Source organism: Mustela nigripes, chromosome 4 (genome assembly GCF_022355385.1).
Source record: "Mustela nigripes isolate SB6536 chromosome 4, MUSNIG.SB6536, whole genome shotgun sequence".
NCBI lineage: Eukaryota > Metazoa > Chordata > Mammalia > Carnivora > Mustelidae > Mustela > Mustela nigripes.
In genome coordinates this window covers 12,964,771-13,036,859 of record NC_081560.1, presented here as the reverse complement: position 1 = coordinate 13,036,859, position 72,089 = coordinate 12,964,771, and the positions used below count along the sequence as shown (strand labels likewise).

General features: G+C 40.5%; 1 protein-coding gene across 1 annotated transcript; it reads right to left on the bottom strand.

Moving 5' to 3' along the window:
• Positions 1-38,813: 38,813 nt before the first annotated feature.
• Positions 38,814-46,048, bottom strand: MRPS33 (mitochondrial ribosomal protein S33). Its single transcript, XM_059396262.1, has 3 exons — positions 45,960-46,048; positions 43,198-43,439; positions 38,814-39,568 (listed from the first exon to the last, which is right to left on the bottom strand). Exons 2-3 carry the CDS (start codon positions 43,410-43,412, stop codon positions 39,463-39,465), a joined length of 321 nt encoding a protein of 106 aa, XP_059252245.1. The 5' UTR covers positions 43,413-43,439; positions 45,960-46,048; the 3' UTR covers positions 38,814-39,462.
• Between the last annotated feature and the right edge of the window lie 26,041 nt (positions 46,049-72,089).

Genomic DNA, 72,089 nt, shown 5'->3' with positions numbered 1-72,089 from the left:
TGGACTTCAAGTAACACTTTAAAATTAAATGTCTGTGCCTTTAACAAATAGTTGAGTACATTTAAGCAGAGGCACCTTGCAAAGACTACTCTTTACTTTGGGGGAAAAGTGCAGCCAAACTTCTGCTGGGAAAGAAAAGGTTTTCTCAGTTATCAAGGTGTCTTTTCTCAGTGTATAGTGGGAAGTAGTGCTTAGTTCTTCTTCTTTTGTTGTCAAAGACAGTTTTTAAATGAAAATACTTGTCATCAGCAGGTAAAGTAGTAATTTAAATGAAGGCAGTCCTTGTTTGAAGGAAAAACCTTGGGGTTTTTTTAGTTTTATATTTTGTTTTTGTTTTTGTCTCTGTTGGTTTAAGAGTACTGAAAAATATTATATATGACAGTTCACAAAATAATTGTTTGGGAAACGATAATTTTAAGTATAACTAATCAAAATAAATCCACTTCTGAGTGCCTGGCTGGCTTAGTTGGTGGAGCAGGAGACCCTTGTTCTTGGGGTTGTCAGTTTGAGCCCTGCATTGGGTGTAGAGATTACTTGGGGCCTGGGTGGCTCAGTGGGTTAAGCCTCTGCCTTTGGCTTAGGTCATAATCTCAGGGTCCTGGGATTGAGCCCTGCAATGGGCTCTCTGCTCAGAAGGGAGCCTGCTTCCCCCCCTCTCTCTGCCTGCCTCTCTGCCTACTTGTGATCTCTCTCTCTCTGTGTCAAATAAATACATAAAATCTTTTTTTAGGGGCACCTGTATGGCTCAGTGGGTTAAAGCCTCTGCCTTCAGCTCAGGTCATGATCTCAGGGTCGCAGGATCGAGCCGCGCATTGGGCTCTCTGCTCAGCGGGAAGCCTGCTTCCCTCTCTCCCTCTGCCTACTTGTGATCTCTGTCTGTCAAATAAATAAATAAAATCTTTAATAAAATTTTTTTAAAATCTTAAATTAGTCCCATTTTGTTTAAGTATTTACAGTTTTCTTATAAATAACACTACAAAATTCAAATATTTAAAGATTCTGGCATTTTTCTTTTCCTTTTTTAAAAAAAATTATTTATTTATTTGAGAGAGTGCATGCAAGCATGAGCAGGGTGAGGGGCACAGGAAGAAGCAGATTCACTGCTGAGCAAGGAACCCCACAAAGGGCTCAATCCCACGACCCTGGGATTATGACCTGAGTTGAAGGCAGGTGCTTAACTGACTGAGCCACCCAGATGCCCTGGAATCTGGCATTTTTCATTGTTGCAATGCAAGAAATAAAGCATATATACATAGAGTAAACTAATATTATTAGTTTAGTTTTATTATAGCTATTATATTTGTTTGTGTAGCTAAGTACCAGTTTCGTAGAGAAGGTACTGAGAACAAAACTCAGAATAATTAAATGCACCTCCTAACATATTGCTGTCATCATCATCAATTTATGCTAATTCTGATCTTTTATTTTTGACATTTAATAATTACCATTCATTAATATATTAATTATATGCCAAACAGTAAAATAAATGATAATACTCTTATTTAATCTTCCCACCAACACTGTCAATATGTATCCTAACTATTTTGCCTAATACCTATTTATATCATTGATCAGAATACCTATAATGTTTCTCAGGACTCAGTGGAGTAATGGAACAAATTTAGTGTCCCTTTACATTCAATATATCATTTGCTCCTGAAGAGTAGCTTGATTATGCAATGCGCCAGTGAGTTGTCACAGCATTCCTAATGCAGAATTGAAAAGTACACAATTCTTTCTACATATACACACATACCATATCACCACTTCTCCTTTTTTTTTTTTAAAAAGATTTTATTTGTTTATTTGACAGAGATCATAAGTGGGCAGAGAGAGAGAGAGGGGGAAAAGCAGGCTCCCCACTGAGCAGAGAGCCTGATGTGGGGCTCGATCCCAGGACCTTGAGATCATGATCTGAGCTGAAGACAGAGGCTTGACCCACTGAGCCACCCAGGCACCCCCCATATCATCTATTCTACCTTTGACACATCCTTCTTATCCCTCAGCTCCTGCCCCTCCCCACCTTGTCCTCCTCCTCTTCTTCTCCCAACCCTGGAAGCCTTTCTCCCGTCCTTGAAGTCATCTTTTGTTTACCTTCTCAGTGTGAGAGTCATGTGTCTTGTTTATCAACATACAAGACACATCTGAGCGCATTCAACTTAATTACAACTATGATGACTTCTGTGCAGTTCAGGGTCTAGGCCTGTTCTCTACATGAATTTCCAGTAAGCTCACCCAACCCCCCAAACTGGTTCCTCTCCTCTCCTAGTTTTAAACATCTCAGCAAATGAAAGGATGTAATTGAGCAGTCATCCACCCAGTTATTCAAACCACAGACTTAGAAATCAGCCTTGATTCCTCTTTTTATCTCTCCTCAGCATCCTAACCATTACCTCTACCTCCAAATCTTTACCCCCCAAACATATTCTGAATCTACTTCTCCCATTTGTCACTTCTCCCACATGTGTCTAAGTGATCACCATCTCTTACTTAGATACTAATACCATTCTAAAGATCTCCCTGCTTCTACTCTTGCCACTTTCTGTTTCAAGTTTACCTGACATCTGGATGATCTTCTAAAAATGTAAATTATTTGATCTCACCTTCCTGCTCAAAACTGTCCAGTGGCTTCTTAAGGCATTTAGAATAAAACCCAAATGATATACCCTGGCCTAAAAGGCTCTACATAAACCAAACCTGCATTTATCTCCCATCTCATCTGCTCATCTTCCATCCCTTTCTCTAGTGTGTTTCCTTAATAGTTTTTTTTTCACTTGCTTACTTGTGCTACTATGTGTGTGAGCATTATGGTTTACATAGCATTTAATAATCTAGACCACTACATATCTATTCCAGAGGGGAAACCTTTTTGGACAGTTGGCCATTAAAAATTGAGAGGAAACCCATACATCTGTGGCCAGTTGATTTTAGACAGAAGTGTCAAGACCAGGCAGCTGGGAAAGAATAGTTTTTCAACAGATGGTACTGAGACAATTAGATATCTATCTACATACAAAAGAATGAATTTCAGCCCCTACCTCACATCATATACAAAAACTAACTCATAATGTATCAGAGGCCTAAATGTAAGAGATAAACTATAAACTTTAGAGAAGGAAACATAGGAGTAAATATTCATGACTTTGGATTACACAGCAGATTTTAAATATGATATCAAAAGCACAAGAAACCAAAGGAAAAAAACGATAATTCATCAATTGCATCAATATTAATAACTTTCATGTGCAAAGGACACTACCAAGAAAGTGAAAAGACAGTTGTCCAAATGGGAACTGAATGGGAAAAATATTAGCAAATCATATATATGATAAGAGTCTAGGGTACAGAATATCTAAACAACTCTTACAATTAATAAAAAAATAACCCAATTAAAAAGGGAGCAAAGAATTTAAATAGGTATTTCTCCAGAGTAGATCACCAAGTGACCCACGAATTTCCAGCAAGCTGGAACATATGCAAAGATGCTCAACATTATTAGCCATTAGGAAAAATGTGAATTAAAACAGCAATGACAGGGCGCCTGGGTGGCTCAGTGTGTTTAGCTGCTGCCTTCGGCTCAGGTCGTGATCTCAGGGTCCTGGGATCGAGTCCCGCATCGGGCTCTCTGCTCAGCAGGGAGCCTGCTTCCCTCTCTCTCTCTCTGCCTGCCTCTCCATCTACTTGTGATTTCTCTCTGTCAAATAAATAAATAAAATCTTAAAAAAAAAAACAACAACAATGACATACTAACAACTCACACCCACCAGGGTGGCTACAATGAAAAAAATAACAGAAATTAACAAATTTTGACAAGAATGTGAAGACAACTGCTGATGGGAATATAAAATTGTGCAGCTATGGTGGAGAAATATTTGGCCATTCTGAAATGGTCCAGAAATGCTCCAAATGTTAACTATGGAGCTACCAGCAATTCCACTCCTAGGTATATACCCAGGAGGATTGATAAACATATGTTCAGGGGTACCTGGGTGGCTCAGTTGGTTAAGCATCTAACTCTTGGTTTTAGTTCAGGTCGTGATCTCAGGGTTTTGAAATCAAGCCCCACGTCATGTCCATGTCAGGCTCTGCACTCAACAAGGAGTCTGCTTGACATTCTCTCCCTCCTCTTTCCCTTTGCCCCTCCCCCTCAAAATAAAGAAATAAATCTTCTTAAATAATCATGTTCATACAAAAGCTTGTACATGAACGTTTATAGCAGTATAACTTATAATAGTGAAATACAACCCAAATGTCCACCAACTGATGAATGGATAAATAAAATTCCATTATATATTCATATAGTGCAGTATTATTCAGTCATTAAAAGGAATGAAGTACTAGTGTGCCTGGGTGGCTCAATGGGTTAAGCATTTGCCTTCAGCTCAGGTCATGGTCCCAGTGTCCTGGGATCGAGTCCCACATTAGGCTCCTCACTCAGTGGGGAGCCTGCTTCTCCCGCTGCCTGCTGCTCCCATTGCTTATGCGTGCTCCCTCTCTCTCTAACAAATAAAAAAAATAAAATCTTTAAAAAAAAAAAAAGGAATGAAGTACTGATACATGCTACAACATAGAAAAATATAGAAAACACTATACTAAATGTGTGAGGTGAGGCACAAAATGCTGTATATGATTCCATTTATATAAGATGTCCAAATTAGGCAAAAACATAGAGACAGGAAGTAGATTAGTGGTTGCCAGGGGTTGAGGAAAGGAAGAAATAGGGAATGATTATTAATGGGCAAAGGGTACCTTTTGGGGTAACAAAAGTGTTCAGGAGTTACATGGGGAAAAACAGAGCCTTTCCCCTAAGGTCAGGAACAAGACAACGATGTCTACTCTTACCGCTTTTATTCGATGTACTGCTAGAAGTCCGAGCTGCAGCAATCAGGCAACAGAAAGAAACAAAGGACATCCAGATTGGTAAGGAAAAAGTAAAACTTACACTATTTGCAGGTGACACGATACTGTATATAGAAAGCCTGAAAGACTCCACCAGAAAACTACTAGGACTGATAAACAAATTCACAGGATACAAAATCAGTCAACAGAAATCTGTTGTATTTCCATACACCAATAATGAAGTAGCAGAAAGTGAAATTAAGAAAACAATCCCATTTGCACAAAAAATAGTGAGATACCTAAGAATAAATTTAACTAAAGAAATGAAAGAACTGTACTCTAAAAACTACAAAACACAGAAGGAAGAAATCCAAGGCAATACAAAGAAATGAAAAAACGTTCCGTGCTCATGGATTAGAAGAAGTATATATATATTGTTAAAATGTCTGTACTAGGGGCACCTGGGTGGCTCAGTGGGTTAAAGCCTCTGCCTTTGGCTCAGGTCATGATCTCAGAGTCCTGAGATCAAGGCCCGCATGGGGCTCTCTGCTCGGCGAGAGCCTGCTTCCCCCTCTCTCTCTGCCTGCCTCTCTGCCTACTTGTGATCTCTCTGTCAAATAAATAAATAAAATCTTAAAAAAAAAATGTCTGTACTACACAAAGCAATCTACATATTTAATGTAATCCCTATCCTAAAAATCCAATGGCATTTTCCCCAGAACCAGGATAAATAATCCTGGGGCGCCTGGGTGGCTCAGTGTGTTAAGCCGCTGCCTTTGGCTCAGGTCATGATCTCGGGGTCCTGGGATTGAGTCCCGCATCAGGCTCTCTGCTCAGCAGGGAGCCTGCTTCCCTCTCTCTCTCTCTCTCTGCCTGCCTCTCCATCTACTTGTGATTTCTCTCTGTCAAATAAATAAATAAAATTTTGAAAAAAAAAGAATAAATAATCCTAAAATTTGTATGGAACCATGAAAGACCCCAAACAGCTAAAACAATCTTGAAAAAGAAAAGCAAAGGTGGAAACATCACAATTCTAGACTTCAAGTTATATTCCAAAGCTATAGTAATCAAAATGGTATGGTACTGGCACAATAATAGACACACAGATCAATGGAATAGAATAGAAAATCTGGATATAATCCCTTAACTATATGGTCAATTAATCTTTGACAAAGTAGGAAAGAATATCCAATGAGAATTCTTCAACAAATGTTGTTGGGAAAACTGGACAGTAACATGCAAAAGAATGAAACTGGACCTCTTTCTTACAGCATTCACAAAAATAGACTCTAAATGATTAAAGACCTGTGAGGCCTGAAACCATAAAAATCCTATAAGAGGACACAGACAGTAATTTCTCTGACATTTGCTATAGCAACCTATTTTTCTAGATAGATTCCCTAATGCAAGGGAAACAAAAGCAAAAATAAAGTATTAATGGGGCGCCTGGGTGGCTCAGTGGGTTAGGCCGCTGCCTTCGGCTCGGGTCATGATCTCAGGGTCCTGGGATCGAGCCCCACATGGGGCTCTCCGCTTAGCGGGAGCCTGCTTCCTCCTCTCTCTCTCTGCCTGCCTCTCTGCCTACTTGTGATCTCTCTGTCAAATAAATAAATAAAATCTTTAAAAAATAAATAAATAAAAATAAAGTATTAGGACCACATCAAAATAAAAAGCTTCTGCTCTGTGAAGGAAACAGTCAATAAAATTAAAAGGCAACCTACTGAATGGAAGAAGATATTTGCAGATGACATATCCAATAATGGGTTAGTATCCAAAATATATAAAGAACTCAACTCTCGGGGCACCCGGGTGGCTCAGTGGGTTAAGCCTCTGCCTTCAGCTCAGGTCATGGTCTCAGGATCCTGGGATCAAGCCCTGCATCGGGATCTCTGCTCAGCAGGGAGGCTGCTTTCCCCTCTCTTTCTCTCCCTGCTTCTCTGCCTACTTGTGATCTCTTTCTGTCAAATAAATAAATAAAATCTTTTAAAATTAAAAAAAAAGAAGAACACCAAAAAGAACAAAAAATCCAATTTTAAAAATCAGCAGAAGGCATGAACAGACATTTCTCTAAAGAAGATGTATAGATGGCCAACACATAAAAAGATGCTCAACATCGTTTATCATCAGGGAAATGCCAGTCAAAACCACGATGAGCTACCACCTCCCACCTGTCAGAATGGCTAAAATCAAAACCACGGGAAACAACAGGTGCTGGCAAGGATGTGGAGAAAATGGAACCGTTGTGCACTGTTGGTGGGAATGCAAACTGGTGCAGCCACTCTGGAAAACAGTATGGAGTTTCCTCAAAAACTTAAAAATAGAGCTACTCTATGACCCAGCAGAATCACTTCTGAATATTTACTCAAAGAATACAAAAACACTAATTCAAAGGATACATACATCCCTACGTTTATGGCAATATTATTTACAACAGCCAAAATACGGAAGCAGTGGTCATTAATTGGTGAATAGATAAAGAAGAAGAAAAATAATGGAATATTGCTCAGCCATAAAAAAGAATGAGATCTTGCCATTTTCACCAACATGCTTGGAGCTAGAGAGTACAATGCTAAGTGAAATAAGTCAGTCAGAGAAAGACAAATACCATCTGATTTCACTCATAATGTGGAATTTAAGAAAAAAGAAGTGAGCAAAGAGGGGAAAAAAGAGAGAAAGACAAACCAAGGAACATACTCTTACCTATAGAGAACTGATGGTTACCAAAGAGGAGGTGGGTAAGGGGATGGATGAAATAGGTGATGAGGATTAAGGAATGCACTTGTCGTGATGAGCACTGGGTGATTCAAATTAAAAAAACATTCTGGACTTAGATAATAGTAATGATTGCATAACTTCATGAATATGCTAAAACCATTGAATTGTACGCTTCAAAATGGTGAATATTATAGTAAGTTGACTAAAACATTACAAAATAAAAAATGTCTACATAAAATGTCAAAAATTCATTATGTATATGAATCTTGAGCCCATGAAAAAGGTCATACTAGAGATACAAATTTAGGAGAGATTGAAATATTGATGGTATATAAAGTATTGTATGTGTTTCTGTTTGCAGATATGACTGAATGTGAGGAAAATCCTATGGACTCCACAGAACAACCACTAAAACTTAGAATTGAATTTAATAATGTCCCAGGATATAGATCATATACAAAAATCCATTCTATATTTATATACTACAGCAAGCAATGGAAAATGAAATTAAAACACTATTTTATAATTTTTGAAAACACAAAATACTTAGAAATAAATTTAACAAAAGGTGTATAAAACCTCTACACTGAAAATTATAAAACAATGTTGAGAGAAATTAAACAAAATCTAAATCAGTGAAGAAATACACCATGTTCGTGGTGCGGAAAATAAGAAATTTATGTATTGGTATCTGCCCCCAGTTCCTGACACAGGTTCCTGAAACCCTTGTTAATAGGGATGGTAGGAGAATCTTTTTCTAACTTTTAGTCTTTGGCCCCAATTTTGGGCACAAAGCTCCTAAAACCTTTGTAACTTCCCAAGCGATAAGAGTACTAGAAATAGCTTTTGTTCTAATATTTAGTCTCTGACCCCAGTTCCTGACATAGGGATCAACAAATAGATGATTAGAACTGAAGAGAAACCCTAGAAACAGACTCCTATACAGTCATTTGATTTTCAACAAAGATGCCAAAGCAATCTAATACAGAAAGGAAAATCTTTTCAACAAATTATGCTAGAACAAATAAATATCAGTATGGGGGGAAAAAATGAACACTAATACCTATCTCACATCATATACAAAAATTAATTCTGGACCTGTCGTGGACCCAACATAAAACTAAATCCATGAAGCATCTGAAAAAATGGGAAAATATCTTTGTGATTTGTAGGTAAGCAAGGTTTCTTAGAATACAGGCTCATCCAGCCATAGAAAAATAGGTTAGAAAGGGAGAGAGATGGCACAAGGGGTACAAACTATTAGTTATAAGATGAGTTAGTTCTGGAGATGTAATGTACAACATGGTCACCAAGGTTAATTATCCTGTATTAAGTAGAAATTCTGGAGATGAAACATATACTAACTGGAATGAGAATTTCACTCGACAAGCTCAACCATCAGATTGGAGCATGCAGAAGAATCATGAACTTTAAAGTTAGCTAAATTGAGATTATTCAGTGTGAGGAATAGTAAGGGAAAAAAGAAAAAAAAGAATGAAGAAAGGCGAAAAGAGCACCAGAGAGGACTCCACTGAACAAGCAGGAGTGCGTGAAACCGAACTGGATGTGCCAGTGAAGTTGTTCTGTGGTTGCTGGTTTGCAGAGTCTGGTACCCTCAGTATGGAGCCATGCAGGCACATTGAAGGTCTGAAGCCATGCAGGCACAATGAAGCACATTGCTTCCTCTAGAAGCACACTGCTTGGGTCTGCACCAGAGCCCCACCCCAGATGTGACTCGCCTTGGTTTCCTCATTTGTAATACAGTGAATAATAACAATCCTACCTCTTGCGAAGGAATGCTGAGAAGGTGCAATGAGAGAATCCACACGAAGTTCCGAGAGTAGCGCAAGATAGATGTTAGTTATTATCAAGTTTGTTGACTAAAGACTTGCACCTGAAAATCTCCCCCGGGGTATATTCATGCCCAGGTACTCTGGGGCTAAGTAAGTTTAGCCTCGAAAGGCCTTTCTTCTCTCTGATCCAGCAAATCACAGAAATAGATGGGGATAGTTAGGTGGATGGCAGACGGTGGTTTGCAGGACTTATGTAGAACCTGAACTAAGAGCATTTGAAGTCCTGTTGTCCTTTTCCCAACCAGTGTGTTTCTCTCCGTCTGCCTCCCTGTGTCTTTTTCTTTTTGAGGGTACCTTTTTCTTGTTCTAGTATTTGCCTCGAATCTCCTTCTTTACTTTTCTACACCCCTGCCCACACCTTTTAAAATTGTGAAATGCTACCAACACAGAGAAAATTAGAATAATAAATCACCAGGGTACTGATGGCCAGGTTTTATCAAATATTGCCATTTTACCTATTTGCATACACTTATGTACATACACATACACACTCACACATCCACGAAAGAGACAGAATTATTTGGCAATTTAAAAAAATTTATATAAGTGATATCATATGGTATTATTTACTTTGCAACTTGCCTTTTTAGGTCAACATTGTGTTTTTGAGATTTATATGTGTTGATTTATGAAGCGCTACTTCATCCATTTTAATTGTTATACGAATATAATGACATTTTTCTATTTATCCTTTAGTTGATAGGCATTTAAGTCTCCCCTTTTCTTTTTTTCCTCTGTAACAAGCAATGCTGCAATGAATATGGTTGTCCACATCTCCTATGTACAAGTGCAAGGGATCCTTGGACTCCGTGGACCACACATTTAATAGCAAGGGTCAAGGGTTTATATCTAGAAGTGGAATTGTTTTGCCCGTCTTAAACTATGCTAGGATTTTCTAAGTGGTTCCTCAAAGTGGTTGCACCAACTTACCCTTCATCTCTAGTGAAAATACATGTTCTGTAGGCATCTGGGTGGCTCAGTTGGTTAGCCTCTGACTTGATTTCAGCTCAAGTCATGATCTCAGGGTCATGAGATCGAGCCACATGTTTGGCTCTGCACTCAGTGGTGAGTCGGCTTAGGATTTTCTCTCTCTCCCTCTCTTTCTGCTCTTCCCCTCTCTATAAAAAGGAAAAAACAGAAATGTTAAAAAAAAGTTTTTCTGCTTCCTTGCCAATAATCCATAAGATCAGATATTACAATTTCTGCCCACTTGATGAACATGAAAGCGTTATCTCAAAATTTTCACGTCATTTACCTGGTTATTTGTATTAAACATATGAATTCACTAGGTTTAAACATGTAGATTTAGGGGGGCCTGAATGGCTTAGTCAGTTAAGCATTTGGTTCTTGGTTTCACCTCTGGTCATGATCTCAGGGTCCCATGATCTAGCCTCGAGTTGGGCTCCCTGCTCAGTGGGGATTCTGAGGATTCTCTCCTTCTGCCCCTCCCCCCAACAGTCTCCACCCCCCAAAATAAATAAATAAATCCTTTTTAAAAATGTAGATTTATTACTTTGTTTTCATACAAGTTGCTGGGTAAGTTGTCCTGGGCTGGTCCTTAATAGCTACTTAATAATGCCATCTAGGACTCTGGCTTAGCTTGCTCACTCTTTCTTCCTTTCTTCTTTTGTTGCTTCCTTAACATTTATTTATTTATTTATTTGAGAGAGAGAGAGAGAGTGAGCACTGGTGGGGGGCGGAGAGGGGGAGAAAGCTACCTATCATCAGAAACAGCGAATTTAAGGCCAAAAAAGGATGTTTAAAAAAACAACAACAACTTAATTCTTCACCATTTTACTACCCTAGCCCAATCTCTTTTGTCTTGTCAATTCTTCACAAATACATTGTTTCTTTACCCAAAAAATATGAAAGCTTCTTGCTCTGATCACTTCTTCGAATCTTATATCTTTGTGGGGCTCCTGTACGTATGTACATAATTCAATTTATTTTTCTCCAACTAATCTTTTTATGGGGGGGGCGGGTGTCTCAACCAAGAACCTGGAAGGTTAAAGGGAAAATTATTTTCTTCCCCTGCAATGGTCACCTTAGCATCAAAGATGACCAGAAATAGCTTTGCAGCTTCTATAGTACAGCAGGCAAAAGACACAGGTGTTCGAGGTTGAGGCTGGGTCACACTATCTTCATTTGCTACCTCACACCTTTCTGTACACACACTTCTTTCCCTTACATGGAGCATGTTTGCCTCATCTAAAGAAGACAACCACAAAGTTTTATCCACAGACCTTGCCCAGCTTCACATCCTAGACATCTCTGGAGGAGTTCCACCCTCTCCATTAGGCATGAACTTGGTTCATAGTCCTGCAACCCATAAGCTTAAAGCCAAGTTGCTCCTGATCAGAGCATCTAATACACAATGGTGGGGAACACCAGGGTAACTATAGTGAAAACTCCCACTCAGCGAAGGGTGAGAATGGGAAATTACAGCAGTTACTGATCTTTAAAAATTATTAAATCCTGCTAGACAATTACTAAGTCTTACTAGACAGGAGCAGTGAGGATTCCCTGCCCTGGTGGAAAAGAAATTTCCTGGATGAGCCAATCTGGCAGTCACTGGTCTTCTCCCTGAGATAAACCCATACCCATTACCCCCTCCATCATTGGAGATTAGACCCTCCTATTCCTGCTAGTACTGTTTGGGAGCCCAGAGATTGCTTTAGGGTTCAACAGCCATAGGCTGTTCCATGCTTTGGATTTTGTTTGTTTGTTTATTTTCTTCTTTGTTGTTTTTTAGTAAACACAGTTCTCTCTTAAACCTAGGAGTTTTTTTGGATTATCATTTTCCTGTTAATTCTTCCTGCAAGTAAACACAGCCAAGACTTTTTCCAGATAGTCTTTGGACCTGAGAATTTTTGGCTCTTAGTCTGGCCTTAGTGCTCTGCCAATCCCCCACTCCCAGAAATTAATGGCCCTAGCCTTGAGGCAATTCTTAAGAATAGGCAGGAAGACAACACTCTTAATCCCATCTTCTTCCACTGGCGTTCCTTCTTTGTTAGGGGAAGCATTCTAAAAGTGAAGGTACTGAATAAAGCTCTGGACACCCAGTCTTCTGTTTTGCTGGGCCTGTTGCTTCACAAACCCCTTCTCTCTGGACCTGAGGATGAGGGCTGGGACTGAAGCAGTAGACTGTCAGTCTCACCAGGCACCCCTGTCCAGGACTGCAGGCTTAAGACCACAGAGCCTCTCCTAGCCCTGCAGTCATCCAAATTCCCTTCCCCTTCTGTGCGCATACCGGCTTGTTTGAGTCTCAGATAGCACCTCTTTGGCTAACCTCTGCTCCAAGTGGCAAGACTAAGAGCAAAAGCTGAGGTCTTACAGTGCCCCAAAGGCCTGCATGTTCTCATTTCCTTCCCCACCACACACTTTCCAATCACGTTTTACTATCCTCCTCTTTTTGTCTGCTTTCTCTTTCGTGAACACACTTAGGATGCTCCTGCTTGCGCAGTGTCACCCAGGTAGCCTCATGGTTCCCTCTCTCACTTCCTCTGAACCCTTGCTTACTTGTCACATTATCAGAGTCCCCTTTCTGACCGCCTCACATAAAAGGAAATCCCATCCTTGGAAATCTGTCTCCCTTACTCTTTGCCACTTTTTCCCTACAATCCTTTACAGGTTTACATTGCACATTATGTGTTTCTTATCTGTTCCACCACTAGAATACACACTTGGTGAAGGCAGGGGACTTTTTTCCCTTTTACTCACTACTGTATCTCATGTTTCTAGAACAATGTCTGGCATGTGGTAGTGGCAATAGTAGAAATTCACACTAACTTAAAAAAAGAAAAAAAACTCTGCATATGTCAGCGTTCTGAAAATTCCTTGTAATTCACCAGCACACAAAAGACGCGGTTAGCATGTAATATATACCCCAAGGTGTGACAAGTGGCATTCTACCCCACTGTTTCATCACCATACATCACCACACACAGATGTGACCAGCTTTTCAGTCTAAAATGGTTCTTGATTCCTTGGTACCTTCTAGCCTACTTCTTCTTAACTAATTCCATAATTTTCTTTCCTTTTTTTTTTTTCCCCCAGCTTCTCATTTCTGATAAAATTCAACATCAGTTAGGAACACTTTCAGCTGCAGGTAACCAAATACTTCAGTGTGGCTGTTAATGAGATGGAGGACTATTTGTCACAGGAAGTTTGGAGATAGGTAGGGAGTCCAGGCATGGTACCATGCACTCTCTGGGTCTAGGCTTCTTCCATGTTGCTACACTTTTTTTAGTGTTTAGACCTGTATCCCCATGATGGTTGCCTATTAGACACAATATAGCCACTGCAATTTGTATCCTTTGGACCCACATTATAAGTAGGAAGAAAGAAAAGAGGGCATTAGCTGTATCATTAATGGAAGAAAATTTCAAGAAATCTCCAGTATTTTAATTTTTGTCTGCATGGACAGAACTAATGCCACATGGTCAGTTCAGTATGCAAGGAGCTCTGAGAAAGTGAATATTTTTAGCCGGAAACATTGCTACATGAAACAAAATCTGGGGTCTGACAATAAGGAAGAAGAAGAGAATAGTTATTAGGTAAACCACGGAAAAGTGTCATTGTTTTCCTCCTGGGTGCATTGCTGTTTGCACATTTTGTCTGTTTTTAATTGGGTTATTTATTATCATCTCATTAATTTTTAGGGGTCCATTGTGTAATTAGGATAATTCTTTGTTGATTTTATGCATAACTACTAGTTTCTAACATTCACTTATTTATTCTTTTTGAAATAAAATGTGGTAAAATAAACATAAAATTTACCATCTTACCTATTTTTTTTTAAGATTTTATTTATTTATTTGACAGACAGAGATCACACATAGGCAGAGAGGCAGGCAGAAAGAGGGAGAAGCAGGCTTCCTGCCAAGCAGAGAGAGCCCAATGCGGGGCTGGACCCCAGGACCCTGAGACCATGACCTGAGCTGAAAGCAGAGGCTTAACCCACTGAGCCACCCAGGCGCCCCTACCATCTTAATTATTTTTTAAGTGTACAATCCAGTGGCATTTGGTACAACCACACTGTTGTTACTACCCATCCATGGAACTCTTTTAATCTTGCAAAATGGAAACTTTGGTGCCTATTTAGTAACTCTCCGTGAATTCATCATCCATTCTTTTCTTTTCTTTTTTAAAGTAAGCCGTAGGCCCCAAATGGGTCTTGAACTCAAGACCCTGAGATCAAGAATCACATGCTCTACTGACTGAGCCTGCCAGGCACCCCCATCATTCATTCATTCTTACATTTATTCACTGGAATTAGAAACCTGTTGGTTACCACAGTACAGCATAGCCTATTCTGACTAACATGGGTGGCAAGAATAAAAGAAGAGACCAGATACAGAGCTATTTTAATAGTTGAGGTGGTAGCTGGAAGAAGCTAGAATAATGGGATTTATGATAAGTTCTGAGTTCCTCAGAGACTGGATGTGGAGTTCACTGGGGGTGACTCACAGGACTTTGGCTTGAAGAACTGGCAGTATTATCAGCTGAGAGAGGATATAGTAACTGTGCAGGAGACTCTTTGGTTGTCTAATCCAAGGAGAAAAGATCCTCTTTCTCCTTAGTAACAGAAGCCTGCATTTTCACCAGGTATATTACTGTCCAGAGTAAAAGTTTGCAGTTTTCCGGCATTCCTTGCAGCTACTTAAGGCCATGTGATTAAGGCCAAGTGAACATATTTTGTGGAACTTCTAGTTGTTTCCTTCCTTCCTTCCTTCCTCTTTCTTTTCTTACTTTCTTTCCGAATTTCTAGTTCTTTTTTTTGTTTGTTTTTTAAGAATTTATTTATTTATTTGACACAGAGAGATCACAAGCAGGCAGAGAGGCAGGCAGAGGAGAGAGAGAGGAGGGAACAGGCTCCCCACTGAGAAGAGAGACCGACGCGGGACTCGATCCCAGGACCCTGGGATCATGACCCGAGCCGAAGGCAGTGGCTCAATCCACCGAGCCACCCAGGCGCCCCCAGAATTTCTAGTTCTTTAAATGGAGGGGACTACGACCCTCCCCTGTCCTTTCTTCTTCCTGCTTCCTAAATCTTGAGCAGTCTTCAAGGACCAAGGGACCATGCGTGCAAACAGCAAAACACCAAGAGAGACGGAGCTGTGGAACTATCCTATGAGTGAAAAATAAACCTCCATGTTGCTTAAACCACTTGCATAACTGAAAGTTTGTGCCTCTTGACCAGCATCTCTCCGTTTTCCTCCTCCCCAGCCCCTGGCAACCATCACCTACTCTCCTCTTCTGTGAATTCGACTATTTGCGATCCCATTCTTCTGCTATGGCAGTTCCTTCTGGCTGAGGCATTCTTTTACTGCAGCTTCACATGACTCAGCTCTATTATTTCTGCCCCACTTAGGTCTGCGGTCACCTTCCTCGGCTCCCTAGTTCGGGGTGGGGGTGCCTTCCTTCTGGGCTCCATGGCAATAACACCCTGCAGATATCTCTACCATAATGTTTGTTGGCTGTTTGCCTATGTCTCCCCCTAAAGATTCAGTCATGTCTTCTTAGCATGAGAAGTATTCAGTAATATTTACTGAACTTAGAGATGAGGTACTGAGGGTAACAGAGCGTTTCCCCAAGCTTAGTATGTGGAGGAGCCAGGAGTAGAACCCTGCCCTTTGACTGCCAATCCCAAATTATTTCACTACGTTATGCTGGAGGTTTCTCTCTCTATCCCCACAGAAGTCCCCACTGTCAGGCATTTGTGTGATTTTGTTTTGAGGCTGGTGCGTAACTTCCCGTGACCAGTACGTTGAACAAGCAGACCTTATGGCAATGTAATCAGAGAGAGCATCTTTATTTTTGCCTCCCACCAGTCTTCTCCTCCAGTGAAGGCCATCTGTAGATGGAAAGCCTTCTTCACTGTCTGCTTCCACTCCTCCCCTCCATCTTGCTAAGCAAGGTTCCTGGGCTCTCTGACTTTGAAGTTGGTGGGGAGAAAAGGAAAAACTGAGCTGAAAAGCAGGGCTGGCAGGAAGGCACTTGCCTCCAGTGCAGAATTTAAAGGGGCTCAGTAATCAATAGAAGTATTAATGCAGTATTGTTAAAAGTCTCATGCAAAAAGAAGCCAGGTTGAACAACATACCAAAAATGTAAATAAAGACAGGCCATTATTTTTTGTTTGTTTTATGACCTTGAGTTATTGTGCAATGGGAACAGTGTTTCTAATCAGCCTGTAGTTCAAGGGCCACCGGGTCATGGTGTCCCTCTATGGGTGTGTTCATGAGACTTTACGATGGTGTGAGAAATAGACTGGGCATCCTAGGACTTCATATGTGGTTATGGCGTTTGATCGTAGAGCCTTTATTAGCTTTTCGACTTAGTTCAGCATAGGAGAGGATATTTTGGAAAACATATATAGAGGCATAGATTTTTTTTTCCTGTGGCCTTGGGCTCCAGTATGGCTTGGCTCGGCACCGCAGGAAATTTAGTTTACCTGTGTGCTGGGAAGAGGGCTTTACAGCTCTAGGTTTGGCAGGTGTTGAAAGCTGCCTTTTTTTCTCATGGGACTCTTCTGGGGTTCTTTGGAGGCAGCCCTCTGGGCACATTTGGTTGCATTTTCTGTGATACAGGAGCCATATCTTCCATGGACTAGCCAGTTTTCTGTCGCGTTTTTCAGAGGTTTGCTCCACGTAGACTCTTGCCTTCTCTTCTTGTCCTTTCCTTCATATGGTCCACTGGGACAGGAGTTTAAAAAAAGTTTTAGTCTGGCTTTCCACTGAGAGGGCCACAGTGGTCTTTAAAATGCTCAAGCAGGAGCCCCTGGCAGGCTCCGTTGGTGAAGCAACTCTTGACCTCGAGGCTGTGAGTTTAAGCTCCACATTGGGTGTGGAGCCTATTTAAAATTAAAAAGAAAAAAATACTCAAGTATCTTCTGCTCTCACACACTAGGGGAGCCCAGGCCACCCAGAGCAGCCACCGCTCCCCCTTTTACTCCCACCCTCTTTATCTAGCTTCTGGATCTAATGCCAACCCTTCTCTGGCTTGGGGATTTTCCAGGTGGGAGTCAGGCATCAGTCCATCATGTGCTTTCTTTCCTCACTTGATAGAAAGCGAGAGGAACCTTCCACATTTGCCCTGGGAGTGGGAGACTTGCAGCACAGTTTCCTGCAAGTAAATTTTGACAGAAATTCTTTTTTTTTTTAAGATTTGTGTATTTATTTATCTATTTATTTATTTATTTTTAAAGATTTTATTTATTTATTTGACAGAGATCACAAGTAGGCAGAGGAGGCAGGCAGAGAGAGGGGGGAGCAGGCTCCCTGCTGAGGAGAGAGCCCAATGCGGGGCTCGATCCCAGAACCCTGGAATCATGACCTGAGCTGAAGGCAGAGGCCTTAACCCACTGAGCCATCCAGGCGCCCCAACAGAAATTCTTTTCATTTTTCAATGATTTGCTCCATTTATACTCTCAGTGTGGGGCAAAGGGTTTCCAAGAGCCATGCCCTCAGCTTTCAGATTCCTACTGAAAAACTCCTTTAGGATGGTCGATCTTGAAACTCCCTTTGGCATCAGCCTGTAGCCTTGGTATCACCTCTGTAGCCTTGGGGTCTCAGCTGAAAATTCCTTTTAACATTCTGCTACTCTTAATGAAAAGGCATTTTCTCTGAAGATTTGGACATGGTAAGAGAAAAGAAGTGGTGAATTAAGATTCCTCAGCTCTATTCTTAAAGACAGGAATCTGCTGAGGCACCAGCTGGCTCAGTAGGTTAAGTATCTGACTGTTGATTTTGGTTCAGGTCAAGATCTCAGAGTTGTGAGATCAAGCCCAGTAAAGGGCTCTGTGCTGGGTGTGGCACCACAGCCTCCCCCACTTCTTAAAAAAAAAAAAAAAAGAGTCATGGGTTTTTTTCAGATTTTGTTTTTAAAAGTAATCTCTATGCTCTACATGAGGCTCAAACTTACAACCCCAAGATAAGAGTCCCATGCTCTGTGTACTGAGCCAGCTAAGTGCCCCAGGAGTCTGCATAAAAACAACAATAAAAACAGCAATGAAGTATTTCAAACTGGACCCCATGGAGTCCTTGCTAATGGTGTGACAATGGAGTCAATGCTTGGGCCATCACCTGAAGTTTGCTTGAGTCAGGGCCAAATTACTCGGTTCAGATGGGATAGTCATTCATCCAACCTCCTTTCCTCTAATACATCCTACAGAGAATGGCTAAAACTCAACAGGTAAAGATCTCAAAGGTGGAAGCAGCTAGGATCTCATTATCAGATCTGATGTTATATGTGAAAGACATAAACTTTGAAGAGCTATTTAAAGGCTCGTTGTTATTATTAATTTTCTCTGGAAATCTAATTCTCTGTATGCAGCGTCAACATACAGGCCAGCCAAGTCTCTAAGTGAGTAATTCACAGATTCAAAATTAGCAGAATTCAATTAAATGAGGTTTGGCTGTAACTGTCTTTATTCTACAAAATGAATATCATGCCAGTCTGTTTAGGTGTTGCTATGGAAGTTAGCAGCCAGGCTCAGGTCAGTTCATCTGTGTTATTTCTGGTAGCACTCCTTACAAAATTTAGCTTATCTGAGAAAACCCTAATCCTAGTAAGTGTTTGTCCTTGAGTCTATTATAAATTGAAGTGGGACAATGCTGCAGAATAAGAAGTCATTTACATTATGTCAGATCAATCTGACATTCATTCATCATGTTAAATATAATTTCTTCCAAGAAGCTTTTGGAGTGTTAAGGTGCCTTAATATAAAGCAAAACTCATGAAGGCAGGGACCATGAGTATCTTGCCTACTGCTGTGTCTCCATGACCTAACACAGTGTTAGAACAAAATAGATACGCAGAAATCATCTGTTCAATGAATGGGTTCATGTATTCAATAATATGTAACAGGCCCAGTGTTTGGTACTGGAATATAAAGAGGAAAAATGAAGTTCCTGCCCTCAAACAGCGTATGGTCCCTGTGGAGGAGACTGACAATTGCCATGCGGAACGCAAACACTTCGGTAGAGTCTGTCTAAGTTGTGTGGGAGTGCAGAGGAGGGAAACGTAGCCTAGTGTGGGTGAGGGTGGGCGGAAAGTGGGAGGGCTCTGAGAAAGCATCTGGAAATGTTTGAGAACAAGTAAAACTTAGCCACAGCAGAGTAATAAAGAAGAAATTGCATATTCAAAAGGAAAGAGGCCGAAGTGTGTGTGTTTGTGTATCAGCTCTGCCCTAGGGCCCTGGGGCAAGAGTGCATGCATTCGAGCGCCTGTGTGTGTGTGTGTGTGTGTGTGTGTGTGTGTGTGTGTGTGTGACTCTGTCTGTGAAACTGGTGAAAAGGACAGCTGGTGCTCATTCACTTCCCTCCCAGGGTTCCTCCAATACCATGACTCTATTTCCAAATAATGCATGGAGCTTAAATGCTTTCTTTTTTTAAACATCTGTCTATTCTTTGCCTTGAACCCACTTCCATTCCTCTTCCCCAAATTACTTGATTGTCCTTAATGCTTAGTCTCTACCTGGCCAAGGCTCTTCCTCTTTCCTGCCTCTGTGTGGGTGTAAGCTTCAACTGCGAGCAGTACTTGCTACAGAGACTGTCTTTGAGTCAGTCCCAAGGTGGTAATCCGGGAACAGTGAGACTGTCTCACATACAAATGGTGATTTTACCCCCTACAGTTATTTAGGTAATTGTCTTAATTTTCTATTTTTCTTTGCATTCAAAGATAAAATCTTAATATTCAAATCTTAGTGTTCTCTTTGGGAAAGTCAACCAAGGATATCGTACTGCTAAAACAATGGCACATGTTGTAACAGAGGAATACGAGTTCAGAGACCTGGGCTCCAGTAAATGCAGTACCACTAATTTGCTATATAACCTTGGAAAAGTGGGTTTCTTATGTTTAAAACAATAGACGGACAAATACTAGATGCACCCTAAGACAGCCCCATTTGGATTGTTGTCCGGCAGAGAAAAAATATTGACCTTACAAGAAGGAAAAGGGGAAGTACACTATTGATACTGTTGATACGGAACAGAAACAGTAGTAATTGGATGCGCTTGCTCTCTCTCTTTCTCACTGTCTCTTTTTCACACACATAGACACACACTTGATGGAAACATTTCAGTTAAAGGAAATCAGCTTAACAGAAACCCAGCAGTGGGTGTAAGGTTAGCATTCTCCATAAATGTTTTGTTAATTGTACAGTTGTAATTAAGTTCTGCTTGAGAAAATTGGTTCTCACGGTGCAACTTGAGAACTTCCTTCATTGCTTATTCACCTCCAAAGCTGTGGGTCTCTAACATCCCATCAGCCACCAATTTAGGTTTTTGTCCCAAGGTTCAAAGCACTACATACCACTGATAGATGATATCATCTGCCTGACTTTAGACCAATATGTGATGGAGATCGGTAATTTTTTTTTTAAGAAAAAAAGAACAATCTGTTTATATTTACATCTTGAAGACTATCTTCCCATCTAAAGGAGAGCTAATTACACTGTTTTTCTTCACGGGGGTAGTTGTTTCTGAATTTCTAGCATTGTGTGTGCGTGCATATGTGTGTGTACCTGTCTCAAATAAAGTAACAATTCCAGTTTGGCCACCCCCTAATTGCAGGGATTGCTAAAAAGATTATTATGCATGTTATTGCAGGGAACTCAGCACCCTATAAAGTCATGTGGCAGGAACTAGGGCATTTCTCAATTTACCACATTAACATCGCAATAAACCAACTCAACTCTGTAAACAGCAGGTCGGGAGCACTACCTGGAGGGGGGATTTGTAGGGTCTTCTCAAGAAGCTTTGTTGCTGTGAGAAGGTGGGGAGGTTGCAGATTATTTGTTAATTAATCTTGTTCTTTAGCTTTCCTTTTATTCCTCTTTTTTTTCTTATGAGAAAAGTGATACGTGCTGCATGTAGAATGTAAAAAACATTTAAGTATACAACAGCAGAAAAAAAATTAACTGAAATCCAACCTCTTAGTTATAACCACTGTTAACCTTTAGAAATCCTCCTTTCCAGTCTTTATACTCATGCATTTAAAAAATAGTTATGCCTTGTGTTTTTTTTTTTTCCCAAGTCTTATTTATTTATTTATTTAAGAGGGAGAAGCTGACTCCCCACGAGCAGGGAGCCAGATGTGGGGCTGGATCCCAGGACCCCAAGATCATGACCTAAGCCAAAGGCAGACACTTCACCAACTGAGCCACCCAGGTGCCCTTGCTTTTTACACAGTATTACAGCCATTTTTCTTATTTAAACAAATCATTTATAACCATTGCTTATAATGGCTACCTAGTGTGTTACTTACGGAATTTGCCTTAGCAGACCTCTATTGTTAGATTTTAAGTCTCAGTTTTTCACTTGCGTAAAAATGCTGCAATGGTCATCTTGATTTCAAGATATTTACACGTTTTGGATTGCTTCCTTAGTATAAGTTACTAACGGTGGAATTACACGTCAAAAATTAGAACATTTTAAAGCTTCTTTAAATACATTGAGAAATTGCTATTCAGAAAAGTTGTATTAATTTTTATTCTTACTGCCACAGTGTTATCAGTTGGGGGGGCACTTATATTTCAATACATTTTTGATAAATCAGTAGTAAGCCAAATATCACATATTTGTAGTTTGAATTCTCAGTTATTTGATTTCAGTGAAGTTGATCATTTTACCAAATGTTTATCATCCAACTGGGTGTTCTTTGGAACAAGAAGTGTTCTTGTTCTTTGCCGGTTGTCTACTGAGAACTTGGAGGGTTTCCTTTTACTTGTTTGTATGAGCTCACTTCATCCTTCGTCAGTAATGTTGCAGTTTTCCTCTCAAAAGATTAGCTTGTATTTCAAACCTACACTTATCTTTTTGAAGTTCAGAGGTTTAAATGTTTGATACAGTTCAACTTCTCTCTCTTTTTTGTAAGTGATTTTATTTATTTATTTGAGAGAAAGAGAGAGCACACAAGTGAGAGGAGGGAGAGGGACAAGTATAATCTCACTGAGCTCAGAGCTGAAGTGGGGCTCCATCCCATGACCCGGAGATCCCCAACCCCAGCAGAAACCAAGAGTCCGATGCCCAACTGACTGAGCCATCCAGGCGCCCCACACTTCCACTTTTCAATCTTTTGTTTTCTTTTCTTTTTAAACTTAGAAAGTTATCTCCAGTCCAGAGATTTAATAAAGTTTTCTCTCTTTTTTATTGCATATACATATGGTATGTTAAATGCAAAGCACGTACCTACCCCGAAGTCTGGTATATATCCATCAGCTCAAGGAAAGCAAAAGTAACAGTTCATTAAAGTAAAGCTGGTCTCTGTTGGGCACCCGTGACTGTCCCTGAGCTGCTGACCAGGAAGGGTGGAGGCGTGTGGGAGGAGGCTGACTGAGGATCCTTCTGACTGGAAAGATGGACGTTCACACCCATCTGGAGACCTCTTCTTGTTCTCCATTCTCTTCTTTTTCTGAGTTTCTAGAAGAAATGTGTCGCAACCGTGGACTCAAGGAATGAGGACTTGAGACCTTTCCTATGGCTGACAGATAGCTGTGGGTTGCAGAACATACAGTTCCTCATTTTCAAAAAGAAACTGAGAGAAATGAAAGAGTTAGAGAACTGGAGGAGAGCTGAGTGGGAGTGCCCAGGAGTTTCCGAGCCTTCCTGTGAGGAACAGAGGCGGGTAGGCAAATGTGGAACTAGAGTCCCAGGGCACTGAGGGAGAGCTATGCGGAGAGGTGAAGCCTGAGTGGGAGGAAGTCTGGAGGTCCTGTTTTGCCAAAGAAATAACAGAATTAGATTAGCATTCATAGAATTTGAAATGCAGTGTGAGAAAGGCAGATACTTTATGTCATAAAATATTAATCTACACTGTGGACCTGCTTATTTTCTTCTTACTATTGTAGATTATTTAAATATTTGTATTGGTTAGCAATTCAGCAAGCATGTTTATTTTTTAGTTGAAATTATAATATACATCTTCATAATCATTTCCACTTGCAAAAAGTCTAAGTGACTAGTCTAACAGCCAGTAACTAGAGTATATTCTTTAGCCTGTGTGACCTGCAAGCATAGTGACTAAAAGGAACTACTTGGTTTGTAAAGATCAGGCTTGGGGTTCCTGGCTGAGTCAGTTGGAGGAGCATGTGACTCTTGATCTGGGAATCATGAGTTCAAGCCCCACATTGGGTGTAGAGATTACTTAAATAACTAAAACTTAAAAAAAAAAAAAAAAAAAAAAAAGAACTGGCTTGGGAGGGGGACTTGGCTGGCTCAGTTGGTAGAGTATGTGACTCTTGACTTCAGAGTCACAAGTTCAAGCCACACATTGGAAATAGAGACTATTTAAAATAAAAAAAAAAAACACTTTTTTTTTTTTTTTTTAACTGGCTTAGGGGCACTTGGGTGGCTCTGTCAGTTAAGTGGCCTACTCTTTTTTTTTTTTTTAATTTTTAAATATTTTATGTATTTATTTGTCAGAAGGAGAGAGTACAAGCAGGGGGAGAGGCAGGCAGAGAGAGAGAGAGGAGGAAGCAGGCACCCCTGCTAAACAGAGAGCAGATGTGGGGCTCGATCCCAGGACTCTGGGATCATGACCCGAGCGGAAGGCGGAGGCTTTAACCCACTGAGCCACCCAGGTGCCCTGGAAGACAGGTATTTAACCGGCTGAGCCACCTAAGCCTCCCTGGCCTACTCTTGATCTTGGCCCAGGTCATGATTTCCAGGTCCTGGAATGGAGCCCCACTTGGGTTCCATGCTCAGCGGGAAGTCTGCTCGAAGATTCTCCCTCCCTCTCCTTCTGCCCCTCCCCCTGCTCATGCGTGGGCTGTCCCTCAAATAAATAAAATATTTTTTAAAAAGATTATTAATTTTAAAAAGATTACTTATTTATTTGACAGAGAGAGAGAGAGAGCACAAGCGGTAGAAAGGCAGGCAGGGGCAGAGGGAGAGGGAGAAGCTGGATCCTGGCTGAGGAGGGAGCCTGGCGATGCCGGGCTTGATCACAGGATCCTGAGATCATGACCTGAGCTGAAGGCAGAGGCTTAACTGACTAAGCCACCAAGGTGCCCCTAAATCTTAAAAACAAAAAACAACAACAACAACAACAACAACAACAACAACAACAACAACAAAATGGCTTGGTAAACCCAGCCTTATAAAGTGACCGTGTATTTCGCAAATCAACATTTGTGTCCTGTTTCAGCACATTTGTCAGGGGTCCCTATGTAACGTGGGATCTAGTTCTGTGTCTCCAAGAGATCTTGGGAAAAACACCTACCTCTTGGCATACCAGTTTCTTGCTATAAAATGTGGCCTTTCACTAAATTTCTAAGGTGACTCCTAGATAAAAAAAGTGGGATTTTTAAAATCCTGCAATTAGGGGAAAATGAACAAGAATTGCTATTCTTGCTGCTCTTCTGTAGCCACATGAAAGAAACATTTCAGGAGAGTTGTAACAGGAAGCAGCCCCGAACTCTCCAGCTGATTAAGAATACAGAAAGACAGACTAAAATTATTCCTTTATGTAACTCTAATCACCTAAGCAATATGACTAGAATGTCTCTGATTTTAAAGAGGTGTTTGCTTTTTTAAAATCTTTTAATTTTTTTCTGTTTTGTCTTCTTCCTAACCTTAGTATAAAAGAAATATCTACCTTAGTCAATTAACTTAAGAGATTTTAATAGAGAATTAAAACATTAGAAGGTATAGAACCATATATCTCTCAACACCTTGCCACAAAATCCTTCCTCTTCCAATAACTAGGCCATGACTGAGACACTACTGTCACCTGGTGGCATATCATCTAATTACAGGAAAAATGTCGAATGAATGAATGAAATTAAAAAAGTAACAACAAATATTATAGTTTTAAACTGTAGCCTCTGAAATTTATATTTAATAAGGCAACCATGGTGCATCTGGGTGCTTCAGTTAGTTAAGTGTCCAATTCCTGATTTCAGCTCAGGTCTTGATCTCAGGGTCGTGAGTTTGAGCCCTGTGTTAGGCTCCACACTGGGCATGGAGTCTACTTAAAAAAATAAATAAATAAAGGCAGTCACTACATAAATGAAGACATTATATGTATTAGTGACTAGGTTAATTCCATTGAAACTAAAGTCATACATCATTGACTCTTTTTTTTTTTTTTTCAAAAGATATTATTTATTTATTTTTAACAGACAGAGATCACAAGTAGGCAGAGAAGCAGGCAGAGAGAGAGGGAGGAAGCAGGCTTCCTGCTGAGCAGAGATCCCGATGTGGAGCCCGATCCCAGGACTCTGGGATCATGACCTGAGCCGAAGGCAGAGGCTTAACCCACTGTGCCGCCCAGGCGCCCCCATACATCATTGACTCTTAAATTTTTGTATCTATGCCCCGGGGGAGGAAAAATCCAGTTTTTTCAGTTGTTCCAGCAGCATTCATTTATTACTCTTTATTTTACTTTTTAAAAACCTTTTTAAAATTTAAATTCAATTAATTAACATATAATGTATTATTTGTTTCAGGGGGACAGGTCTGTGATTCGTCAGTCTTATGTAATAATACCCAGTGCTCATCACATCACGTGCCTTCCTTAATGCCCATCACCCGGTTACCCCATCCCTTCACCCTCTCCCCTCCAGCAGCCCTCAGTGTGCTTCCTATGATTAAGAGTCTCTTATGGTTTGTCTCCCTCTCTGGTTTCCTCTCGTTTTATTTCTCCTCTCTTACCCTGTGATCCTGTTTTGTTTCTTAAATTCCACATATCAGGAGCTCCTGGGTGCTCACCTGAATAAAGCCTCTGCCTTCAGCTCAGGTCATGATCTCAGGGTCCTGGGATGGAGCCCCACATCAGGCTCTCTGCTCAGCAGGGAGCCTGCCAGGGAGCCTGCTTCCCCCTCTCTCTCTGCCTACTTGTGATCTCTCTCTCTCTCTGTCAAATAAATAAATAAGGTCTTTTAAAAATATTCCACATATCAGTGAGACCATATGATAATTGGCTTTCTCTGATTGACTTATTTCACTTAGCATAAAATCCTCTAGTTCTATCCACATTGCTGCAAATAACGAGATTTTTTCTTTTTTGGATGGATCAGTAATATTCCATTGTGTGTGTGTATATATATATATATATATACACATATATATGTGTATATATATATACATATATATATATATATTACATCTTCTTTATCCATTCATCTATCTGTAGATGGACATATGGGCTCTTTCCATAGTTTGCCTGTTGTGGACATGGCTGCTATAAACATTGGGGTGCATGTGCCCTTTTGGGTCATTACATTTGTATCTTTAGGATAAATACCCAGTAATGCAATTGCTGGGTCATATGGCAGCTCTATTTTCAACTTTTTGAGCAACATCCATGCTGTTTTCCAGAGAGACTGCACCAGCTTGCACTCCCACCAACAGTGTAGGAGGGCTCCCCTTTATCCACATGCTCTCCAACATCTGTCATTTCCTGACTTGTTAACTTTAGCCATTCTAACCTGTTTGGGGTGGTATCTCACTGTGGTTTTGATTTGTATTTCCCTGATTCCGAGTGATGTTGAGCACTTTTTCATGTGTCTGTTGGCCATTTGGGTGTCTTCTTTGCAGAAATGTCTGCTCATGTCTTCTGCACATTTCTTGATTGGATTATTTGTTCTTTAGGTTTTGAGTTTGATAAGTTCTTTATAGATTTTTGGATACTAGCCCATTATCTGATACGTCATTTACAAACATCTTCTCCCATCCTGTCAGTTGTCTTTTGATTTTGTCAACTGCCCTTTGCTGTGAAAAAGCTTTTATCTTGATGAAGTCCCAATAGTTCAGTTTTGCCTTTGTTTCCCTTGCCTTTGGAAGCATGTCTAGCAAGAAGCTGCCGTGGCTGAGGTCTCAGAGGTTGCTGCCTGTGTTCTCCTCTAGGATTTTGATAGATTCTTGTCTTAAATTTAGGTCTTTCATCCATTTTGAGTCTATTTTTGCATATGATGTAAGGAAATGGTCCAGTTTCATTTTTCTGCATGTGGCTGTCCAATTTTCCCGACACTATTTGTGGAAGAGACTGTCTTTTTTTCCTTTGGACATTCTTATCTGGTTTGTCAAAGTTTATTTGACAGTAGAGTTGAGGGTCCATTTCTGGGATCTCTATTCTGCTCAACTGGTCTATATGTGGTTTTGTGCCAGTACCATACTGTCTTGATGATTACAGCTTTGTAATAGAGTTCGAAGTCTGGAATTATGATGCCATCAATTTTGGTTTTCTTTTTCAACATTCCTTTAGCTATCTGGGTGTCTTTTCTGGTTCCAGGCAAGTTTTAGGATTATTTGTTCCAGCTCTGTGAAAAAAGTTGATGGTATTTTGATAGGGATTGCATTGAATGTGTAGATTGCTCTAGGTAGCATAGACATTTTAGCAATATTTGTTCTTCCAATCCATAAGCATAGAATGTTTTTCCATTTCTTTGCATCTTCCTCAGTTTCTTTCAGGAGTGTTCTGAGTATCATTTATTATTCTTTGAACATTTTTAATTAAACAAGTAATGAATGTTGATGGTAGAAAACAGAAAACTCGAAGAAGCAAGATTAGGAAAGTCACTTAGAATGTAATCATCCCAGAGTAAACACTGTTAACTTTTGGCAAATTCTCTCTCCCTCTCTTTGATTTTTTGAAGCTAACAGGTAACTTTTGGCATATTAATAAAGTCATACTTTTTTCTGCATCATTTGTAATAGTGGGATAATAATATTAATAATAACAGCAAACACTTATATTGTTCTTAGTATGAATCAGGGACAGTTCCAAGTGTTTTACAACTATACCTCATTTAATCTTTGTGGCAGCTCACATGAGGAAGATACTATTATCATTTTCATGTCACACAGAGGAAACTGAAGCACATAGAAGCTAAGTCACTTACCCAATGCCACACATGTAACTGGTAGACCTGGAATCCAAATCTAGTTTGCTTGGAATTAGAATTTGTTATTAACACTCTATCACCTTTCTGTATTCTGTTCCATTGATATATTTTACTCAGTAAATTATCTGTTGTTGGACATTCAGGTAGTTTCTTTTTTTAAAAAATATTTTATTTATTTATTATTTATTTTTGAGAGAGACAGAGCACACAAGTGGGGGGGGGCAGAGGGAGAGGGAGAGAAAGAATCTTAAGCAGGCTCCACACTTAGCACACAGCCTGCTGTGGGACTCGATCTCACAACTCTGAGATCATGACCTGAGCTGAAACCTAGAATCAGAGGCTTAACCCACTGAGCCACCCAGGCGCCCCTTAGGTAGTTTTAAAATTATTACTAGGTCGTTTCTAATGAAGTGATGGTTATCCTTGCAGTGAAATTTTTGTAAACATTTCTCATTATACTCTTAGGCTAAATTCCAAGAAGTGAAATGAGGATCTAATGAATGCCACCTTTTAAAACATTCATTTATAATTCCTTGTGTTAGAAAGTAAGGGAGTGCTAAAAGAATAAAGGGTATATTAGGGGTGTGCCAATCAATACTTCCAGGAACAGGTCTACTTTATTAATTTTTAATGAAAAAATCATGAATTCTTATTGTAAAAACGTTCAAGCAGTGATTCTCCAGCTATTTTTTTGGTGTCCTAGGATTCAGCAATGAAGTAAATACATTGTAGTTAGTGGGAGGAGCTACGTTTCCCACTGCTGAAGATGGTTGTTTGGAACAGGGAAAGAGGAAGTCTAAAGTGAACTGGCAGTATGTTCCTACATATAATTTTTAAGGAGGTTCATACCAGAGTACTATGATAGAATGTTCTGTTACTTGATTTTTTTTAATGTCTCACTGACATCTTTCCATGTTAGTGCATTTATACATATCTCTTTTTTAAAACTTTGCAATATGCAGGGTATGGATTTAATACAATTTATTTAGTAATTTGCTTGTTGAACATATAGATTATTTTATATTTTTTCTATAAAACTTCAGTGAAAATTTTTGTGCATTTATATCTATAGTTCCGTGCTCTAGACATGTGGGACACCCGAGTCAAAGGATATTCATATTTAACCTCTTGATAAATATTGCAAAGCCCACTTCAGAAAGCAGAAGTTCACCTAGTGTCTTTTTTTTTTTTTTTCACCTAGTGTCTCTTAATTACTCCTGCCAGCCTTCAGAATAAATGGGAACAATGACTAAGACCAATTTGTGGGCCATTTGGATGAATCTTATGGACCATGAGCTGCTCATAGCTGTGCACTGCTGACAAGCACTGAGCAGTGATAATTGCTCATTGTATATTACCAGTGAACATCTCAGGCTGTGTGTTATCTCATGCAGGCTGGTACATGACTACATACAGTCTTTCACTAGATCATTGTTAACCTGAGGGGTTATGCCAACTCTGTAAGTGCCCCATAATTACCTGCGTGTTTTCGTCTGTGTTTAAGAACACAGCTATTAATTATTGGGACTCTTGGATCACTACTTATTTTCTACTTTATTTTCTTATCTTTACTGTTTTCTTGCCTTTCACTTACAACTGATTCAGTAAAATCAGATGTATATTTGCAAGAAAATATTGGAGGTATCAAGACAGGCTTTTAAAAAAAGATCTCTTTATTTGAGAGAGAGAGAGAGAGTATATGTGTGTGCAGGGAATGGTGATGGGGAGAAGGGGCAGAGGTAGAGAGAGAGAATCTGAAGCAGACTCCCTGCTGAGTACAGAGCCCAGTGGAGGGCTTGACTCCACGACCCCGAGATCACAACCTGAGCAGAAACCAAGAATTGGATGTTCAACCCACAGCGCACCCAGGTGCCCCTCAAGATAGGCTTAACAGAAATGAAGAAATGCAATAATTCCTGTTATTATACCGCCTCCTATCCCACCTAAAAATGCCTGATTTATAAGTTGCCTTTTCAGCAATGGATATGTTACCTTGTGGGAGAAGGGTGTGTGCAAAGGAAAGGAAGCAGAAATCTCTTTTGCAATTCAGAGGTTGTGTCCAGGCCACAGAAATTGTTTTTGAATATTCACTGTATATGAGCTACCAAAGATGTAAGAAAGGTTTTTAAAGGATACAAAGTTATAATGTGAAAATCTTCAAGTGATGGAGTAAGATTTACTATTACTTGACTAAAACAATGGAAGAGAAGATCTAAAGGTAGTTTTCATTTAACATTTCTTGAGCCTCTATTCCAAGTCCTGGGCTGGGTGTTAGGGAACATAGATAAATATGAAATGTGTTCTTTGTCCTTGAGTAACTCAAATTCTTGTGAATTATATGAGAATGTATAAATATAATATGGCATGAAGACTCTATAATATTGGTATATAGTGGGTAGAATAGTTTAATATATCAAGGGAACACAGAAGACAGGATGATTAGTTTTTGCTATTTTCTTTTTTAAGTAGGCTCCACACCCAGCATGGAGCCAACACAGGGCTTGAACTCAAGACCTTGAGATCAAGATCTGAGCAGAAGATTCAGATGCTTACCCCACTGAGCCACCCAGGTGCTCTGGGAAATGATTGGTTTTTGACTCAGGGTATCAGGAAGGTTTCAGTGGGGATGGGCTCTTTGGGCTTGGCCTTGAGGAACAAGTAGGAGTTGGCCAGGTTCATGAGCTACAACAGAAGGCATTTCCAGGCAGAGAATGGACTGCATGAGTAAAGGCAGAAAGACTATATCCAGGTACACCTTTAAGCACTCTGCAGGTTAATGCGTATCTAAACTAGTGATTCTCCTGCTTTCAGGTGCATACCAACCACCTGGGGATCTTGTTAAGACGCAGATCCTGATGCAAAGGGTTTGGAGAGGGCCTGTGGCCGTGCGTGTCTAACAAGCTCCCAGGGGGTCTGACGGCACACTTTGAGTAAAAAGGCTGGAACATTGTCAACTGTTGTCTCCTTCAGCTGAGCCCTCTAGTTAGGACAACCTAAGAGCAAGGTGGACAGCTCAGATCTGCCTTTCGCTGGGAACAGTTAATTAAAAATATTAGAAGCCTCTCTTTTTCAGAAACAGATTCTTCATTGTACCTGAACCGGCCAGGGGTGTGAATAAGAGTGACTCACCCTGTGGAGGTTACACAGGAGCAGGCAATGCAGGGGGAAGGGGGGGGTCCAGGCAAGCCAGTCAGGGGCTGTGGGTCACGGACGGTGGATGGCAGTGGTGACCTCCTTGGTCTTCGGGTCTTCAGTGGGAGACAAAAGGGAAAGCAGGATACGGAGGGTTCGTACAAGTTTTCAACTGACTGGGGCTCCTGAAGAATAGTGGCAGTTAGGAAAACAGCTCCAATGGGCGTTCTGAGTTAGTTTACTGCTTTCTCAGGTGCTTCATATTTAGTAAGAACATAGCTGCATCTGTCAGCACGCTGTGCTAGGAATTCGTGCTCTTTCTAAAAAAATAACCTTTTGAGGACTCACTGAAGTAATACTTGTTCTTTGCAAAACATTTGACAATGTTTTTGGGTGGTCTTTGTTGTGTATTAATTTTCTTTTATTTAATTATTAATTTTCTTTTATTTAAAAATTTTTAAAATTAACATACAATGTATTATTTGTGTCAGGGCTATAATAAGACTGTGATTCATCAGTCTTACACAATACCCAGCACTCACCATAGTACATACTCTCCCCAATGTCCATCACCCAACCACTCCAGCCCTTCTAGTTCCCTCCCCTCCAGCAACCCTCAGTTTGTTGCCTAAGATGAAGAGTCTCTTATGGTTTGTCTCCCTCTCTGGTTTCACCTTGTTTCATTTTTTTCTGGACTAATTTTCTTCATTCCTTTTTTCCATACATCACCTGGTCACCCTGCCCTCCTTGGGGAGCTGGTGTCTGAGTGGCTTTGCCATGTGGCAAACAGAATCCTGGAGGGCCCACCTGTTGTGCTAAAGACAGACTGTGATCTCCAAATGAGATCACTGAGCTTTTCTTCACTTTCATCTTTCCTGCTATTTATGCTTGTTGTGAAATGCAATGGGAGACTTCATAAGACTAATAAAAGAGGAGGAAAGATCAAGTGATTATTTTTCACAAGAAGAATAATTCTGGTCATGCCTTCTTTTCTGTGATGAAGTTTACAACCTGCACAGATGGTCTCGAACAGCCCACATGCCTGGAATTGAGCATCCAGGGATTGTGATATCCTTGCTAGCTCTGTAACCTTGGACCTGCCCCCACAAAGACCACTATAGAGATAAGATCATTCTAGATCATACTAGAATAAGCGATTATTAACCCTAAGGACTTGCTAAGAATAAAATCAGACAGACAGTGCACTGGTTGGAGAATTATAAAATCAGAAGCAGAAGGAGGCTGATGATGCTACATATTACAATTCAAGGTTGATTCAAGACATTGTTGATATATTTACAAGCACAAGGTCATCTGGATGCTTCTATCTTGTGTTCACTAGGGATTTTAGAACCAGGATTTTTCTCTTTCTTTCTTTACAGGTTCCATCAGAATGCCAAAAGTAGGGATTTTCATGCTTTAGATTGTGTGTTTATCACCTGGAAGGGCTTGTTGGAAATGCAGATGCCTAGGCTGCATCCCAGCATGCTGACTCAGGAGTCTCTGGTGGTGGTCTGCTGTGGGCAGGCTGAGCCTGTCTTCTGAGCCTTAAGCCTTAACTTGACTGACAAGGGTAGGTCTTGTGCCCCTGGGAAAGACAGTCGTGTCTTTACTCCCACTAGTCTCCCACTCAAAGCTAAGAGTGAAGACTAAGGAAAGGTAAAGCGTCCAAAGAAAGAAACACTGAACAGACAAATCCCAATTTTTATATTCTTTGTGTATTTCTAAAAGGTTGTATACAAATCAGATTTATGTGAGCTCATTTTTACTTCCCTTCACTGACATCCTAACATGTCAGATCCACTTTTGATATTCCCGTGGCAGTGACTTTGCCACCCTAACTTTATTTTCCAGCTTCAGATAGCCTTTCCACCAAGACTTTTTTTTTTTTTTTTTTAAGATTTTATTTATTTGAGAGAGGGGGGGGGGCAGGTCAGAGGGAGAAAGTCTCCACTGAGCTGGGACCTGAGCCGAAGGCAGATGCTTAACAGCTTAACTGGCTGAGCCATCCAGGTGCCCTTCCACCAAGAATTTACCTACCTGCGAATTGAAGAAGTGCAGTAAGCACAGGTGGTTACTGGCTCTCATAGAGACGCAGCCCCTCCTTTCCCTAGTGTTCCCCTAACCACGCTGATGGCTGCTGCCAGCCCTTCTCTGTCAGGGGTTCACACTGCTGCTGCTTTCCTGCATCCTGGCTAGGATTTGCACTGTGCCTGCCGCCTTGGCTTTCCCTGCACTCTGCCCACAAGCCCCCGCAGTGGTCCCTGGCTGACCTGTTACACGGCTAGAATCCCAGAGGGACCTAGCCCTTCCCACTCCTTCAGACCAGTTGCCCCAGTCAGCTGGTCACCAGCCTGGTTCCATTCTGCTTTAAAGCCAGTGATTCTTTTTTATTTTAAGATTTTATTTATTTAAGAGAGAGCGAGCACACAAGAAGAGGGAAGGGGCAGAGGGAGAGGGAGAAGCAGGCTCCCTGCTGAGCACACAGCCCAAGGTGGGGCTCCATTCCATGACCCTGGGATCATAACCTGAGCTAAGGTCATGACAGGCACAGGGGTCCCTAAGCCAGTGAGTCTTAACCTCAGCTGTACAGTAGAGCCACCTGAGGAGCTTTTCAAAAATACCAGAGCTTGGGGTGGTTGAGCGTCTAACTCTTGATCTCAGCTGGGTCTTGATCTCAGGGTTCTAGCTTCAGGCCCCAGGTTGGACTCCACACTAGGCATGGAACCTACCTAAACAACAACAGAAACAAAGCCCAATGCTTAAGTTATTTCTCTCCCTGCCCCAACTTGGGTTGGTTTGGAGCGGAACCAGACAGGGTTCTAACCTCTCCCAGGTGATTCTCATGCATAGCTACAGCTGAAAACCACAGCTCTAAACTTAAGTCCACCTGTAGAATGGGGAAGATAATACCCATCTCATACAGCTGTTGTTAAGAATTAGGTTGTATAACTTAAGGAGTTACACATATATACACACACATATATACTATACACATGTATGTAGAATTTCCCAGCTAATGGAAAAGCACTAGACGAATGGTCATTACTGTTATAATCATCTTCAGACTCAGTTCATTGCTACACTGTCAGGTCAAAAGGACACTGGGAACTTTAGGGATCATTTGGTTTTGGCCAGGCCATGCTCATTATAGCTCTTGTCAACCAGAGTTCCATTGTTTGTGGGTCTTGGCAGATAGCATCTGCCGTAACTCTCTGCTTGACGACCCCACCTGTAACAGTGTGGTGATTGGTGGTACAGGCTTTGAAGTCAGGTGGCTTGGATTTAAACCTCGGTCTGGACACTTAGACTTACAGTTTCCTCACCTGTAAAATGGGGATACTTACAATATGGAAGCAACATCAGGCCTACAAAGCTCCATGCGGGGTGTGTGGTAGGTGCTCCCCAAATGCGGACATTATGTGTACTCATTGCTTTCTTTCCCTGCTTATAAAGTCAATCTTGATGATTCCAATGCATTGATCTCTCTCTTTATTAAGAATTTACATTTGGGGGCGCCTGGCTGGCTCAGTGGGTTAAAGCTTCAGCTCAGGTCACGATCCCAGAGTCCTGGGATCGGCCCGAATGGGCTCTCTGCTCAGCAGGGAGCCTGCTTCCTGCCCCCCTTTGCCTGCTTCTCTGCCTACTTGTGATCTCTGTCAAATAAATAAATTAAAAAAAATTTACATTTGTTTGGTGCTTAATGCACTGATCTGTTCTTATACTAGATACACTCAGACTTTTAGATTTGACCTGTGTCCTAAGACTTAATTTGTTGAGAATGCTGTTTTTACGCTAAACTCAATAGGTCAGTTAATGTTGGCTCTTTTGGGAAGGTATTTTGGACTAAGCACCAATTTAGATGGCCAATAAGGAGCTCCTATTTTATCTAATAGACAGAGAAAGCTCTCCATCAGTGAATCTATCCTCTGTCTCAGAAAGCAGCTTTATGTAGAATGAAAAAGGCCTTAGGATCTACATTGGTTTGGTTCTGGTTTCTACTTTCCCATGATCTTATAATATTGCCAGACCTCCAATTAAGTGAGAAACTGCATCTGGGTAGTTTCTGTGGTCACTCCTTCCTCCAGTTTCACAGTCCTCCTCTTTGCTGCCTTCCTGTCATTTAAATAACATTTCAGTTTTAAATTCAGCATAAATGTTTTACACGTTTCCTAGTTCTTGACATCCCGGGCTTTATGGTTTATTTCCCTGTTTTACTAAGTCTTCTTGAATGTTTTTACTGTTTTATTCTTTTTCTAAAAGAAATGTTTTCTTTTGAACTTGTGAGTACTTAAGAAAAAAGACTGTGAAGACAAGAGTTGGCAGTTTAAAAGACCTTTCCCTCTATCTGTTTCCTTTGAAGTTTGTTCCTGCCTCTAAATCTCTAAAATTAGGCACTTAGAAGCTTTGGGGGAAATGTGTGAGGAAAAAAGGAAAGGGTGAAGATTTTTAATTTTGACTTACTCTTTTCCAGAAGGTGCTTTACAAGTAAAAGCATTTTGTTTATATGCTTATACATATTTAGATATATGTACACACATAGATATGATGCTTTTTAAAAAGTGTGTTTCTGGAACCCAAGATTATGTAAATAATAAAATGCATCTCCCACCTACTGCTTCCTGAACCTGCCATGTTTCATGTAAAAGTGGAGAATTATGTATTTTTAGCATCTCTTTGTCAACACTACCTCAGAAGAATCTATTGGTAAGACATAGTAATTCTTACACATCACACAAATAACCATATGTGAAAACATTTGATTAATCTTTCACGATTCACGAGGTACTTTTCACAAATCTTAATATTTCATGAACCTAGTGAAGCGTTAGTATGATTTTTCCGAGATGGAAGGAAGCTCAGTGAAGGTAAGTGACTGAAGGTCACGAAGCCAGTAAGTAGAACTGCATTGCTGTGACTCTGAAATCCCAAACCCAGTCTGTTTTATGGTGCCACATCGAAATCAAGGGCAAAATCCTCCATGCATGCCAAACATTTGAGGGAAAACACAAATAGTTTTGGTCTTGACCAGAAGAAGATCCACTTACACATCTGGCTAGGCTACACCTACAGCTAAAGATTTTTTTCCCCTCATTGCACTGAGTCCTTGTCTTAAACATCAGTTGCTGTTTGTCTGACCTGGTTTGCTTTTGTGACATCAAGATTACCCCCTTTTTTATTCTCCATGTTCCACCTGGTCCACCACGTTCAGTACAGGCTATTTTAAGTTAGGTGGCATTTGCTGTGTCAGGTGTGTTTCAGGGTACAGCTTACATACAAATAAATTTTAGTGGGAGTCTCTGATTTTCAGTAGCATGCTCCTCTGCTGCTCATTGGTCCGCATGCCTGTCAGCCCGTGCTAGGGCTCCTTGCAGGTTCAGCGGCCCTCAGCAAACCAACACACGGATTGCTTGTTTTCTGATTCAGGTCAACTATTGGTACATGAGGCAGTTTCTCTTTAAAATACTATGCTAATTCGTTGAAGCTCTTCTCACATTCAGGCCTCTCCACAAGTTGGAGATGGCATCATTCAGAACATGCATTGGGTGTTCTTTACTTTGCTCAGGCTGAGAGCCTGTTTCTTGGCCCAACGTCCCGGGTTCATCTTGTACCCATCTGGCTCAGCTGCACTGGCCAAGAGTAACAGAAAGTGTGCACTTTTCTGAGCAAGTCCCTGGCATCTTGCCTGTGCCTTACAACACAACCGTCCTTCACACAATCCTAGGGACTAAGCCTATTTGTCTGTGTCCTCTACAACTAGCACGTGGCTGGCACAGGGCAAGCAGTCCGGAAAAAGTTCGAAATGAATGGATTCTTGGGCCCCTGCTGAAGTTACATCTGTCAGACACAAATTACCCAATTTTAAGTAGCTTTTAAGACTAATATGGGCCCTAGTCATTCCATCTGGATCATGTATCTTTTAAGATTTTTTTTTTTTTTTTTTAATTTGCCAGAGAGAGTACAGACAAGCAGGCAGAGAGGCAGGCAGAGGCAGCGAGAGAAGCAGGCTCCCCGCCAAGCAAGGAGCCTGATGAACTCGATCCCAGGACCCTGGGATCATGACCCGAGCCAAAGGCAGCGGCCCAACCAACTGAGCCCCCCAGGCGTCCCTGGATCATGTATCTTTAAAACTACAATTTATCAAAATATATATAAGGGGATTCTTACTAACTCAGGAATTATTTGCAGGGCAATTACTGCCAGCACTTCTAATGCTGCAGGGAAAGGAAATCATAGCTTCAGGGGCTGCTGTGTGTCCTCTTGCTGTGTACTCTGCTCTTTTCATGAGAGGCAGACACAGGGTTAAAAAGTACTTTAGCAAGACAAGGTGCGTATGGTTAACATTTGTGTACTATACGCTTAAAGGTGGTTAAGATGGTAAATTTTACAACAGAAAAGAAAAAGTACTTTAAAAAATTTACTAAACAGTGCTAGATTTTTGGAACTTGAGAAGCCCTCATAACCTCATTGAAAATTCACTGTTAGAATTCACTTTAATGAGCAGCTAGCTATTTGTGTATATACAAGAATCCTCTCTCAAAGAAATAACACTTCACACACTGGCTAAGTTGGTTAAGTCCAAGCTTTTTCACTGAAACTGCAAAGCTCTAGGTCACCTGGGTGGCACAGTCAGGTAAGCGTCTGACTCGGTATCAGTTCAGGGTTGTGGGATCAAGTCCCACCTTTAGCACCACATGAGGCTGTGCTCAGCATGGAGTCTGCTTGTCCCTCTCTCTCTGCTCCTCTCCCCACTTCTGTACATGCATGTGCATACTCTCTCTCTCATAAATAAAAACAATCTTAAAAAAAAAAAAAAAGGAACCTGGAAAGCCTTTCATTGTCTGGCCTCTTGTTTCTAGGTGAAACCCATATAGTCATCTTTTTTCAGTTCCTCAAATAGGATGCTTTCTTGTGCTTCACACTTTGCCCATCATTTTTATCTTTTAAAAAAAATTTTAATTATTAAGATTTTTCCTATTTTTAAGTAACTTTTATACCCAGTGAGGGCTTGAACTCACAACCCTGAGATTAAGAGTCATATGCTCCTCGAACTGAGCCAACCAGGCACCCTGATGACTTTGTGTTATTTTTTAAGTAAGCGCTGTGCTCAATGTGGGGCTCGAACACACAACTCAAAGATAAAGAGTCCCATGCTCTACCGACTAGGCCAATCGGGTGCACCTTAATTTTAAGCAAACTCTACACCACATGTGGGGCTCGAGCTCATGACCCCGAGATCAAGAGTCATGCTTTAGTGACAGCCAGCCAGGTGCCCCTTCTTCTCTTATTGATCCTGCAGAGCTCAGATGAAATGCCATCTCTTTAGGGAGGTCTTCTTTAAACTCTAGAGGTTTGAGTCTCTTGCTATCTCTGGACTGAGCCACTGATTGATCGACACTCTTGCAGAAGTCTGGATTTTTCCTCTGTAGCATTTAAAACAATTTTATTTATGTAATGATATTAGTCTCCCACAAGCCCGAAAGTTCCATGAGGTAGGGACTGTTTTCTCAGCTTGCTAACCATGGTGTCACCAGGGCCCCAGCAGGTACTCACTCAGTACTCTTAGCGGGTAGATACTTTCCCACAAATCTATCTTAGAAGATACTCTCCAAGGAAGAGGTGGAAAGGAGGTACATGAAGTTGTAAGCTTGTTGGTCAGACAGTGGCTGAACAGCTACAGGGATGGAAGTTTGGGGCTGGTGTCATGGGGAAGCAAGGAGGGATCCTGGGGAGACTAAAAGATGCTCATTCAGTGAGTTTTCCCCAAGTCCCCAACATCCCATTCCCACCCCAAATGAGTCATTCTTCAATCAAGTCTATGCAATTCATTTCTTTAGAGAAAGAGGTGAACCTCAGGGTATAAAACCAAGGCCGAAGTAACTTTGCCAAATTAAAATGTGTCCAGGAAACCAGTCACTATTCAACTGGATGGGACTTCAACACAGAAATGATGGTGTTCCTCCAAATCATCTTCAGTTTGGGAAGCTTACATTCCTCGAATATGTGGAAAGATAAATACACCTTCTTCTGCTGTCAGTTGCTGAGAAAGAGCTTTGTTCTCCTGATGGACCAACACTACTTCTTTTTTGTTGCTCTTTTCCCTTCTCCCTTCTTTGGTTTCCCCTTGCCACGAAGCTTCTTTAGGCGCAACTGCTCATCCTTGAAGTCCTGGTGCTCATCTCTGAGCGGAGAAAGAAAAAATAATTAGCCCGTATTTTGACCTGATGGGAACAGCACACCAATCTAGCCCTGTTCCCTCAGGCTGCTCTGCTTATCAGTCCCTGACTTCTCAGGGCACATGCTCGGCTTGGTGAACAGAAAGGACAGAGCGTCCCCAACATACACATGAATTATGTTCCAGAAGTTCATTTCTAAGTCACAGTGTCCCCTCACAGAAACAATACCACAAGCGACTAAAACTCCCAGCCAGTCCATATAAACTGCTGCAACAATGAGACAATGCTAATAATTACCTCAAATTTCCCTATAACGCTAACACTGACCATAGGGAAACAGAAAGTGGGTCTCAGCTTGAAGAGCTACACAGAGACCCTGTAAGCCCCAGGAATTAACACCTACTATGAGGGGAAAAGGTGTGAAGGAAGCTACCTTAATGGCTGTGGATAATCCAGACAAAAAGGCTGCTGGGGGAAGGCTCAGGTAGAATGAAGCCAAATCGACAGACAGGTACTCTAGAGATCAAGGTGGCCAAGGCTGTTTGTACATATGGCTGGGGTGTAAGCTGAAGACTGCCTGTCCTCTAGAAAAATGACTGCATTCTAAGATTAAATGCCTAGAACAGTATATAGCATTTAAATATGTAAGGTTTGGAACCCATTTCAACCTGGTTCCGATCACAGCTCCGTCTACCATTTAGTAGCTGTGTGACCTTGGATAAGTGATTTTCCCTCTCTGTATCTTAGTTTCCTTACCTGTCAAGGATGGATAATAATGGCATACAAATTAAAGATAAGAGGGGGTTGTGCTGGGCCCAACTGTTAACTCCTTAGGTAGTTTTAAAATAGACTGGTTTTGTAGGGTACACTGTTCCATTCCGTTAACACGATTGGTATATATGACCTCTTCTCAAGTAACTATGAACGCCCCCAAATCACCTATTCTCAACAAAGCAGCCAGAGTAATTCTTCTCAACTGTGACATTACGTCACTCCTCTGTTTATGGGCCTACAGACAGACGGTTCCCCATTTCACCCAGAGCAAAAGCCAGGACCTAGTGTCATGGCCCTTAGAGCCCTTCATGATCTGCCTGTGGCCTTACCACGCTCTCCCTCTCGGTCACCTGCACTACTCCTAGAACGCGCCAAGAGAACGCGCACCTCATGGCCTTTGCTCTGCTCTTGCCTCTGCCTAAACAATGCTTCCCCAGATCCCACTTGTCTCACTCACCACCTTCAAGTGCTTAAACCTTCTCTTCTCAAAAAGGCTGACCTTGACTGTCCTGGTTAATCCTGAGGCCCGTCCTCTCCCCGCCCACCAGGTACCCTGTGAGTATTCTTTCTGCTCAGGCAGCTTTACTGTTCCTTCCCCACGACACTCAGCTTCCTGGCGTACCGTGTCATGTACTCATCCAGTCCGCTTGCTCTCCTCCTCTTCCCTCCCTCCTCCATTCCCATCAACCCTCTGCCAGAGGGGATGCTCCGGAGCCGGGCTCTTTGTCTCTGATGATACAGCCAAGCACCTGTGTTGTCTGAGGGACTGAATGAGCCAGTGTTTGGGAGAACCTGTGCCGCCCTCCCCGGCTTACAGGTCTTTGAGTAATATTTTCTTTACTGAGGACTGTCTAGTTTCACCCTGCCTGATGCCACAAGAGGCCTTCCATTAGAGGCACCATTTACCATAACTAGTGACAAATACATGAAAATCATCGTGCTTTTCCATGGATAACTAAACGCTAAGTATTTCTCCCCCCATCCCCAAAGATAGGGTTTATTTTTCAAACAAATGGAGAGTGGCACCAAACAGACAAATTAAAATAGCTGAATGTAACTTTGTGAATGGGTTATATTTTTCTACTCAGGAGATCTGCCTTCCAATACTTTCCTTGGGGTCATAATAAAATCAATTTTTATTTTCTGAGCTCAGACTAATAGCAAGGGAGAAAGTCTCAGAGTGAGTCCAGAAATTCAAAATATGTTATGGATTATAATCTCTATTATAACATATTAACTGAGAAAATCTATTCTGTTTTGCTCACTGCTGTTCTCCTAGTGTCCATCTTAAGTGTCTGTACATCGAAGGTATTTAAAAATATCCACTGGATGGATGGATGTACCAATTTTTAGCTACGTGGAATTAATTTTGTTATATTAAAGTGAATAGTACCAAATTAACTTCTGTACTGCTGTCCTAAGACAAGTCCAATTAAAACACTTTAAATCTTAAAAAGCAGATTTATTTATTTTTAAAATATTATTATTTTTTAAAGATTTTATTTATTTATTTGACAGAGATCACAAGTAGGCAGAGAGGCAGGCAGAGAGAGAGAGGAGGAAGCAGGCTCCCCACGGAGCAGAGAGCCCGACGCAGGGCTTGATCCCAGAACCCCAGGATCATGACCTGATTAAACCACTGAGCCACCCAGGCACCCCTAAAATATTTTATTTTTAAGTAATCCTTACACCTAACACAGGACCCCAAGATCGAGCGTCATATGTTCTACTGACTGAGCCAGCCAGGCACCCAAAAAATAGATTTATTTTAACTTTGCACTATTATGCACTGTTTGAAAGCTTTTATAATGAGCATGCATAAGTTTGGTAATTAAGACTTTCTTTTAAAGAAAATGATCACATAGGTATTTGATCTTTTCTCTTTCTAGAGGAACAGATAGTCCTGAGCACCCATTTCCTGTACATACACAAACATGGTGGTAAGAGCCTGTGCAATCTATGTATTACTCTTTTGCAGGGCTTGAGTTCATGCCCCTGAGATCAAGACATGAGCTGAGGTCAAGAGCAGGGTACTTAGCTGAGTAAGCCACCCAGGTGCCCCCACATATTACTCTTAAAGGTGAACTACAACTTATTTAGACCAAATTAATATATCAAAAAGGGTACAAATTGGGACGCCTGGGTGGCTCAGTTGGTTAAGCAACTGCCTTCAGCTCAGGTCACGATCCTGGAGTCCCAGGATCGAGTCCCGCATCAGACCCCCAGCTCCACGGGGAGTCTGCTTCTCCCTCTGACCTTCTTGCCTCTCATGCTCTCTCTCTCTCAAATAAATAAATAAAATGTTTTTTTTTTAAAAAGGGGTACAAACTAAAAATGCCAGAAAAAAGATCGAAAGGAGTAAAGAACTCCAATAAAACTGCCACTTGGAAGAAAGGAGGCTCCTATAAACCAGCTAGGAAGGAGACTGGTTTTGGGACTGGGACTCTCTTCATCTGACCAATGAGGACCTGTTGTTCTGGCAGCCTATTGGGGGGTAGGGGGTGCTGGAAGGGGGTGAGGTTTTCCTCTGTAGCATTTGGATCAGTTTTCCTCTGCATCATTCAGAGTGCTCTTAAATTAATAAATAATTAAGTATATCTGTAGCTTAGTATCTCGTCAATCTTAGTCCAGTTTTAGACATAATTAAAATGTCTTCTAATACATGTAGGTTTCCTTTTTTATTTTTTTCAGTGTGCCCATTATGAGCATTTTAAAAGCCTTTCTCCCCAAAACTATGCCTTTTGAGCCATCTGGGCACTATTAGAAGAATCACAAAACTGTAAGGAAACAAGCCTAAATTTTTCCTTTTCTGATCTACTAGAAAAATAGAACAGGTTACTGTGTGTTTTTTTGCCATTACCTATAGAGGCCAAGAAAACGCAGTGTCCCCATGAGTGCATAGTAAGTGTTGTGATTTGGGTACCAGTCATATGTCTCTTTTCTCTTGGCCAGAGGCTGCTCACTGAAGAGTTTCACCACTTTCATGGATTTGGAATCAGTAGGCCTGGCCACTTCACCAAACAGCCGGGCACTCAGACGAGTCATGCGCAAGGCATATTCTGAAAGTGAAGACATTTCTTGAGCAGCAAGGAGGAAGAGTCCCTACAGAAAATGAGAAGATAAACAGGTTAGTGTGTGAAATTCCAAGATTATCTAATGAGCACTTTCCAAAATAAAAACAGCAGCCACATGTGAATCAGTCATGTGGCTGGAGGACATGCCTTCGAGTTGAGAACTATGCACAGCCCAAATGGTGGCTTCCTTTGCCCACTTTACATTTCTTATTTCTACATTCGATGTTCTCACACTACCACCTTGCTGCACTGCTCTTTTTAGGGCGAACCATTTTGTTATTTACTGATAGTTTACCTATTTGCAGGCTAGATGAGGACAGGCAAATGAGTTATCCAACCACAGCATTATTATACCTTCAGAAAACACCCACCTCAGCATTCTGTAGAATAAAAATGCTGACTGCTTGCCATCTAAAGGTTTAATCATGGCAGAGAAATAATTATCCTGTTGTCTTTATTATCAGCCCTTTGAACACTGTTCTCCTCAAGGGCTCCAGATGGCTCTGAGAACTGCTAATGAGTTATGAGGTCATTTAGCCTCTAGGCTGCTGGACTGAATTCTGCCTAGAGACTGAGAGCCATTTGGGAGAAACAAAACAGAGATAGTAGTCTTATAGAAATAAACTCAACAGCCCTTAAGATTCATTTTATTCCTGAATAGAAGGACTTATGTGTTATAAAGTTATGTTTTATCTTCCATCTTATATATTCTGCTTTAATGCATTGTAAGTTCTTATTAGCTGTAAACAGTACCTTTTTCTTTGGAGGCACAAGCTCAGAATGTTGAAATAGGTATAAGGATGCTATCTGTAATAGGCAGAAATCATAGCAACATGCACCAAACATTATATAGGCAATACATAAAAATCAAGAACACTGCTGGTGAAATAACTGTATCATTCCACACCAGGTGTAGGGTTACTGCTGGCAGAATATGCTACTTTAAGTGAAATTTTGTAGTGAGATGAGAATCTTTGGTAAGAGACTGTCCAGGGGACAGTCCAGTGGAGATGAAAAAGAGTTGCTATCTAAACAGAAAAAAAGTATAAGCTTATTTTGAAAAAACAATGGGAGAAAAACAAACCCAAAACCCCAGCCCTCGTAGGGTACCTGGCTGGCTCAATCAGTAGAGCACATGACTCTTGATCTTAGTCAGGGTCATGAGTTCAAGCCCCATGTTGGGCACCAAGTTTACTTAAATAAATAAACCTTAAAAAAAAAAAAAAAAAGTCCTCCTCAGCAAGAATGGGGCCAAGTAAATTTCAAAATAGCTCTTGCAAGGAAAAAAAAAAAAACCCAAACCTTATTTAAATTATTATTTCATGTCCATTTCTAGATCCATTGAAAGAGCAGAGGTGGACCTCAAACCAACTGCAGAATGCCAATCTCAAACCATTTACCAATCTGAACACCCACCAAACAGGCCAATAGTGCCATCTGAAGGCCAGCAATGGGAGAACTGCCAGGTCCAGGGTCTCCCTGCCCCTGCAAGCCGGGGATCACTTGCACACCTTGTTCCTTCTCCTTTCACCCCATCCCTGCCCCCCCCCCTAAAATCTGCTTCTCTCTCAACTCTTGGTTCATTGTGTGGATAGGAATGGGTTGGGCTGGGTTGTTAGGGGTAGGGTTATATTTTCATCAATGAGGAAAAAAAGGCATTAACAGTTTAATGTATAAATAGGAAATATCAACAAATCAGTGCTATAAGCCTTTAAAGGCTTTACAGATGCCCATGAGTTGCCTTCAGAGGCTACAGTTTCTTTGCGTGTTTTACCTTTTCTCTTCCTCCAGTTGAATTATCTTTTTCCCTACATCAGATAAAAGAAAAACTAAAAACGGTTTCTTAGTCAACTTTGCCTTGCTTCGCTCAATTGCTATAATGGCATTCAAATAGATTTCTGTTGCAAGTGCACAGTATTTCCAGTTATACGGTGGCCAGGGAACTGTTGTTTTGTTAGTGTTCTCAGACCAATGTGTTCCAACTTCCATCACTTTATTTTTCAAATGACGAGGCGGCATAGAAGTCCTGAGGCCTAGGTTTGCATCCTGGCTCTGCCATTTACTTGCTGATTGTCACTCTTTACTACCTTAAACTTTTTAATTGGAAAGCGTTACTTAGGATTTTTTTCAGGACCCTAGTATGCCTCCTTACAGAATATTTCAATTTTATCTTGAAAAATAAATATGACTAAGTTAAAGACATTAAAGTAAAAGGCAAAAAACCTTCATCCCCGCCCCTCCCCCCCAAGCTACGATGCAGAAATGCCGTCTGATGAGCTGAGAAACAGGCCTGCACGCGACCTAATCAGGGACAGAGTAACCGCGCCGGAGAGGAAACTACGCTAGCGTCCCTCGTTTGGTAAATTCCCCAATGTGCGCAGGAAAAGGCCAACTGGTTTGCAGGATGTGGTTAGTAGCTGGTTAGTAATGAAATCGATTCGTCTCATTCCTGGCGACTGTAGAAGGTTGGAGATCCTCGCAGGGCTTCTCTAACGACCGCCCGTGTCTCACTGCAGGAGAGCCCCCCAAAACTCTCCGACAATCTTACCTAGTCGCGACCTTCCTCTCCCGCGCGACCCTCGCCCGGAAGGCCCGCCCCCGCCGGGCTTCAACCTCCGGCGGGAGTCGGCCACGGAGAGCAGTGGAGAAACGGAAGCCGGCGGATAGAGGGGAGCCCTGGGGGAACCCGGAACTACTAGCGCGCTCTCTTGGAGGCTTGAAAGGTCACACCTGGCACCGTGCGCCGTGAGGACAGTGAGTCGTGTCTGTGGACTGGAGATGGTTGTCTAGGGAGGAAGCCTGACTTTAGGGGAATGTCTTGCAGCGTTCGCTAGATATATTTTGTTGGCAAATGCCTGCAGAGCTGCCCTCTAAACAGTGGTTATGAGCGTGCCACGTAGTGGAGGATGAAATGCATTTTATTCTTTATTTTTTCTGATCTTCCTCTGTCTCTTTTCATCCAGCCGAGACCTTGACGTGCTCCAAGGGCATCGCTTGATTTGAGGCTGAAGGGTCTTCTGGCCCTGCCGGGATGCCATTTCCTTCTCTTTCCACTTATCCACGCCTCTAATGGTCCATTATTTATCATCTGTAGGAGACTGTTTTTGGTACCCCCTTGCTGGATTAGGGCGCCAGTTGAAGCAGCCTGTGTGGGCGGGGGCCCGGAACCTTCCTCAGGGGGTGAGGAGGGGATGTTTGTCAGACTCCTCAGTAGCGACCTGGATACCGCTTGGCAGACAGTAGAAATGCTGCAAGTATGTCCCTCCATGGTAACTCCGCTCCCAAGCACGCCACACCTCATAAATGAATGAAGCATTTATTGACAGATAGTAGGCCTGAAAACACTATTTTCTGAGCATTATTCAAGACCTTTCATAAATACTTTAAAATGTACGCTGGAAATAAGTAAGGCACACCAGCAGCGAGCCATATACCTAGAGGAAATTCTGTTGACACTCTCTTTCCTCCTACAGAATTGTATTATTATTATTTGCCATTTTTAAAAAGGGAAAAAGAAAAGAGCCTCAAATAGAATCATTCCTCTCCACCCACAATCCCCCTTAGCAAACCAAGACTTAATCACAGTCTGGAACTCCCAGGAATTTGACCTTTTAACAGTCAATCTGAAAATTTCTGATCAGCACTAGTGAGGTAAACTGTATGATAAAAAGCTTGCCTTCCGAGGGTGCCTGGGAGGCTCAGTTGGTTCAGGTCATGATACCAGTGTCCTGGGATAGAGCCCATGTTGGGCTACCTCCTGAGTGCGGAATCTGCTTCTCTCTCTCTGTCTCTCTTTCTCCCCCTTCTGAGGCTTATGCTCTCACTCTCTCTCAAGTAAGTAAGTAAAATCTTAGGGGAAAAAAACAAAACAAACAAAAAACCCCTTGTCTTCCCAGTAGTTAGTAAGTATAAGATCCTACATCAACCAAAACAGTCTATGACTTCCATCGCCAGAAAACTCTATCACAGATTTATTGAAGAAATAGAATACCAAAGATTACTATTTTATCTTATTTTTTTAAAGATTTTATTTATTTATTTGATAGTGAGAGAGGGAGAGATCACAAGTAGGCAGAGAGGGAGGCAGAGAGAGAGGGGAGGAAGCAGGCTCCCTGCTGAGCAGAGAGTCCGATGCGGGGCTCGATCCCAGGACCCTGAGATCATGACCTGAGCCGAAGGCAGAGGCTTAATCACTGAACCACCCAGGCGCCCCTATTTTATCTTATTTTTAAAAAAGATTTTATTTATTTATTTCACAGAGCACAAGCAAGGGGAGCAGCAGGCAGAGGGAGAGGGAGAAACAGGCTCTCCGTAGAGCAGGGACCCTGTTGTAGGGCTCGATCCCAGGACCCTGAGCTCATAACCCAGGCTGAAGGCAGACGCTAAACCAACTGAGCCACCCAGGCACCCCCAAAAGTCATTATTTTACAGTGGAAGCCCACATAAAGGAGTTGACAGCTTTGAAAGCTGACACATGGTTTCATGTGATAATGAGTATCTTACCACACTGCTGGAGGCTATCAGAGGTCAGAGTGGGAAGTCTTACCTGATGCATTATAACCTGAAGCCCTTGTGATCTTTTGAACTGGCCAGCAGTAGGGTATAGAGGCTACTTTTATAGTTTCCTTATATGCAGTTTCTTTATGTATAATTTTTTTGGCTTTTTCATTTTCTTTTCTAGTTTCCTACAAAAATACAACTTTTTAGTAAATAAGTAAAGCGTTAAAAAAAGAAACCCTCAAAACAACAACAACAACAACAACAAAAACTTGCTTTTCTATACCATCCACAAAAAAAATGCCCTGGCTTGAGACAATCCTTTCCTTTAACTTGCTAATAATTTTCTTGCCCCACCCTACTACCATTTTGTACAACTCCTCAGGGTTCCTTTCTACATGCTAGATGGGTGGCTGCCCCATTCATAAATTGTTTAATAAAGCCTATTGGATCTTCAGGTTTATTCAGCTGAATTTTAAAAATTTTGTTTTTTAGCAAAATCTTATTAATCTGTGTTATAGAATTTGCTTTTATCAAGTTGTTTTGACATGTTATCAACCTATGATACAGTAAGTAGACTTCTAAACTTGGTCTGGTATGAGTTTACTATGCTTGCATTTACACACAATGTAATGAGTATACCTCATTCTTTTTTGCATAGGTCAGTCCAAAAATAACATTCTGGGTAGAAATTCTACCTTGTCTTTGCATTTTTGTGTAGTTGGCTGTATTTATCTAATAGCCGCTAAATCATGTAAACAAGGGGGCTCCCTTTGCATGTTAGAAAGTTTAAAGCCAAATTGGCAGTGGACCCATGGCAACAAGTATTATATGTATATTTGCATAAACTTTGCCATTGGTCCATTTATATATCTATTTTTAATTTTTTCCTTTCCCCATATGATTTGTGTTATCAGTATGTTTGTGCATCAGTCTATCATCTACCATAACTCTTGAAACATACAAAGGTATAAAGAGTTATAAGTAGCTACTCTTGAAGCTGCCTCTTCTGTCCTTATGGCCAACCTACTATTCTTGAAGCTTTAGCAACCACCCATATCCTATGTGATTGATTAACTAAACCTTTTCTTTGGGGGGGGATCTATCCAAGATCATGCATGCTTTCCTAGAAAGGAATGAGCCCTTCTGCATGTCTCAAAACAGAAATCAGACCCTCTTGCATATCCCCCCAACCTTAATGCCCTGCAGTAAGGAACCAGACTCCCTTGCACAATCTCTGAGCACTGTGAAAGTATCTGTAGCTGGCACCATTAAGTCTGCACAGTAATCAAGAAATGTTACAGACCACCGCACTCCCTTTACTGATTAACTTCTCTAAACTCCTTTAAAAATCCTTGGGCCAACAGAAGCATCAGAGTTGGCCTTTGGGCAAGAGTCTGCCTTCCTTTAGGTTGCAAGCCTCCTGAATAAAGTTCATATTCATTTCCAGTTAAAACTCATCTCTTGAATATTGGCTTTTTGAGTGACAGGCAAAAAACTTGGGTTTTGGTAGCACACTGGGCATTTAGCAATATGACTCTCATTAAGTCAAGCTTAAGGAGTTCCACAAACTTGGTGGCTTAAAACATCAAAACTTTATTCTCTCATGGTTCTGGAGGCTAGAAGTCTAAAGGCAGTGTCACTGGGCCAAGATCAAAGTATTTTTTTTTTAAAGATTTTATTTATTTATTTGACAGAGAAATCACAAGTAGATGGAGAGGCAGACAGAGAGAGAGAGAGAGAGAGGGAAGCAGGCTCCCCGCTGAGCAGAGAGCCCGATGCGGGACTCGATCCCAGGACTCTGAGATCATGACCTGAGCCGAAGGCAGCGGCTTAACCCACTGAGCCACCCAGGTGCCCCCAAGATCAAAGTATTGACAGGCCCATACTCCCTCCAAATGCTCTAGGTAACAGTCAGTTCTTTCACTGTCCCGACTTTCTGGTGGTTGCTAGCATTCATTGACTTTTGACCACATCACTCCAGTCTTCAAGGCCATATCTCTCCACCTCCTCTTTACACCATTTTCTTCTCTATGTGTGTTGGAACTCCTAATGCCTCCCTCTCAGAAAGATACATTTAATTGCATTTAGGGTGCACTTGGATAATTCAGAATAATCTCCCCATCTCAAGGTCAAAATTTAATCTCTTATAGACATTGACTTCCAGGCTTTGGTTTGTACTTCCAAGTTAAGGCTTCTTCTTTGTCGTCCTCTTTTTTAAAAAAGATTTATTTATGAGAGAGAGAGGGAGGGAGCAAGCAGGGTTAGGGGCAGAGGGAGAGGAAGACAAGCAGACTCTCTACTGAGCAGGGAGCACTGACCCAGGGCTCAATCCCAGGACCCTGGGATATGACCTGAGTTGAAGGCAGATGTTTAATTAATTGGGTCATCCAGGCAACCCCCCAGATTAAGGTTTCTTTAGGGATACTTCTTATAATCAGAGATTGCATTATAAATTTCTATTTCTAATCCTCAGTCTTTTAAAATTGTGGACTGCTCAGTGGGGAGCCTGCTTCTCCCTCCTTCTGGTTCTCCCCCCTACTTATGTTCTTTCTCTCTCTGTTAAATAAAGAAAACCCTTAAAAAATAAAATTGTGGGCTATGAATCATTAGTTGGTTGTGAAATCAGTTTAGTAGCTTGTGATCAGCCTTAAAAGACATTAGAATAGGGACTATCAGAGTGCATCACATGTAATGAGGGTAATTTTTTTTTTAAGATTTTATTTATTTATTTGAAACACAGAGATCACAAGTAGGCAGAGAGGCGGGCAGAGGGAGAGAGGGGTAAGCAGGAGCCGGATGCGGGGCTTGATCCCAGGACCCTGAGATCATGACCTGAGCAGAAGGCAGAGGCTTAACCCACTGAGCCACCCAGGTGCACCAAAGATTTTATTTATTTACTTGAGAGAGAGAAAGAGAGCGAGAACATGAGAGGGGAGAAGGTCAGAGGGAGAAGCTGACTCCCCATGGAGCTGGGAGCCAGAAGCGGGACTTGATTCCAGGACTCCAGGATCATGACCTTGAGCAGTCGCTCAAGCCACTGAGCCACCTAGGCGCCCCTTGTAATGGGGGTCGTTATTGTTTCATGAAACAATATATATGTATTGGATCATAATGTAAAATATACATCTTATTCTAGGTGGTGGCAAAATGGAAAGCTTCTGTTGTATACAGTCATTACTCATACTCAATGGCAAATATTCCTTTTTTTTTTTAAACAGTTCTATTTTTTTTTAAAGATTTTTATTTTATTTATTTGACAGACAGAGATCACAAGTAGGCAGAGAGGCAGTCAGGAGAGAGGCAAGAAAGCAGTCTCCCCGCTGAGCAGAGAGCCCGAAGTGGGGCTCGATCCCAGGACCCCGGAACCATGACCTGAGCCGAAGGCAGAGGCTTTACCCCACTAAGCCACCCAGGTGCCCCAATGGCAAACACTCCTTACCATTAGACACAGCAAGAATTAAAACTATCATCTTCAGGTTCTTACTGTGTGGGCGGGTAGATACTTACTCCTTTTGGTAAATTAATTTACAGATTCCCTGTTTCTGTAAGTACTCATTCCCAGCATTATCTCCTGTCTCCTATTTCTGCATGTACAGTAGTTCTTTTCTCACTTTACACACACACACACACACACACACACACACACACGCACACACAAGTGTATCCCTTACTTAGAGTATAAAACCCTCCAGGATGACAAACAAAGGGTCAATTTAATGTTTTTTGTTTGTTTGTTTGTTTGTTTGTTTTTGGGAAGCTTCCTTTAATGACCAGACAAGGCACCATAAACCCTTGTTAGGCTTCCTGTCTTTTCCTGTCTGATGTATATTCCAGGTAAGGGTGAAGTATGATTGTTAGAAATGCGGTAATTGGATATTTGTTGTGATTTTCTGAAATCGATACACTTTGTGAGTGTGAGTGGTGGGAGTGATAGTAAATGTCCTTTAATCACCATCCTCTGTAGCTAAGAAGTGCATAGTTATTGAGAGAGAGTCTGGTGAAAGCAAAGCCAAGACAGTGTTGAAGAATATCAAACCCCCAATTTTCCCACACATGTTTAAACATAAGCAATTCTTTTCAGCTATTCTTTTTTTTTTTAAGATTTTATTTATTTATTTGACATAGAGAGATCACAAGTATGCAGAGAGGCAGGCAGAGAGAGAGAGGAGGAAGCAGGCTCTCCGCTGAGCAGAGAGCCCGATGCGTGACTCGATCCCAGGACCCTGAGATCATGACCTGAGCAGAAGGCAGCAGCTTAACCCACTGAGCCACCCAGGCACCCCCTTTTCAGCTGTTCTTAATGCTTATCTGTAGGACGTGTCATTATCTGGAAAGGAAAGCAACTTTGAAGATGAAGTAATAGAGGTTAGTGACATTGATTATTTCATTGATTACTTTAAATATAGAATGGATTATTTAAGGGACCTTCATTTTTTCACATCACACTGGATAATCTGCAAAAAAGTCATACATAATTTTATTTTAGATTTGGTATGTGTTATTCAATAAAAGCTAAAACGTGCTGTGGGGATGACTGTGGCTGGCTGGCTCAGGATGCAGAGCATGCGACTTGATCTCAGGGTCATGAGTTTAAGCCCCATGTTGGGCCTAGAGCTTATTTAAAAGAAAAAAGAAACAACTACTGTGAAATCACTGATACAGTTTACCAAATCTTTACCATTCCTCCCCTTTCCAGGCCTAAGGTTGGAATGCATTTCATGGCAATCTTGGGAGTCCATAAAGCCAAATGTCTATTTCTGGCCAGTGAGCTGTGAACAGAAGTGAAGCATCACCTTCACCCATATGAAACTCCTCAGACCTCTTTTCCCTTTGGTGCCGAGGGTCCTTGTTCTGTCAGTCTAGGCCCCTGAGTGGTTATGAGGAGTGGATCCTGCTCCATCAGCCACAGTGTGCACTTAGCTTAGGTGAGAAATGAGCTTTTGTTGTTTTAAGTCATACAATGTTGTTGCTTGTTACTGCAACATGACCTGGCCTATCCTATCTGATACACTTATTTTATAAAAGTCTATCATGGAAGTGGTGTAGGGATGGGAGAAAATGGTCAGAAAAAAGCCTTGAGACATTTTTGGTACAAAAAGTGCTTTTATTATAGCATGGGGACAGGACTTGTGGGCATGAAGAGCTACCATTTTGCCATGTGAAGCTAGTGGTTATATGCTTAGTGCTCAAGGAGGAGGGAACATGCAGGGAGTATTAGATCATAAATGTCTTCTTCAAATTTCTATTTGTAAAACTACGTTTGCAAGATTCCTTTGGTGCTTAGCATTCAGCTTGATGTTAACTCTCAGTGAGAGGTACAGGCAGTCATGAGGCCCTTTAAGACTATAACAACCAGGGATGCCTGGGTGGCTTAGTTGGTTAGCCATCTGCTTTCAGCTCAGGTCATGATCTCAAGAGTTCTGAGAATGAGTCCCACATTGGGCTGCTCTCTCAGCAGGGACCTATGCAGGCTACAGGTTAGCCTTCTGGGCTAACAGTGAACATTTTTCTGCTTCTGTCCTCATCAGGAGTATATAAATGCTACAATCCTGAACTTTTGTCACTTTTTAACATGTTTAATAGTGTGTCTGTCTCTTATTAACAAAAAATGAAATTATTAACAAAAAATGAAATTATCATATCCAGGCTGCTGGACTGATTAATTTTTAACAGTATATATTTTTATTCTTCATTAAATATATAGGAAAACATTTTATTTTGATTTCAAAGGAATGGATTATTTAAGAGGACTTCATCTATCTCCATTTCTCAGTCTGTACTTAAAAAAAAAAATTATTTAGTTAGGGGTGCCTGGATGGCACAGTCAGTTAAGCAACCAACTCTTAGTTTTGGCTCAGGTCATGATTTCAGGGTTGTGAGAACCTCTGCTCTCAGCATGGAGTTTGCTTGGGATTCTTTCTCCTTCTGCCCCTTGCTTTTGCTGTCTCTCTCAAAATAAATAAATAAGGGATGCCTGGATGGTTCAGTTGGTTAAGCATCTGCCTTTGGCTCGGGTCATGATCCCAGGGTCCTGGGATCTGAGTCCCACCTTGGGCTTCCTGCTTAGCGGGGAACCTGCTTCTCCCTCTGCCTGCTACTCTCCTTGCTTGTGCTCACTCACTCTCTCTCTCTCTGACAAATAAATAAATAAATAAGATATTTAATAAATAAACAAATAAATAGGTATTTTAAAAATAAGTTTATTTTGGGGCGCCTGGGTGGCTCAGTAGGTTAAAGCCTCTGCTTTCGGCTCAGGTCATGATCCCAGGGTCCTGGGATCGAGCCCCACATCGGGCTCTCTGCTCAGCAGGGAGCCTGCTTCCTCCTCTTCTCTGTCTGCCTCTCTGCCTACTTGTGATCTCTGTCTGTCAGGTAAATAAATAAATCTTAAAAAAAAAAGTTTATTTTACATAATCTCTACATCTAACATGGGGCTCGAACTTATGACCCCAAGATTAAGAGTCACGTGCTTCTTTCCAGGCTATTTCCAGCCTATCTCTTGACTCAGGCAAAAGACTGTGGGCAGGGTGCCTGACTGGGCTCAGGAACTAACCTGTGACTCTTTGAGTTCAAGGTTGTGACTTCAAACCCCACCTTGGATTTGGAGCCTATTTAATTTAAAACGAAAACCAAAAACAGCCCTGCAGGCAGAGCATCCCATAATGGAACCGAAAGGAACCCCTCAAGCAGAAAGAACCGCCCCGAGCCAGCAAGACTCTGCATGACTGACTCCAGCACAAGCATCGCCTTGACCTTTACTGCCCGCCTGCCCATACCCATAAGCCTTTGTCGCACCATATCCTTATATAAACCTACAAGTATTTTCAGCACTTTGGAGACAGTCTTTGAAATGTGTGTCTGCTGTCTTCCTAATGTGGGCCTCTCTGAAATAAATCTCTTTCTTGTTTGACTGCCACTTGTCTTTCTGCCTTTGCATTTTGTCAGCCTCGAGTGGCCAGACCTGGTGTGTTTGGGACCCCTGGAGCCAGTGCTCTTTTGCACCCCTGTGCCTGGTTACAAATTTGAGCTATTACCGAATTTTTATGTGTGATTCCTATTTAGTTACTTCTAAAGGGTGAAAACCAAAGTTCAGTACATGCCTAGACATACTTATTGAAGGAACGCTGTGTCTTTATCATACCCTAATTCATAAATAATATTTGTTTATTATGTTTTACTCTTATGGATTAATGAGGAAAACCACATAGTTTTATTCTTATAAAGGTGTATAAATTAACTTTATTTTAACATCATTTTACTCTTGATTGCTTATGATAATTGAGCTTATGAAGATATATTTGGTAGTTTTTCTCAGTTTTTAGAAAATATACATGAGAGGACATATTTTAACACATTTACTTGAATTGAAAATTGTCAGACTTCTCTTTTTTTTAAGATTTTATTTATTTATTTTAGAGAGAGAGTGAGAGAGAGAGCATGAATGGGGTGGAGGGGCAGAGGAAGAGGGATAAGCAGACTCTCTGCTGAACAGGGAACCCAATGTGGGACTCAATCCTGGGACCCTGGGATCATGGCATGAGCCAAAGGCAGACACTTAACCGACTGAGCCACCCAGGTGTCCCCCACCCCAGACTTTTTCTTAAAGTGAACTTTATTTAGATGATTGGTTTGATAATGAGGATTGACTTCTTTTTTAAAATTTTTATCTTTTTTGGTAGATAGAGAAATCCTTTTTAAAATTTTACTTAAAATTAATTAATTACCATACAGTATATTATTAGTTTCAGAGGTAGAGTTTATTAATTCATCAGTTGCATATAACACCCAGTGCTCATCACATCCAGTGCCCTCCTTAATGCCCATCACCCAGTTACCGCATTCCCTCACACACCTCCCCTCCAGCAACCCTCTGTTTCCTATAGTTAAGAGTCTCTTATGGTTTGTCTCCCTCTCTGATTTCATCTTATTTTATTTTTCCCTCCCTTCCCCTATGTTCATCTATTCTGTTTCTTAAATTCCTCATAGGATTGAAATTATACAGTCATTGTCTTTCTCTGACTGACTTATTTTGCTTAGCATAAAACCCTCTAGTTCCATCCACGCTGTTGCAAATGGTAAGATTTTTTTTTTTTTTTTGATCCTTGAGGAATATTCTATTGGATATATATGCTACATCTTCTTTATCCACTCATCTTTGGTGGACATCTGGGCTCTTTCCATACGTTTGCTCTTGTGGGCATGGCTGCTATAAACATTGGGGTGCAGCTGCCCCCTTCGAATCACTATGTTTGTATCCTTTGGAGTAAATATCTAATAGTGCAGTTGTTGGGCCATAAGGTAGCTCTATTTTTAACTTTTTGAGGAACCTCCATACTGTTTTCCAGAGTGGTTATACCAGTAGGCATTCCCACCAAGAGTATAAGAGGGTTCCCCTTTCTCCAAAGAGGATTGACTCCTATATTAATGAGATTATGAGGCCAGCAGCACATTTTCTATAAATTGTATGTTATATCTATAGCTCCAAGGTTTGGTGAAAACATATAAAGCACATGGTAAAGTGTTTCATCAAAAATATTTTATATTAAATTGGGGAGCCTGGATGGCTTAGTTGGTTGAGTATCTGACTCTTGATTTCAGCTCGGGTCTTGATCTCAGGTCATGAGTTCAAGCCCCACACTGGGCTCTGGTCTGGGTATGGAGCTGACTTTAAAAAAAATTTATATGAATTTATTTTAACACAATGTTTCCAATGTGCTAATCCTTTAAGAGTTATTTCAGGTAAAGCAATGTGCTTCTAAATGAAAACAAATAGGGGCGCCTGGGTGGCTCAGTGGGTTAAAGCCTCTGCCTTCGGCTCGGGTCATGATCCCAGGGTCATGGAATCGAGCCCCGCATCGGGCTCTCTGCTCAGCGGGGAGCCTGCTTCCTCATCTCTCTCTGCCTGCTTCTCTGCCTACTTGTGATCTCTGTCTGTCAAATAAATAAATAAAATCTTAAAAAAATTAAAAAAAAAATAAATAAATAAATGAAAACAAATAATATATATATTCAGTAAATCTTAGTATTGCCTTTTTGGTATATCTCCCAGACATTGTGAAAGTGAATGATTACATCATAATGTAATAATAATAATAATAATAATAATAATAATAAGTTTTTTGAGATCAAATTTTAGTTTCTTTTTTGGAATAAGGAGCATTATTTTAGAGTTGCAGAAATTCTGTCTTCCCTGGTATTACTCTGTTTTTTCTCCTGCATTCCCCACTCAGTCATAATATAATAGTATAATTAGATGGAAGGCATGAGGGCACTTTCTTCTCCCATCTATAGTGGAGGGTTTAGTAGCTGACAGTAATTGTTCCAGGTCAATGGATTCTTTTAAAAATCAGGTTGAAACAACTGTATGTTTTCAGGAAAATCAAGGGTGAAACTAGTCAAGGTATCAGCTGGTACAGATTACAAGTAAATTTTACAATAGACTTCTTTTTTTTAAAGTTTTATTTTTAAGTAATCTCTCCCAACATGGAGTTCGAACTCACAACCCCGAGATCAAGAGTCATATGTTCTGCCAACTGAACCAATCAAGTGCCCCATGATAGATTTCTATGTAATTTTTGGCATAGAACACGGAATGAGTTCAAAGAATTGGGTGATATTGCTATAACCTAGCTTTTCCCATTCTCATCTACTTACTAATGTGAGCAAAATTTCTCAGTGCTTACATCCAGGTAACTGATAACGGGAATAGAATTGATGTTGGCTCATCCAAGCAATAAATAATAGTCATACATGGATACATTGAGCAAGTGGGGAAAACTTTATCTGTCAAGAGACATATTAAATTTTATATTTATAAACATTTATCAAAATGTATAATAAAGTTGTTTTGATATTTGTGTACAAAAAATGTATACTGATAATCCAAAGTAAAAATATTTTTAACCTATTGTTTTTTGGTTACAAGGTTTTAAAAAAATTGAAATTTAACTGCAAATATTTTGTTGCAGAGAAATATAATAGAAGATCAAGAAGTGACTTTGAAGCCTAGAAATATATTAAGAAAAGATAAGATTTCATGAGGTGAGTAATGTATCTTCAAGGAGAAAAAGGAATAGTATAAATTTTCCCACTACTAAAGAAGGTCTTATTCATATATTTTTAAAACAAATGATGATTGATATGAAATTATTATTACTTTGGACATTGAAAAAGTGATGTAATGGTTTAAAATTACACTTAAAAGTTCAACATGGTAATATATTACTATACTTTGCTACTCTCTAAATTTATGATATAAACCTCCAGATGCCCAGTGAAACTGTGTGAAGGAGCACATAGTTTTGCAAATTCTTTTGGTTTATGAGCAAAAGTTTGAAGACTATTGGTATTATATTTTACACTATATTTTCTAAGTCTGTTTCCACAAATGCTAACCAGAAAATTAAGGCAATTGCCTGGGATTAATTACTCTTTCCTGATACCTTGTTTGTGTGTGTGTGTGTGTGTGTGTGTGAAAAATAATTGCAGAAAAAGAGTTGTTTATCTATCATTTATCTGAATAGTTGTTTCATTTTCATACATATGGAAATATATATTAATTCTAATTTACGTTATGGATACAGGAAAGCAAAATTCCTTTTTGGTGGCACATACTATGCAGCTTCATCCTTCCTTGTTGATTGTGTTACTCCATTCTCATGTTTGTTGTGTGTTGTTTCAAAGAAGTTGATAAATAAAGGTGAAATAAATCTTAGCAATATAAGAAAATTTATTGTCCAGCATTGGGTGTAGAGATTACTTTAAAATAAAATTTTTAAATTTTCTTTTTATTTATTTTTATTTAAAATTTTTTTTAAAATTTATTTGATAGAGAAATCACAAGTAGGCAGAGAGGCAGGCAGAGAGAGGAAGGGAAGCAGGCTCCCCACTGAGCAGAGAGCCCGATGCCGGGACCCTGGGATCATGACCTGAGCCAAAGGCAGAGACTTTAATCCACTGAGCCACCCAGGTGCCCCAAATCTTTTTAAAAAAGATTTTATTTATTTATTTGATAGAGATCAAGCAAGGGGAGTGGGAGAGGGAGAAGCAGGGAGCCCCATGTGGGACTCCATCCCAGAACTCTGCAATCGTGGCCTGAGCTAAAGGCAGACTCTTAACCTATTGAGCCACCCAGGTGCCCCTTAAAAATAAAATCTTAAAAAAAATTATCTCTTTATCAAAATTATTTAAATATATATTCCTTTACATCAACACGTTTTAAAATGTCAAATTTCTGTGAAAGTGTTTAGGAGCACATAGATATCATATAAGAACACATTATGAAAGGATCTCTACACCCTCCTAGTTCCTTTGTTTTCTGGGCTTCCCCAGCCCTTTATTTCAAGCCTAAAACTATATATTATTCTCTACTCTTTATGTTACAGTTGTTTTGACAGAGAATGTTACAACTTTTGTTCTCAACAGTCCTGAATATTTTAAATAAATTAAAAGAGAGTCTATTTTATTTACCCAGATGTTTACCACATGTGCTATTTTTCTTCATTACTAAATTTCCAAGTTTCCCTCCTGTATAATTTCCTTTTAGCCTGAAGAACTTATTTTATGACTTCTCTTAGAGCAGGCCTGATGGTAACAAATTCTCTTATTTTTCCTGTATGTGAGAATGTCTTTATTTTACTGTTATTCCTGAAGGATATTCACCTGATGTAGAATCCTGGGTTGACAGTGTTTTTTTTTTTTTTTTTTTTAAGTTTTTATTTATTTATTTGAGAGAAAAAGAGAGAGAGAGAGAGAACATGAGAGGGGAGAAGTCAGAGGGAGAAGCAGACTCCTCGAGGAGCTGGAAGCCTGATGCGGGACTTGGTCCCAGGACTCTGGGATCATGACCTGAGCTGAAGGCAGTGGCTTAACCAACTGAGGCACCCAGGTGCCTGACAGTTCTTCTTATTCAACTCTTAAAAATGTTTTTCCACTGTCTTCTGGTCTCCATTGTTTCTAACGAACAATGAACAGTCATTCAAGTAATTGTTCATCTATACGTAATGTGTCATTTTTTTTTTCCCCTGATAGCTGTCAAGATTTAAGAAAAAACTTTGGAGTTTAGAACTTTGATTTTGACATATCTGTCATGATTTTCTTTGCATTTTCCCTGTTTGGGGTTCCTTGGGTTTCTTGAGTCTGTACATTTGCATCTTCATAAGACATATCAAGGCCATTATTTCTTCAAAAGATCTTTTCGTACTAATTTATTTCTCTTATCCTTGTAGGAGTCCAGTGACACAAATGTTAGATTATTTGATAATGTTATACTCATTTTTCTTCCTCTCTGTTCTTCACACTGCATGACTTCTTTTTATCTACCTTCAATCTAATCTTTGATTTCACTGATTTCTTTCCTTTGTCCTTGTTTCTATTCTGCTGTCAAATCATCCAATGACTTTTTAATTTCAGATATTTTACTTTTCAGTCCTAAAATTTACATTTGAGTCTATTCTATTATTTCTATTATCTTGTAAGAGCTTTTGTATTTCTGTTCACTTGAAAAGTATTTACCTTTGGGGCATCTGGGTGGCTCATTCAGTTAAGCATCCAATTCTTTTTTTTTTTTTTTTAAAGATTTTATTTATTCAGGGGAACCTGGGTGGCTCAGTGGGTTAAGCTGCTGCCTTCGGCTCAGGTCATGATCTCAGGGTCCTGGGATTGAGTCCCGCATCAGGCTCTCTGCTCAGCGGGGAGCCTGCTTCCCTCTCTCTCTCTCTGCCTACTTGTGATCTTTCTCTGTCAAATAAATAAATAAAACCTTTTATAAAAAAAGATTTTAGTTATTCATTTAATAGACAGAGATCACAAGTAGGCAGAGAAGCAGGCAGAGAGAGAGGAGGAAGCAGGCTCCCCGCGGGGCTCGATCCCAGGACCCTGAGATCATGACCTGAGCTGAAGGCAGAAGCCTTAACCCACTGAGCCACCCAGGCGCCCCTAAGCATCCAATTCTTGACTTTGGTTCATGTCATGATATCTGGGTTCTGAGGTCAAGCCCAGTGTTGGGCTCTGGGCTGGGCATGAAGCCTGCTTAGATTTTCTCTCTCCCTCTGCTATCTCTCTCTCTCTCTCAAAAAAGTATTTACCTTCATGAAGAAGCAATATAATGGCTACTTAAAGTCTTTAATATTTGCAAGATCTAGGTTATCTTGGGGGTGACATCTCTTGATTTTGTTTTCCCTTGAGAATGGATCAGTTTCCTGGGTTTTTTGTATTCAAAAAATTCATTTTTTGCATCCAAAAAATTCACTTTGTATTCAACTTTGGATTCAGTCAAATATTTAGATATTCAGACTGTGAATTCTGTGTTGCCTTCGATGTCATTTCAATTTTCAAAGTATTTGCAATGCTGCTTTGTGTCAGTTCTAAGCATGTGCAGGTTGGGGCATGAGCCCAGGAATGGGGTTGATTCACACAGAGAATTAGGAATCCCTTTCACTATCTGCTCTCTAAGATTTCCCTCACTATCTATGGATCCTAAGCTCTCCTTGTGCTCAGGCTGTAAAGAAGGTTTCTTTCAGAATTTTAGCCACTTGCACTGTTAAGCAGTTCTGTATAAGTAGGGGCACCCTTGGGGCCAAGCAGTGAGGAAAAAGAGATAAATGACAAGGATTTCTGCAGTCTTTAGATGACAAGGCCCTTTCCCCCACTTTCTTCATTCAGAAGGATAGGTTATCCTTTGAGGTTCTAGATGCCTGCTCCACCACAACCACTGTAGTTCAGCCTAATAACTGAGACCAGTCTTGGGGCAAGGCTAGAAAAGAAAAGAAAAAAGAAAGAAAAAGAAGATTCTCTCTACACTTTCTGGCTCAGTGCCCCCTTTCCCAGTCCTCAGACAATAAGATAGTGTTTCTCTTAGAGTTTTTTGTTGCCTGTGCCTGCTGCACGGTTCCTTCCTTGGGCCACTCTTGGGTTATAGTTGTGAGATAAAAGAGAAAAACTACAGGGAAAGACCAGTGGTTGCTAGGGGCTGGTGGTGAGGGGAGGGGATTGACTTCAAAGAGGTGCGAGGGAGTTTTTGGTAATAGAATTGTTTTTTGAGTATGTCAGTGGTTACATGACTTTATGTTTGCCTAAAACTCATCATACTCTAACCCTAAAGATGCTAAATTTTACAGTAGCTAAATTATACTTCAATGCTTCTAAGTTATAAAAATAGAGATACTCTTTAATGGCTTTTTGAATTAATGGTTCCTTTACTTTTTACTTTTTAATGTTTACATTTTACTCAGTAAAAACATTATACAGATATAGCTAAAACTCTGTCTGTCCTACTCTTTCACTTTCCCACTTCCCAGAGATAACCAGTGTTCTGAAATTGGGATGTATCATTTCCATGCATACATTTTTATTTTTAGGAACACATATGTATGTGTAACTATTTTTTAAAGATCTTATTTTATTTATTTTTAAACTTACTTATTTTAGAGAAAGAGTGCATGAATTGGGGGAGGGGCAGAGGGAGAGGGAAAGAATCCCAACCCGACTGCACACAGAGCACAGAGCCTTATGTGGGGCTTGGTCCCATGACCCTGTGATCATGACCTGAGCCAAAACCAAGCATCAGATGCTCAGCTGACTGAGCCATCCAGGCACCCCTAAGATTTTTAAAAATTATTTTTATTAACATTATAATTTATTATTTGCCCCAGGGGTATAAGACTGTGAGTTGTTGGGCTTACACACTTCACAGCACTTACCATATTACTTACCCTCCCCAATGTCCATAACCCAACCACCCTCTCCATACCCCCTCCCCAGCAACCCTCAGTTTGTTTTGTTAGATTAAGAGCTCTTATGGTTTGTCTCCCTCCTGAACCCATCTTATTTCATTTTTCCCTTCCCTACCCCCTAACGCCCCCACTCTGCCTCTCAAATTCCTCATATCAAGGAGATCATATGATAATTGTCTTTCTCTGATTGACTTATTTCACTCGGCATAATACCCTCTAGTTCCATCCACGTCATTGCAAATGGCAAGATTTCATTTCTTTTGATGGCTGCATAGTATTCCATTGTATATATATACCACTTCTTCGTGATCCATTCATCTGTTGATGGACATCTAGGTTTTTTTTCCATAGTTTGGCTATTGTGGACGTTGCTGCTATAAACATTTAGGTGCAAGTGCCCCTTCGGATCACTACGTTTGTATCTTTAGGGTAAATACCCAGAAGTGCAATTGCTGGGTCGTAGGGTAGCTCTATTTTCAACTTTTTGAGGAAACTCCATGCTGTTTTCCAGAGTGGCTACACCAGGTTGCATTCCCACCAACAGTGTAGGAGGGTTCTCCTTTCTCCACATCCTCACCAACATCCGTCATTTCCTGACTTGTTAATTTTAGCCATTCTGACTGGTGTGAGGTGGTTTCTCATTGTGGTTTTGATTTGTATTTCCCTGATGCTGAGTGTTGTGGAGCACTTTTTCATGTGTCTGTTGGCCATCTGGATGTCTTCTTTGCAGAAATATCTGCTCATGTCTTCTGCACATTTCTTGACTGGATTATTTGTTCTTTGGGTTTTGAGTTTGATAAGTTCATTGTAGATTTTGGATACTAGCCAAAATAACAAAGAATATTGTTATCTTATCTGATATGTCATTTACAAATATTTTCTGTTATGTTGATTGGCTTTTGGTTTTGATCCTGACAACTTCCCAATAGTTCATTTTTGCCCTTACTTCCCTTGCCTTTGGCGATTTTCTAGGAAGAAGTTGTGTGGCTGAGGTCAGAGAGGTTGCTGCCTGTGTTCTCCTCAAGGATTTTGATGGATTCCTTTCTCACATTGAGGTCTTTCATCCATTTGGAGTCTATTTTTGTGTGTGGTGTAAGGAAATAGTCCAGTTTCATTTTTCTGCATGTGGCTGTCCAATTTTTCCAATATCATTTATTGAAGAGACTGTCTTTTTTCCACTGGACATTCTTTCCTGCTTTGTTGAAGATTAGTTGACCATAGAGTTGAAGGTCTATTTCTGGGATCTCTATTCTGTTCCATTGATCTGTGTGTCTGTTTTTGTGCCAGTACCATACTGTCTTGATGATGACAGCTTTGTAATAGAGCTTGAAGTCTGGAATTGTGATGCCACCAACTTTGGCTTTCTTTTTCAACATTCCTCTGGCTATTCGGGTCTTTTCTGGTTCCATATAAATTTTAGGATTATTTGTTCCATTTCTTTGAAAAAAATGGATGGATTTTGATAAAGATTGCATTAAACATGTAGATTGCTTTAGGTAGCAGAGACATTTTCACAATATTTGTTCTTCCAGTCCATGAACATGGAACATTTTCTTCCATTTCTTTGTGTCTTCCTCAATTTCTTTCATGAGTACTTTATAGTTTTCTGAGTACAGATTCTTTGCCTCTTTGGTTAGGTTTATTCCTGTGTATCTTATGGTTCTGGGTGTAACTGTAAATGGGATTGACTCCTTGATTTCTCTTTCTTCTGTTTTGTTGGTGTATTGAAATGCAACTGATTTCTGTGCCTTCTTGACACTTTACTGAATTCATGTATAAGTTCTAGCAGTTTTGGAGTAGAGTCTTTTGGGTTTTCCACATAAAGTATCATATCATCTGCAAAGAGTGAGAGTTTGACTTCTTTGCCAATTCAAATGCCTTAATTTCTTTTTGTTGTCTTATTGCTGAGGCTAGGACTTCTAGTACTATGTTGAATAGCAGTGGTGATAGTGGACATCCCTGCCATGTTCCTGATCTTAGTGGAAAAGCTCTCAGTTTTTCCTCATTGAGAACAATATTAGCTGTGGGTTTTTCATAGATAGATTTGATATTGAGGAATGTACCCTCTGTCCCTACACTTTGAAGAGTTTTGATCAAGAAAGGATGCTGTACTTTGTCAAATGCTTTTTCAGCATCTATTGAGAGTATCATATGGTTCTTGTTCTTTGCTTTATTAAGGTATTGTACCACATTGATTAATTTGCAGATGTTGAACCAACCTTGCAGCCCAGGAATAAATCCTACTTGGTCTTGGTGAATAAGCCTTTTAATGTACTGTTGGATCCTATTGGCTAGTATTTTGGTGAGAATTTTCGCATCTGTCTTTGTCGAGGATATTGGTCTGTAATTCTCTTTTTTGATGGGGTCTTTGTCTGGTTTTGGGATCAAGGTAATGCTGGCCTCATAAAATGAGTTTGGCAGTTTTCCTTTGATTTCTATTTTTTGGAACAGTTTCATAAGAATAGGTATTAATTCTTCTTTAAACGTTTGGTAGAATTCCCCTTGGAAGTCGTCTGGCCCTGGGCTCTAGTTTGTTGGGAGATTTTTGATGACTTCTTCAATCTCCTTACTGGTTATGAGTCTGTTCAGGTTTTCTATTTCTTCCTGGTTCAGTTTTGGTAGTTTATATGTCTCTAGGAATGCATCCATTTCTTCCAGATTGTCAAATTTGCTGGTGTATAGTTGCTAATAGTATGTTCTTATAATTGTTTGTATTTCTTTGGTATTGGTTGTGATCTCTCCTCTATCATTCATGATTTTGTTAATTTGAGTCCTTTCTCTTTTCTTTTTGATAAGTCTGGCCAGGTTTATCAATCTTATTAATTCTTTCAAAGAACCAGCTCCTAGTTTCATTGATTTCTTCTACTGTTTTTTCAGTTTCTATTTCATTGATTTCTGCTCCTGCTGGGCTTAGGCTTTCTTTGCTGTTCTTTCTCCAGCTCCTTTAGGTGTAGACATAGGTTGTGTACTTGAGATCGTTCTTGTTTCTTGAGAAAGGCTTGTATGGCTATATGTTTTCCTCTCAGGACTGTGGTTGCTGTGTCCCACAGATTTTGAACAGTTGTGTTTTCATTATCATTTGTTTCCATGAATTTTTTCAATTCTTCTTTAATTTCCTGGTTGACCCATTCATTCTTCAGTAGGATGCTCTTTAGCCTCCATGTATTTGAGTTCTTTTCAACTTTCCTCTTGTGATTGAGTTTTAGCTTCAGAGCATTGTGGTCTGAAAATATACAGGGAATGATCCCAATCTTTTGACACTTGCTGAGGCCTGATTTGTGACCAGGATGTGATCTATTCTGGAGAGTGTTCTGTGTGCATTAGAGAAGAATGTATATTCTGTTGCTTTGGGATGGAATGTTCTGAAAATATCTGTGATGTCCATCTGGTCCAGTGTGTCATTTAAGGCCTTTATTTCCTTGTTGATCTTTTGCTTGGATGATCTGTCCATTTCAGTGAGGGGAGTGTTCAGTGAGGGTAATGTCCCCTACTATTTTTGTATTATTGTTGATGCATTTCTTTGATTTTGTTTTTTAATTGTTTAATATAGTTGACTGCTCCCATGTTAGGGGCATAGATATTTAAATCCTCTTGTTGGACTGATCCTTTGAGTACGATATAGTGTCCTTCCTCATCTCTTGTAGTCTTTGGCTTAAAATCTAATTTATCTGATATAAATATTGCCACCTCAGCTTTCTTCTGATGTCCATTATCATGGTAACTGGTTTTCCACCCCCCTCACTTTAAATCTGGGGGTGTCTTTGGGTCTAAATTGAGTTTTTTGTAGGTAGCATATTGATGTTTTTTTTTTTTAATCCATTCTGATACCCTGTGTCTTTTGATTGGGGCATTTAGCCCATTTACATTCAGGGTAACTATTGAGAGAGATGAATTTTGTGCCATTGTATTGCCTGTAAGGTGACTATTACTGTATATTGTGTTTGTTCCTTTCTGGTCTACTACTTTTAGGCTCTCTCTTTGCTTAGAGGACCCCTTTCAATATTTCCTGTAGGGTTGGTTTGGTGTTTGCCAATTCTTTTAAGTTTTATTTGTCCTGGAAGATTTTTATCTCTCCTGCTATTTTCAGTGATAGCCTAGCTGGATATAGTATTCTTGGCTGCATGTTTTTCTCATTTAGTGCTCTGAATATATCATGCCAGTTCTTTCTGGCCTGCCAGGTCTGTGAAGTCTGCTGCCAATCTAATATTTCTACCATTGTATGTTACAGACTTCTTGTCCCAAGCTGCTTTCAGGATTTTCTCTTTGTCACTAAGACTAGTAGGTTTTACTATTAGATGACAGGGTGTGGACCTATTTTTATTGATTTTTAGGGGGATTCTCTGTGCCTCCTGGATTTTGATGCTTGTTCCCTTTGCCATATTAGGGAAATTCTGTATTATAATTTGCTCCAATATACCATCTGCCCCTCTCTCTTCTTCTTCTGGAATCCCAATTATTCTAATATTGTTTCATATTATGGTATCACTTACCTCTCAAATTCTCCCCTCGTGGTCCAGTAGTTGTCTCTCTTTTGCTCAGCTTCTTTATTCCCTGTCATTTGGTCTTCTATATCACTAATTCTCTCTTCTGCCTCACTTAACCTAGCAGTAAGAGCCTCCATTCTTGATTGCACCTCATTAATACCTTTTTGATTTCAGCTTTGTTAGATTTTAGTTCTTTTATTTCTCTAGGAAGAGATTTTATTTCTCCAGACAGGTTTTCTCTAATATCCTCCATGCCTTTTTCAAGCCCAGCTAGCACCTTGTGGATTCTCATTCTGAACTCTAGATCTGACATATTACCAATGTCTGTATTGATTAGGTCCCTAGCTGTCAGTACTGCCTCTTGTTCTTTTTTTTGTGGTGAGCTTTTCCACCTTGTCATTTTATCCAGATAAGAATATATGAATGAGAGAATAAAATACTAAAAGGGAGGCAAAGATCCCAGAAAAATGTATGCTAACCAAATAAGAAGAGACCCCAAACTGGGGGTAAAAGAAGAAAGGGGGTAAAAAGAAATTAAAAAAAAAAAAAAATATATATATATATATATATATATATTAGACTGGTGAATAGAACAGAGACATCCACTTGATTTTGGTTGTATTTTTGTCTCTTAGACAAAATTTTTAAGAAAGAAAACTTATTCATATATAAAAATAAGGGAAAACACAATGAAGGGATGGAATATAACTGTAAAGATGAAAATTTTAAAAAAATTCTAGAAAGGGAATTGATAAGATAAGTTTGTTGGAAAAAGAAGAAGAAGAAGAAAAGGGGTGAGAATGTGCTCAGGCTGGAGACTAGACTAAAGCCCTGTGCTAGATTTAGGGTATATTTTGATCTATTAGAAGAAATTATATCCCAACATTTTTTAGAAAAAAAAACCCTTATATGTAGACAAAAATAAGGTTAAATACAATGAAGGATAAAATATAACTATAATAATGAAGGTTTAAAAAGATTTTTTAAAAAGAAAGGTATTAAGATAAAGTAGTTAAAAAATGTTAAAAGAGGAAAAGTTAAAAAAATTAGAATAAGAAAAAAAATTTAAAAAATTTAATTTAACTTTGCAAGACTAAAGGATCATGGGGAGAAAGCCATGAATTCCATGCATTGCTTTCCCCTCGCTCTGGAGTTCTGCTGTTCTCCTTGATGAGTAAGTTTGGTCTTGGCTGGATGTTCTTGCTCATCTTCTGAGGGAGGGGCCTGTTGCAGTGCCTCTCAAATGTCTTTTCTTGAGGTGGAATTGCACCACCCTTGCCAAGGGCCAGGCTAAGAAATCTGCTCCAGTTTGCTCTTGGGAGTTTTTGTTCCCTGAACACTTTCCATAGAGCTCTGGAGGACGGGAATGAAAATGGCGGCCTCCCAATCTCCAGCCTGGAGGAGTGGAGAACTTGGGGCCCCCCTCCTCAGTGAGCCCTCAGAGAAAAGGGGCCAATCACTCTCGTCTGCCTGGTCTCCAGCCACACTCTGGGCTCACCCAGCCTGTGACAGAGCATTTCTGTCTTTGGCGCACAGCCCTGTTTGGAGTTTCCAAACTCAGCAGATTCCTGTCTTCAGAGGAGGAACATGAGTCTCCTGGGGATCTGCCACTTGTGGGGTCTCTGCTCGAAAAGCAGTGGTCTGACTGTGCCATGGATCATGGTTTAAGGTAAGCCCACGCTGAGAGCTCACTCATCAGCTCCATCTCGGTAGTCGGCTTCCCAACTCCGATACCTGGGAACTCTGGACACTCAGCCACCCCTGGTCTTTCAGTGACCCTGTGGGTCCTAAGACCACCCTTGCGAGGGCTCCACCCCCATTTGCCTCTGGAGCGATATCCCTCAGTGGAGCAGGCTTCTAAAAGTTCTGATTTTGTGCTCTGCAGCTTGGTGGGAGCCGGCCCCTTCCCATGCTATCTTCCTGTTGCTTTGGATTTATTTCTCTGCATGTCCTAACTTTCAGAAAGTGGTAGATTTTCTGTTCCAAGAATTGCTGCTCTTCTTCTCTTTGATCTGTTGAGCTTGTAGGTGTTCAGAATGGTTTGATAACTATCTAGAGGAACTCCTGTGACCTGATGTCATCTCAGTCCACTACTCCTCTGCCATCTTGCCTTTCTTCCTAAGATTTTATTTTTAAATAACCTCTACACCCAACATGGGGCTCGAACTTACAACCCCAAGATCGAATTACAGGTTCACTGACTGAACCAGCCAGGGGATCCACTGTTTTTTGTTTAAAAATTACATAGGTGGTATTATTCTGTATGTATCTTTTGCAGCTTGCTTTACAACTTAAAAGCGTTTTTGCGATTTATCCATGTTGACATATATACATCTAATTCATTCATTTAAACTTGTATAGAGTATTCCACTGTATGAATAAATTACAGTTATTTAACCATTTTACACTAAGGGACATTTAAGTTGTTTTGAGGGTTTTTGTTGTTATTGTTGTTGTTTTTGTTATCAGAAACAGTGATCCAGTGAACATGCTTGTGCAAATCACCTTCAGCACATGTACAAGAATCTCTTTAAATGAGGCACCTGGAAATGTTATTGCTGGTTATTGCTTGTTATGGCTTTCAACTTTATCAGGCATCACTAAATTGATCTCAGAAAATCCTTGTACTAGTTATATCCTACTAGTGTTATATAATTGGCCCTATTTCTCCACATCTAATATTTCATATAATCAGATTTATTAATCTGGGGAAGAAATAAAATGTACTGTGCCTACACCATAGTACTAGTAAGATTGGGCATCATTTATCTCTGTCACTGCTCCCCCCTCCCTTTTTCACTCAAAGCTGATCCTTCTTCCATATTATTTATCTGAATAAATGACACCAGTATTATTCCCGATGTTCAAGCCAGAAATAGGGGTGGCATCACTGACTTCTCGTCCCTCCTCTTCCACATCCATCCTCCAAGTCCCCTTTGCCTTTATTTCGTATCCACAATATTATAATAGCCTCCTAACTGGTCTCCTTACTCCATTGTTTTTCTTTCCAGTTGATTCTTCTCATTGTAGGAAGAAGCATCTTTCTGAAGCACAAATCTGATTGCGTCATCACCCACCTTCTCCCCAGCATCCTTGCTATGGCTTCCCATTGTTTGGACTCTGGCCCTTGCGGGTCTTCCTCCCCTGGGCCTCTGTGCCTGCAGCCTCACACCTCTCCACGCCTGTCCTCACGATCCCTCTCCAGTTTCCTAGAGTCAATCTCCATTTCAGGGTGTCTCTCTGCCCAGAACACTCTTCCTCTTTTCTCCTCGTGCTAATCCCCACTTGTCCTCAGCAGACACATCACTTCCTTCGGGAAGGCTTCCCTGATGCTCTCAGATTGCGTTTGGTGACCTTTGTGTGTGTGTCCTTAAGGACAAGGTAGCATAAAGGGAAGGACGGTGAGCTCTGGAGCCAGAGGGCCTGCATTAGAATCCTCACTCTGCCATCTCCTACCTCTGTCATTCTGGGAAAGCTCATTTCTTCAGACTCAGTTTTGTTAACTGAAAAATGGCAATAATAACAGTATTCCCTTCATTATGTGAGAATCAAATAAATTAATATGCATAATAAGCTTAGAATGGTGCCTGTCACAAAGTGAGTGCTCAATGAATATTAGCTACATAAAAAAATAGCACTCATTCCTTTATATTTATTTGTTTACTTGTTTGTATTCTGCACTTTAGATTCCATGGGGTAGAACTTTAAGTATTTTGTGCGTGGTATTTGTCGCTGTACCCTTTAAGGCTAGTACAGAGACTGATCCCTAGTAAAACTTGGGTGGGAATTTACAGATGGATTGAAAGAATATGTGATTAAATGAAGAAGGTATTTTTGAACCCAATTTGACGAAAAAATGTTGTTCTGTAGCCATTCCTAATTTTATCTATTTTATTGAATTGCTTTCATTTCTGTGTCTTTAGCCAGCTTCTCTTAATCAAGCACTGTGTGAACAGCACGTCATAGATTCTTCTTAGCATTTGCTTGTGAAGTGTTTATCCCTGTCTCTTTTTCTTTAACTTTACTAGTGGGATAATTACCTCAGCCCCTCACAGGGAGTCTTGTCTTCTATCTGCTCACAGGAATTCTAGAAGCCCAACTTCCTCCTCCTCCTTAAGGCATTCTTTTGCAATCCAACTCACTGCTAATCAAAACAGGAGAGATGTCATATAGCTTAGCTTTAGCAGACCAATCTTACTGTTCCAAAATAATCTCGTTCCCAAGCCTATACCTAATCTTATGGTGGTTCTTATAGTATAGCAGAGTGGTTAAGAGCATAGGTTGTGAAGCTAGACTTCGAGGATTTGAATTTTGGTTTTGCCCTTTACTAGCTACGTGTTAAGCAAATTACTTAACCTCTCTGTTCCTAAATCTTGGGAATGTTATTTAAACTCTCTGTACCCTAATTTCCTCATCTTTCAAATTGGCTCTTAATAGTACCTATTTTATAGGATTATGCTGAGGAATAAATATAGTATTATATTTAAAGCACTTAGAATAGTGCCTGACATAATTAACACTTAGTTAAAGCTGATGACAATGATAATTATGTTCTTGTTTCCTTTCCTAGAATGTCCTGTCCTTTCCTTTCTATTCAGAAGGCTCAGATTAAGTTCTTTGTCTGATCCAAAACCATCCTAACTATTTGGGGGTCTTTTAAAAATTTTTATTTTAATTCCAACATAGTTAATATACAGTGTTAAATTAGCTTCATGTGTACAATATAGTGATTCAACAATTCTATATATTACTCAGTGCTCATCAAGATAAGTGGACTCTTAATACCCTTCACCTATTTCACCCACCCCCCCACCCACCTACCCACTGGTAACCATCTGTTCTTTATAGTTAAGAGTCTGTTTTTTGGGGATGTCTGGGTGGCTCAGTGAGTTAAAGCCTCTGCCTTCAGCTCAGGTCACGATCCCAGGGTCCTGGGATTGAGCCCCACATCGGGCTCTCTGC

Coding starts and splice junctions, on each gene's coding strand:
- MRPS33 (XM_059396262.1), bottom strand. CDS start 43,412: ATGTCTTCACTTTCAGAATATGCCTTGCGCATGACTCGTCTGAGTGCC. Junction 39,569..43,197: donor CGTTTTCTTGGCCTCTATAG/GTAATGGCAAAA, acceptor TTCTCCGCTCAG/AGATGAGCACCAGGACTTCA.